Source organism: Oryctolagus cuniculus, chromosome 5 (genome assembly GCF_051225735.1).
Source record: "Oryctolagus cuniculus isolate XC-2025 breed Fujian yellow rabbit chromosome 5, ASM5122573v1, whole genome shotgun sequence".
Taxonomy (NCBI): Eukaryota; Metazoa; Chordata; class Mammalia; order Lagomorpha; family Leporidae; genus Oryctolagus; species Oryctolagus cuniculus.
The window spans coordinates 117,111,107-117,182,583 of record NC_142871.1 but is presented as its reverse complement, the minus strand read 5'-3'; the positions used below and the strand labels follow the sequence as shown (position 1 = coordinate 117,182,583).

Genomic DNA, 71,477 nt, shown 5'->3' with positions numbered 1-71,477 from the left:
AGTTTTAGACATGTGCTACACAACAGTGTAAATGTACTTATCATTACTGAATTATACACTTAAAATTGGTTAAATTGGTAAATGTTATATGTTTTTTACCACACAGACAAAACACAAAGAGCCTCACAACTTAGCTCCTCTTACTAATAAGTTTCTATAAGTTTTTAAGTTTGGACTGTACAGAAAGATTTGAGAAGGGTGATAGGCGGAGTAAAGTGCTTCGTGGTCCTATTCAATTAAGCTCCCTCTTCTTAATTTACAACTAAATCTTTCTTTGTTCTTTAATTTCATAAGGGTTATCATGAATGGAATTTTTATTAGAAAATGTGGCCATTTTTTTCCCTATCCCATAAGCTATGCTTTGACCTTAGTTTTTATGTAGATATCTGCTTACTTTAACAATTTTTTGGGGTTTTCTGATGATGATGATGAGAGATTTATGAAGGCTTATAAACTATAGAAAAGGTTCCCCAGTAGCATTCCAGTTTGGCATGCATTTTTTAGACACTAATAAATGTGACATTGTACCTAGGACTTCAAAACTTTGATTCACCTAAAAATGATTTTATAGATGTTACTGAAGAATGTAACAAACGCTTTAAAGAAAGCAATGAAAAACATGAAAAGAGGTGAATAACAACTTTCAAAAGTAACATCTACCAAAGAGATCTAATGTTGATGTACAGTACAATGCAAATAAGATTTTCACTCATTGACCAGAATGGAAAATTCTGATTGTTAAAAAAATTATTAATAGTCAAATAAAAAAGGTTGATGATCCTTTCCTTCAGCATAATGACCCACTGGTAAGACAAAAGAAAAAGAATACACACTGTACTCATTTATTAAACTGACAAATATAAAACAAATAACAATTTTAAATATTGAAAAATATATACACATAGTAAGGGAGAAAAATTTAAATGTAATATTCAATGCATTTTCAGATTATTTTAAAGCTAATATTTAGTATTTATGTTTATATTGTATGATATTCACTTTCCTACATCATTAATAGATGTGTAATTAGTAGAAGCTTTCAATATAGCAATTTTGTAATATTGTCAAGATTATTAATAATGCTTAAATTCTTTACTAAATATTGAGCTTCTTGGAATTTATCCTGAATAAATAATCTCAGGTATAATAAAACATATGCATATAAGGATGCTCATCACTGCAAAGATAGTAACAAAAATTTGAAAATAGCCTAAGTATTTATCACCAGAGAATGCTGAAATTATGTCTGAGGAAATAGTTCACAGTCATTAAAAATTAGCCTTCTGAAAAATTTATGACATGAAAAAATACTATGGTTAGGCATTAATAATTAATAAGAATGAAAAAATGGTAAATTCAATATGATCCTAATTTTGAAAAACATTATTTTTCATGGAAAAAAGTTATCTTGGTATTATCTCTAATTAATGGGATTATGGGTAATTTAAATTTTGTGGGTTTTTTTGTATTTTCAAAATTATTCATAATTTTTCACAGTCAGAAGAAAACACTATTTTTAAAAAGCAAGGACAGAAAGCAAATGCATTTTGTTGGTTTGATTCAACTCCTTTGAGAATGAAGCAAAAGCCTTTCCATGGTTGATTGCAGTTTCTATACAATGGAAACCTGGAGACTGAAAGAATGAAAACAACAAAGTACAGAACAGATCAAAGGTCCCCCTATGAAGAATCTCATGACACACCTTTCCTTAAAGGCCATTCATGAGGCTCATCATTGTTATGTTTTGTCAAAGGAAAAAAGACCAGGATAGCCACAAAGAAGTCTGCGCTGTTTCTTCAATGGAAGGAGAGAGGGAAGTAAAAGAAAAAGCCTGAGCCCCTGTAAAGACTCAGTTTTATCTTCTTCCCAGAGTTCACAGGAGAGGTCAAAAGCAGTCCAATCTGGAATCTTCTAGAGGAAAACCCCAATCCTTCTAACACCCACATAACATAGACTACATGCATAAGCAAATATCTGATCTTTTTAAAATATCTTTAAGATTCTTTATCAAAGAGCAGAGTTTGAAACAAGAAACTTCTTATTCCATAGTGGATCCTTTAATAACTCCTTGCTTTATTTCTGCTGGAAATTAGAGGGGAAAAAAATAAGCTTGCCGGTCTCTGTGCAACATGACCCACATGGACATAGCAAGAAGATATTAGAGTTTTAATTTACTCTTATTTTTATGTCAACCTTTAAACATTTATGCTCTCTCCATGTACAGAATATATTAGCATAGTAGTACATGTATAAATCTTAAACCTGCATGTATACTGGAGCGTGCATGCTCATATATACATATACTTTTAAAATAAGGATACATGCAAAAAATTGCAGAGCATATGGATCAGAATTAACCTTTAATGACAAAGCACGTTGCAATTCATATTTTACTGTGAAAAGTGAAGGACTGTATCATTTGGGATTATAAAACATCAGAACAGATCCAAGATTATCCCTTTAATAAAATTGCTTTCTCTTCTTACGTAGATGGTGTGTTTTTTTAGTGGAAAAGGCAACCATACACCTAATCCCATTTTCTCCAAAGCCCCAAGTTAACCCTCAGTATTAAGATGCCATTACTAATTAAGACAATGGAAAATCATGGTAATGCATTATAGTTTCTCATTTTGTTTTATGTGAGAAACGTGAATAAATGTAGGAGTCAAAGGATAGATAAAATATGCATAAGTAGTTTATAAACAAGAGTGGTCCTATGAATATTAGTGATTACATAATAAATATTATCAAACAAAAACAATGGCATAGAATTTGCAGTAATGCTACTTTAATTCAATAGATGGTACATTGACATAATTTTTTTAAGATTTATTTATTTAAAGGCAGAGTAACAGAGAGGCAGAGAGAGAGCAAGGTCTTCCATCCACTGGTATGTACCATATGTAAGATATGTGATACTATTTTCTTATTTTCTTCTGTAAAACCTGTCTATATTTTTTCAGTAAGTGGATAGATCATGAAAGAATGGCATGCTTGAAAATGTCATTCATCATTTGTTTTGTAGTAGGAAAAAGACAAAAAACTCAGGGTTATAGGACATCAGGACAGACTATGGCCACAGGTGGATTAGTATGTTAACTTTATTCCAAAGCTTCTTCAAACAGAAAGAAACCAGTCATTTGTCAGGATAATATCCTAAGATCTCCAACTGCTTACTTAGCTATTGAGGAGATCACAAAATATAGTATTAAACTGAGAGGCCTTATAAATCTTATAAATCTAAATTTCATTACCTGTAGGTCTTATAGGAGTTTTGTCAAGAGAGCAGTGTGTGCCAGGAAAACAAAATTCAAGAGCCAAAAGGAAAAAACAAACTAAACCAAACCAATCAAGCAAGCAAGCAAACAAGCAACCAACAAAAAAAGCAAACAAGAACTTCCTAGTCTTTGTACTAGAAATGGTGAGCAGATGATCCTCAGGTCCACTGAGAAATGACCTTAATTTGTAATAATCAGAATGTAAGCCGGCGCCGCTGCTCAATAGGCTAATCCTCCACCTAGTGGCTCTGGCACATGGGGTTCTAGTCCCGGTCGGGGCGCCGGATTCTGTCCCGGTTGCGCCTCTTCCAGGCCAGCTCTCTGTTGTGGCCTGGGAGTGCAGTGGAGGATGGGCCAAGTGCTTGGGCCCTGCACCCCATGGGAGGAGACCAGGAGAAGCACCTATCTGGCTCCTGGCTTCGGATCAGTGCGATGCGCTGGCCACAGCGCGCCGGCCGCCATTGGAGAGTGAACCAATGGCAAAAGGAAGACCTTTCTCTCTGTCTCTCTCTCTCACTGTCTCTCTGCCTGTAAAAAAAAAAAAAAAAAAAAAAAAAAAAAAAAAAAAAAAAAAAAAAAAAGAATGTAGACAGATCACAAATTTGGTATAGATGGGATAGAGAGCACAGAGGGTTAAAAATATAGTAATAAACAGGAAAACAGAGGTAGTGAATTGAGGAAGGTGGGTGAGGCTATTTTCAGAGGCAAGTTAGTTCCATGGGGATGAGTTATGCTGGAGGTTTTGAAGGAACATTTGCTCTCAGAAGACATGAAAATAAAGAAGAATCTCAAATCTCTGGTGTAGCATAATTCAATTTTCAAGCTTTTCAAGATTTTGCAGTTTTAGGATGTGCTGTGGAGAATATAACTGGATTTTAGTATCGAGTCTGTCCTGTGAAATGTCACGAAATGGACATCTCTCAGGAGCTGGTCATCCTGGTAAAGGGAAATCCCAGTTCCTGGCCCTAGCAGAGCCACTCATGGACAGATTGCCCATAAGTTGTGGTTTGGCAGACAACGAAGATGACTCCTTACCTTTAGGATACTAAGTGGTGTTCCTCAACACTGGCTGCACATTATGATCATCTGAAGAACTTTACAATAAGAATTGCTGCAAGGTATGCACTGACAACTATAATATAGCACTGAAGGGAGATCTAAGTAAATGGAAACATATCCTGTTCTTGGACTGGAAGGCTTAATGTGGTTAAAATGGCAGTGCTCCCCAAGTGGACATACAGATTCAACACAATTCCTGAAAAAAATCCGTGTATTATTTATTTATCTATTCATTAATTTTTGTAGAAATTGACAAGCTGATCTCAAAATTCGTATGGAAACACAGGAGACCTAGAATAGTTAAAGCAGTCTTAATAAAGAATAGCAAAATTGTAAGACTTATACTTCTCAATTTTAAATTTACTATAAAGCTACAGTATCAAGACTGTTTGGTACTAACATAAGGATAAATATATAGACCCATGGACTATAATTGACAGTATAGAAATAAACCCATGTGTTAATTGTCTACTGATTTTTGATGAGGTTTCCAAGAAAATTCAAAGGGAGAAAGAACAATATTTTTAAAAATTACGCTTGTGGCAAGAAGAAACTCACAGGCAAAAAGTTGTTAGACACCTAGTTCTTAATATGTACTCCAAAACACACAAAAGATATAAATATAAGAAGTAAAGCTATAAAACTATTAGAAGAAACATAATGGGGCAGATGCTTGCTGTAGTGATTGAGACGTTTCTTTAGATGTCTGCATCCTATGTTGGAGAACCTGGGTTTGAGTCCCAGCTTTGCTTCCAATTCTGGATTCCTTTTGGTACACACTGTGGGAGACAAAGTGCCTAGGTCCCATGTGAAAGCTTGGATTGAATTCCAGGTTCTTTGGTTTGGCCTGGTTTAGCCCTAGCAGTTGTGAGCCTTTGAGGAGGAAATCATTGGATGCAAGATTCCTGTCTTCTTCTCTGTCTCTCTCTCTACCTTATAGGTAAATAAAATACATTTCAGAAATTAAAAAAGAGGGGCTGGCGCTGTGGTGCAGCAGATTAAAGCCCCAGCCTGTAGCACCGGCATCCCATATGGGCGCCAGTTCTAGTCCTGTCTGCTCCACTTCTAATCCAGCTCTCTGCTATGGCCTGGGATGGCAGTGAAGGATGGCCCAGGTCCTTGGGCCCCTGCATCCACGTGGGAGACATGGAGGAGGCTCCTGGCTCTTGGCTTCGGATTGGCACAGCTGCTGCTATTGCGGCCATCTAGAAAGTGCACCAGCAGATGGAAGACCTCTCTCTCTGTCTCTAACTCTCTCTGTAACTCTGTCTTTCAAATAAAATAAAATAAATCTTTTAATAAAAGAAATTAAAAAAGAAAACACAATAGATTTCTACCAATTTTTAAAAATCCTATGAAAAAATATTGATGCATGGTTTCTATTCAGATCAATTACATCCAAATATCAAGGAATGAAATTTGGAATTTGGATTTTTAAGAGTATCCCAGTGATTTTGAAGTACTATGGGCTTGCAATCCACAGCATTAAATAAACCAGACCTTTTATGACTGAATTTTTTGACAGAGATTAATAAGATTTTTGACTCTCATGGTACCAATTAATTGTTTCATTACCTTGTAATGTGTTTTTTAAAAAAGTTTCCCCACTGCTAGCTATTCAGTTAACATGTTCTCCACATTGTATTATTACTTAAAATTTTTCTTAAAAGATGTGACATTATCCTTAATAACAGTGTCAATATAGTAATCTGTAATGCCCTCCTATTTTTTCATTTACTCCTACTTCAGATTTCACACTGGTATATTATGGTAATCCTAGGTCTGGGAATTTCTCTCTTTACATTCAAAGAATAGGGTGAAGTCTTGAGACCTTAGGTGGTCCAAAAGCTAGGATAAAGGATGCTTTAAGTGAGCAGAAGCCAAACTGTTTTACTTACCGAAAATGGGAGCAAGAACCCAAACTGCCCAGTGGTTTTAAATATTACTTTATCGTTTGTTTAATATTCCCACTTAATTTCCAAAGAGGAAGTTGAAGCAATCTATTTGATTGTTTGTCCAATTAAGTAGATTAAGGCCTACAGTAGGCCTGATAAGCAAAGTATTAGGATTAAGCCTGATTCCTTATGAGCAGAGACATGAGCCTAATACTCTCCCCACATAAGCTGGATATTATGTACCATTTTGTAAAATGACTGTTTTCTACATAGTGTAAACTCATGATGAGAAATAGCAGGGATAAAACCATGCAGAAGATATATACATAATCGCAAAGTTCTTGTACATTCTACTGAGAAACCCCTGCTGACATACCAGAATCATACACACATTTATTTTTGTTAGAAAATTTTGTATATTTAAACAATAACCTTTCTGAAACATTTAAGATTTGAAACAACGTTTCTGAAACATTAAAGACTCTCAAATTGTTATTCTGCTCTTAATAAGCATAATCAAGAAATGCAAAACCATGCCTGGAGCATATTTGAGTTATACAAAATAGCTGTAGCTATAATTTTACTACTTATTCTTGTATTCCATACAAGAAAGCATATGCCATAGCGGGCATTTGACTTAGAAGATAAGATATTGATAAGGCTGTCCATGTTGCTTATCAGAGTACCTGGATTCAAGTCCGACCTCTGTTCCTGATTCTAGCTTCCTGCTGATGAAGATCCTGGGAGGCAGTAGTGATGGCTCAAGTAATTGGGTCCCTGCCACCCATGGAGGAAACTTGGATTGAATCCCAGCCAAGCCTCGGTTATTGCAGGCATTTGGAGAGTGAACCAACAGATGGGAACTCTGTCTTTGACCACTGAAGTAAATAAGAGTAATATAAGAAACCTTTTATTAATGAACTAATTAATTAATTTTGAAAAGATTTATTTATTTATTTGAAAGTCAGAGTTACATAGAGAGAGAAGGAGAGACAGAGAGAGAGAAGTCTTTCATCCGCTGATTCACTCTCCAATTTGCCGAAATGGCTAGAGCTGTGCTGATCCGAAGCCAGGAACCAGGAACTTCTTTCTGGTCTCCCACATGGGTGAAGGGGCACAAGGACTTGGGTCATCTTCTACTGCTTTTCCAGGCCATAGTAGAGAGCTGGATGGGAAGTAGAGCAGCTGGGACTTGAACTGGTGCTCATATGGGATGCCAGCACTGCAGGCAGTGGCTTCATCCACTACGCCACAGCACCGGCCCCTGAAACCTTTTATTTAGTAAGTACAAATTTCATAATATAAAGAAATAATATTTCATTTAGGAATATAGTGATTCTTCCCACCACACCTGTCCTCCCACCCCCACTCCCACCCCACCTCCTTCTCCCTCTCCAATTCCCAGTCCCATTCTCCATTAAGAAAAAAAAAAAAAAACTGTTCCTCGACAGTCAAGACAAGGGCTGTTCAAGTCATTGCTTCTCTAAGTGTCAATTTCACTTCTACAGATTTCCTTTTAGGTGCTCTATTAGTTATCACAGATCAGGGAGAACATATGGAATTTGTCCCTTTGGGAATGGCTTATTTCACTAAGTATGATGTTTTGCAGATTAATCCATTTTGTTGCAAATGACCTCTCCCTACTCAATTCTTGCTTTTCTGTAACCGCATCAGCTATGCTTGCCCCCATCTTTAGGGCCAGCATGTTTCATATATTGCATCTCCTCAGTGATACTTTCACTGAGGAGTGAACTTTATTGATCTAGAATTTTCCTGCAATATGCAGCCCCTTAAAATAAACAGTTTTTTCCAATATCTCGCTATAAAAATGACAGGGAAGTGAGATGCTGGATATGCCAGCTTGATTTAATCACCTCACGTTGTATACATACATCAAAGCATCACATTGCATTTCATAAATGTACACAGATTTGATTTTATACTCTCTTCCTATAAATTTAAAATGTGTTTTATTTATTTATATAGTTTTTGAGAGAGCAAGAGAGAGAGAGATCTAGAGATCTTCCAACTGCTGGTTTACTCTCCACATTCCTGCAACAGCTAGGGCTGGGCCAGGCCGAAGTCGGGAGCCAGGAACTCAATTTGGATCGTCCATGTGGGTGATAGGAACTAATGTACTTGAACCATCACCTGCTGCATAGCAGCCTGTGCATTAACAGGAAGTTGGAATCAGAAGCAGAGCTGGAATTTGAACCCAGGAACTCCATCATGGGATGGATGCTGATATCCAAAGCAGCATCATAACTGCTATGCCAAATGACAGCCCCTACATTAATGATTTGTCAATCAAAAGCTATATTAATAAACTTTAAAGTAAAACAAATCAAGACATGAAAACAATTACAAGCTCTAAAATCCAGTGACTTCTTTTTTTATTTATTTTTTATTTTTTATCTTTGACAGGCAGAGTGGACAGTGAGAGAGAGAGAGACAGAGAGAAAGGTCTTCCTTTTGCTGTTGGTTCACCCTCCAATGGCCGCCACGGCTGGCGCATTGCGGCCGACGCGTTGCAGCCGGCGCATCGCACTGATCCAAAGGCAGGAGCCAGGTGCTTCTCCTGGTCTTCCATGCGGGTGCAGGGCCCAAGCATTTAGGCCATCCTCCACTGCACTCCCGGGCCACAGCAGAGAGCTGGCCTGGAAGAGGGGCATCCGGGACAGAATCCGGCACCCCGACCGGGACTAGAACCTGGTGTGCCGGTGCCGCTAGGCAGAGGATTAGCCTATTGAGCCACGGCGCTGGCCAAATCCAGTGACTTCTAAGGCAGGCATACAATGAAATTAAAGGTACAAGTAGTATCATAGAACATTTTCATTGCCCTCAAAAGTTTCAGGTTACCTCCATTTTCCACCATCAATCCCAAGCTCTTTTGTTACCGTATTTGTATTTTCACTGTAGTCTCTGTTCACATTTTTGTGTCTGGCTTCTTTCATTCAGCAGAGTGCATATTGTGCTTACCAGCACTTCATTCCTTTCTTATGCTGAGTAGTATTCCATAGACACCACATTTTATTTGTCCACTCATGAGATGAAAAAATTGGGGTTGTTTTCTGTTTAGGTTATTGGAATAAAGCTGCAATAAACATTCATCTTCAATAAAATGATGACATAGAAGATTTACTAACAAAAAAAGATGTTTGTGACCAATTGCTAAGTAAAGAAAGTTCCAGGGCTGGCACTGTGGTACAGCAGGTTGAGCCACTGCCTGCGACGCCAGACTCCTGTGAGAGCAGCGGTTCGAGTCCTCGCTGCTCCTCTTCCAAGCCAGCTCTCTGCTATGGCCTGGAAAAGCGCTGCAAGATGGCCCAGCATGCTTGGGCCCCTGCAGCCACATGGGAGACCCGAAAGAAATTCTGGCTTCTGCCTGGCCCGGCCTTGGTTGTTGCGGCCGTTTCGGAGATCTCTTTCTCTCTGTCTCTATTTGTCCCTTTTGCTGTTCACTCCGCCTTTCAAATAAATAAGTAAATCTCTTTTTAAAAAGTTTTTATAATATGAACCAATATTGTCAAAAATACATTTGTCTGAATAAGTAAATGCACAGAAAATAATCCAAAACATTGGTAAGGATCACCTCTGGTTCTTGAGATATCACGATTTTTCCTTTTTTATTTTTCAGTCTGTCACAAGAATTGAACAGCCAGTTCACAAAGGAAGAGATGTCAATAACTGCATGGAAAAAGTGTTCAATATCACTAGTCATTAAAGAAATGAAAACTGAAACCACGGTGAGACATTATTGATAGCACCAAATGTTGACAAGGACATGGAGCAAGAACTGTCACACATTACGGGAGAGGATATGAAATCATGCAGTCAGCTTGAAAATTGGCCTGGCAGGTTCTCATAAAGTTAAACATGTACCTACTTTATGACTTAGCAAATATGCTTCTAGGTATTTACCCAGGAGAAATGGGCACAGAAAATACTTGTATGTGAACATTCATAGCAGCTTCATTCTTAACACTTTATACTCCAGGAAGAAAATCAGATTTTGTCTCATTTATTCTAATTTTCTCTTTTCCCAGCCTTGACCTCAACAACTAGAATAGCAGCAAACTAAAAACAACCCAAGTGCCATCAGCAGAATGGGTAAACAAAATGGGTATGTCCACACAATGAAATACTACTCAACAATAACAAAAATACAACTCCTGATAAGCAAAATTCATAAATGGGCTTCTATATCATGATATTGTGTGAAAGTAGTTAAATAAAAAATAGTCCATGCTGTATGATTTCACTTACAGGAAGTTCTGAAATAAGCAAAAACCAAGCCATGGCTAGAGAAATCATGACAGTGGTTATCAGTAGCTTAGGAAGTGGGCAGGATATTTTCAGAATTAGGACAAATTCTTCCTCTTTTTTTTTTTTATTTTTTATTTGTCAGATAGAGTTAGACAGTGAGAGAGAGAGAGAGAGTCAGAGAGAAAGGTCTTCCTTCCGTTGGTTCACCCCCCAAATGGCCGCTAGGAGCCAGGTGCTTCTCCCGGTCTTCCATGCAGGTGCAGGGGCCCAACCACTTGGGCCATCCTTCACTGCCTTCCCAGGCCACAGCAGAGAGCTGGACTGGAAGAGGAGCAACCGGGACTAGAACCTGGTGACCATATGGGATGCTGGCGCCGCAGGCGGAGGACTAACCAAGTGAGCCACGGCGCCGACCCCAGGACAAATTCTGTATCTTAATGGGGTGTGGGTTGCACAGATGTATATGTGATTGTTAAAACTTATCTGTACTTATATTTTCTCATTTCATTTTATATGAATTATATTTCAATAAAAATGGGGAAAGAAAACAAAAGCCTTTTTATTATGTAAATTTTCAATCATCTAAAAAACTAGGAAGTATATGAAAATGAGCACTCCATCACATTTGAGTCATCATTTACTAATTTCAGTTAGTGGCAATACATTGCTTAAGACATGTGTTACAACTAGTCCCATGTTCATGAGTAGAGAGTGAATGCATTTTTATTTTTTTAAAGATTTATTTTTTATTTGTTTGAAAGGCAGAGTTACAGAGAGAGAGAGAGATCTTCCATTCTTCTGGTTCAGTTTCCAAATGGCTGCAATGGCAGTGGCTGGGTCAGGCTGAAGCTAGGAGCCTGCAACTTCTTCCCAGTCTCTCACATGGGTGCAGGTGTCCAAGCACTTGGGCCATCTTCTGCTGCTTTCCCAGGCTCTATTAGCAGGGAGCTGGATTGTAAGTGGAGCAGCTGGGTCTCAAAATGGCATCCACATGACTCCCTCTGCCCCTCGACAGATCTCATGGTTTGAGAAATGAAAGTATTCCCTTGTCTTCCCAGGGATTTCAATGGAGTGTCAGAATTTGACCCACCGAGACCTTTTGAAAAAACCTGGTCATTTTCAAATACCAGCCAGACTTAGGGGAATTGTCATCAGTCAACCTTACCTTTTAGGAGAAAACACCCAAGGTTGATTTATTTATTTTAAAATAAGCTCAATGTTTTTGCTTTTTTACCATGTGGAGAACTACAGTGATCATTTATGCCACACTTCTCTCCATTCATGTTTTGAAAAGTGAATTAATGGAAGAAATGAGGCACATTTGGGTTAGAATGCTGTTTCTACTAATTGAGAGTATTTGCTATGTGACAGTTACCACACCAATAGGCATAAGACTATCCATCACAAATGACCTTGACTTAAGCCCAGAGTTCAGTAAATATTGCTAACTTCCTTTAACCTTTCAATAGAGGACAATAATGAGGAACAATGCTCCCTCCATATTTCAGGGTAGCTACACCCTGCAAATTTGGATATTTTGGGGGGAAATTTATACAAGTCCAATTTGAACTCTTTTACAGGTGGGGTGCAGTTAGGTGGCTCAAGATGGAGGACCGAGAGATCCTCACCTTCCATCTCTCTAGAACATCATGAGTGTTTTATTACAACTGATGAGGAAAATATTGTTTGGACTCTCTTTTTTCTCTGTGCAATAGTATTTGGAAAGTCAGTTCTACTTGCTGCTATGTTGGTTTTTTTACTGCTCTCTGAGAAGCATTGATCTGGGCCTGACTGCCGTGTGGGAGGCCAGCTTCCCATTAGCTAGTAGTGGACTCATGTCAGCCCCAGCTGCAGCGATGACACTTACCCTCTGGGAACAGTGCCACCCAGTATGTGCACAGGAGGGCTGGCATGTGGAGGCCGTTCCTGGAGCCACAGCGGGCTCTCTGCCCTTTCTTCAGTTCTGCTCAAAGACCAGATCTGTTTTGCCTTTGTCACCACCTGCAGGACAACTAGATTTGGTTCACTGGGGATCCCAGTCAGATCCCTATAAAAAGTAACCTTGGAGGGAGAGGCAAAGAGGAGAGAGAAGAACAAAAGAAATGCGTCTTGAAATCTGAATTTCTTCCTGCAGTATTCAATATTACCTGTTCGAAGAGGCAAAGTTGCCAGAGATGTATGCTGGGAAATAGGCTAAAGTTTATAGAGAAAAGTAGGTTGGTTCATTTCAGTTGTCATTTACAAATTCTTCATATTAAGGGTGAAATGCTACCAAACTTTAAAAAATAAAAGCAGAGGTGGATGTTTACTGTAACAGTTAAGATGTGGGTTGAACCCCAGCTCCAAACCCAATTCCAGTTTCCAGTTGATGTGCACTCTGGGGAGGAAGCAGGTGATGGCTCAACTACTTGGGTCCCTGCCACCCATGTGGGAGACTTAAACAGAATTCCCAGTTCTTGACTTCAACCTACCCCAGCCTTGTTGCAAGCATTTAGGGAGTGAACCAGTGGATGGGAGATCTCGCTCTGCTTACCCTTGTCTGTGTCTCTCTGCTTTTCCAACAATAATAAAACAAAACAAAAACAAAAACACTGTGTTCCGGAGGTAGAGTAGAATACCGATTGCCAGGGCCAGAGGGAAGTGGATGATCTTGGACAAATGGTACAAGTTTTAATTACATAGGATGAAAAAGCTCTGGAGCGCTGTTGTAGAGCATGATGACTATAGCTAATAACTCAGTATTAGATTCAAGCTCTTGAAACTTGCTAAAAGAGTAGATTGTAAATGTTCTTCACCAAAGAAAATCATTAACTATGTGAGCTGATGGCCACGTAATTAGCTTGATTGTAGTAATCATCTCACAATGTGTATTTCAAAACACCTTTAATACTGTACACCTTAACTATCTATAATTTCATGTCAATTACACCTCAGTGAAAGTTGGAAAAATGTTTTCAACTCTATGAAATAGATTGAAAAATCACATGGCAACTTCATGCTATGCATTTCACAAAGCATTTACATATATTTATATCTGACTACCCACAAGAATACCTCTGTGCATCTGAAGTTACATTCTTCAATGGAGAGCAAACAAAACAATGTCTCCCAGGGAGCACAAAATTAGTTCGATTTTTTTTCAGTCCCATGTACTTTTGTTAGTAATGTTAGCCACTGAAATTATTTCCTTAGCTGAGAGTTTTTTAGTAAACTTTCCACACTTCCTGTTTCCCACTGCTGTTCCTCTTCTCAGGCTCCTCATTACAGGCAGCAGGAGAGCTGATAATCAGCGGAAAATTAACTTGGCAGAGTGTGTGTCTGGAGGCATCAGCTTCCAAAGGAAGGGAGTTTTTATTTTTCTTTGTTTTGTTTTACAAAGCATTGCTTCTCATTGTGGTATGTCTTTTGAAGTTAGGGATTAGGTTTTGAAGGTAGACACTTTTGGTTTAGTCCAGTTCTCAGTAGAGGTTGAGCATCCCTAGTCTGAAAATCTGAAATGTGAAATGTTCCAAAGTTCAAAATTTTTTGAGCTCTGACATAATGTTACAAGTGGAAAATTCTACCCCTGAACTCATATGAAGGTCACAATCATTGTACAGGTGCACCAAAATTATTGCATAAAATTGTCTTCAGGCTCCGTGTGTAGGTGTACATGAAACAAAAATGAATTTTGTGTTAAATTTGGGGTCCAAGATATCTCATTATGCATATGCAAATATTCCAAAACCCAAAATAGCCAAAATTCAAAACACTTCTGGTCTCAAGTATTTCAGATAGGGAATATTCCACCTGTAATGGGAAAATATTCAATACATATAGTCGAAGTGAATGTTTAACACATGCTTCTCTTTGATCAAATAATGAACATTTTATGGGCCTTTTTTCATTTTAGATGAGTTGGTAGAGCAGGTGATCTTTGGAAATGGGGGAATTAATTCTTTTTTTTAAAGATCTATTTATTTATTTGAAAGTCAGAGTTACACAGAGAGAGAAGGAGAGACAGAGAGAGAGAAAGAGGTCTTCCATCCGCTGGTTCACTCCCCAGATGGCTGCAACGGCTGGAGCTGTGCTGACCCGAATCCAGGAGCCAGGAGCTTCTTTGGGTCTCCTACGTAGGTGCAGGGTCCCAAGGACTTGGGCCATCTTCTACTGCTTTCCCAGGCCATAGCAGAGAGATGGGTTGGAAATAGAGCAGCCGGGACTTGAACCGGTGCCCATATGGGATGCCGACACTGCAGGCGGCAGCTTTACCCGCTATACCACAGCACCGGCCCCAGGGGAATTAATTCTTGATGACTGTGGTCCAGGTTTAAACTCTGGGTCCTTGAGCATACTTTTAAAACAATGGCTTCTGATCCTTGCTTGAGTAAAAAATAAGCACATAACTAATTTATTAAATATTTGTTTATTTATTTGAGCGGCAGAATTACAGAGGGAGATAGGGATATGTCTTCCATCATGCTGGTTCATCCCCCAAATGGCCGCAATGGCCAGACCTGGGCCCCTCCGAATCTAGGAGCCAGGAGCATCTTTTGGGTCTCCCATGCAGGTGCAGGGGCCCAAGGACTTGGGCCATCTTCTACTGCTTTCCCAGGCCATAGCAGAGAGCTGGATTGGAAGTGGAGCAGCCGGAACTCAAACCGGTGTCCCTATGGAATGCTGGCACTGCAGGCGAAGGCTTTACCTGCTATGGCACAGCGTCGGTTCCAAGTGTTAAAATTAAAAAGCATAAAAAAAGGCCCTGTGACTCCACACTTTTTTTTGCCATTTACAAAAGATATGCTAGTTATTGCAGAAACCAATATATAGACCTTTGAAAATGAAGGGGCATTTAAAACTAAGACTAAATCTATTGAAGATTAAAAATATAGGAGATGATATGTGAAATCGGTTTTAAAATCTATGTGAAAATCAAATCTATTGCGAAGTCTTTTGGATGCATCTCCTTCTACTGCCACATTCTGTATGGTCAAACCCAGAAATGTGTATGGCTTGGAAGCTGAGGTTAAGAAGGGCCTCATGTTGGTCTTCAACGAGTTGGGCACCAGAGATGTGGTTAGCTATGGAGAAGCAAGGACCTGGATGATGACCACAAGAAAGCAGGGGCTCAGTTGTCCACAGGGAGGGTCTCACAAAGGCGCACTGTGGCAAAGTCAGTTCACTCAATGGGCCTGTTGTGAGCTGGATGGTTGTAGCACTGAGATTGTGTATCTGTTCCAGAATCCAAACTGCTTAGAAATCCATGGAGCAGTTATTGGGTTTATGGAAAAAAAAAAAAAAAAAAAAAACTAAGAAAAACAAAACTTCAACCAGGCTCAACTATGCTTGTGATGGGGAAGCTCAGTGCCTGTTGACGATGGTTTGTGACTTTCATATGTTTGTGTATTGCACCCGTTTTGGCTTGAACACCCCTGTGGCCTGTCAGTGTCTCCTTTTCCTCTTCAAGTTCTCCTCCCTTTAGGGGTCACTCCTTCATCTTCATAAGCTGGTGGTCCAACTGCTGATAAACATATGGAAAAAGAATAACTTGAGAATGTTTTTAGAGCCTGGCCTGAAGCAGTGAGAATTGTTTATTTCAGAAAGAAAAAAAAGTAGACAAAGGCAGAAGGTGAAAGGGGGGGCAGACACAAAGAGTGACATTGGCAGCTCGAGAAAGTGCTCAGCAAGCACTTAGACAAAGAGCAAACAGCACGAAACAGAGAAAGGGAGAAACCCAGAAAGACAGAGCATGGAGAGAAACAGACAGAAATTCAGAGAGCTAGGCAGCCGTAGAGGGAGCCAGTCATGGAACGAGAGGCAAATGGAGAGAAGCAGCAGAGGAAGTCAGACAGGAGACAGAGTCCAAGTGAGAGGGAGACACACTGGGCACCAAGGACAGACAGGGGAACAGGGAGCTGAAGGGAACAGAGAGGTATTGCCAGGCAGCAGGTGGGAGGGTTGTGTGCATTTCTCACAGGGAAATGAACAACTGGACTGGATGGCTGGGATGGACAGCCTTTCGGATGAGGGCTACTGAAGGCTGGGCAGGCGGGCACCCTAAATGCAAGAGGATTCCTCCCTCCCTGTGGTTCCGCTCCCTCTGCAGGGCAGTCTGGGGAGTGCAGCTTTCTATGCCCTCACTCTGGACCCCAGGAGGACCTCACGGACCTGCCGCACATGGGAACTGAGATCCTCACCGTGGACTTGTGCGGTTTCCTGGCCAGCCCCTATCCGCTTATCCTGTTTCCAGTAACAGCCTCTGATGTTCTTGGGTAGCCACCCTTCCCCATTTCAGTCCTGCGGCTTTGTGGTGTTGACAGCACTTCCTCAGCACCCTCATTCCAGGGATAGCTTGTGACCCAGGCTTGGTGTACCATGATGAACACTGACTTTTCCTGCCATCAGCGACTGGTTCGGGGATGCGTACAAAGCTCAAGGGAGGCCAATAGAGCCAGTCAGTCTCACTTTGACAGACGTGTTGGGCCTCCGGGGTTTGTCCTTAAACCCACACTTTAGCCATTGAGATGTGTTGGTTGCAGCTGGGGGTGCCATCTTGATATGTTGCCTAGTCTGAAAATGAAATCACACATAAAGCAGTTGGGAGCAAAACAGATAACAACTGGGTTTTTGTGGCCTCTGTTGAACGCTGATCAAGTTGTTTCTGAAGTCAGAACTATCTCAAGAATTTTTATTTTCAAAAGCCAATAGATTACCTTTATTGCTTATCAGTTAAACTAGTTTGGGTTAGATTTTCTGTTACATGCAGCTAAATTCTAATTGACGAAAATCTTGGATACCAGGAACCATCAAATTCTATTGAAATTAAATTTTATTTTATTTTTATTTATTTATTTGAGAGGTAGAGTTACAGACAGTGAGAAGGAGAGACAGACAGGACTTCTGTCCATTGGTTCACTCCCCAATGGACTTAGGCCATCCTCTACTGTTTTCCCAGGCCATAGCAGAGAGCTGGATGGGAAGAGGAGCAGCTGGGACTAGAACTGGCCCCCATATGGGATGGCAGCACCACAGGCAGAGGACTAACCTACTACACCACAGCGCCGGCCCCTGGAAATTGAATTTTAGAAGCGTACTTAGGATGACAGCTAGTTAGTGGCAGTGTATGAAGTACAATTTCATCTGCTATGAACCCCTTTCTCCACTAAATCCACTCTTTCCTTCCATCCCCCTTATTTTATTTTTAATTTAAAATAGAGGCTCCCTCTCCAATATACATTTTTACTCTAGTGACTTTCTATGCTCTAGAAATACCAGCCCTTTGCAAAATTCTATCTCCCCATGACCGCACCCATCCCCTTTCTAGGTGTCTTCTTGGCCTTCCTAGGCCATGGTAGGCAGAATATGGCAGATGTCACTGATGCTTTTATTTGGCTTACCAAATAGAGCATTTGCCTTTTCAAAGAGGACAGCACAAAGATTGCAAAACAATACGTTTCTGAGGCATGAATCCCACACACTATAGCAGATGTTTAGAGGACATATCTTGAAACTGCCCGACCTTCTGAGACTTCTCTGGGTGTCAGCTGTGAGTGCTAGTTCCAATATTTATCTTCTAAGAGTTACACATGAAAACTTGCTGAAGAGTCCTGAAATACATCTCCTTTGTAACACAGAGTTTAGATCAGTGGATATCAGACTTCATTGTGCATCAGACTTACTGGAGAGCTTGCAAAACACAATTGCTGGGCCCTACACCAGAGACTCTGATTCAGCAGGGCTGGAGAATTTCTAACAAGTTCCCAAGTGATGTTGAGACTGGCGGTCTGGTCATCATGCTTTGAAGAGCATTGATTATATTTAAAAATAAAACTTTGAGAATCTGGATTGGTGACTTAAAACCTCGGGCTTTCTCTGACCCCAGTCTCGGAAATTAAGCCCCACCCAGCAGATACAAAAGCTAGCGCCTGGGCAATGGTGGGTGAGGGGTGTGGTCCTAGTGTCCCACAGGTGAGTCCACTGGTGAGTCAGATGCTGCCAGGAGCCAGGAACTCTAGCCAGGCCTCCAATGTGGGTGGCAGGAACCCAGCACCTGAACCATTACCTGCTGCCTCCCAGGGTGCACATGAACAGGAAGTCAGATCAGAATTGCAACAGCTGAGACTTAATTGCTGTACCACATGCCTGCCCCGAAATTCTTACTTACCTCCTCATTGAATCTGTGTCTTGTGAAGTCTGAAGTATGCTCCATGCAGTAGGCTTCAGGGGCTTGAAGCCTTGGCCTTCATGCAGTCCTTGCCTCCTGACGTCTCCCAGGAGGGGTTCTCTGCGACTTGCTTTCCTGTTCCCTGGTGCTACAGACCCTTTCCATTTGCTCTCCTCCCTCGGTTGTGTTCTGCTCTCTCCTTCCATACTTGGTAGGGACCAGGGTTTTGAGAGGGGGTAGTGAGTCTAGGAGGTGGCCTTTGGGCCCCAACCACTTGGTGGACAGCCACGTGGAGTTTCTTGCCTACTCTCAATTCAGGGACTATGTGTATACCAGCAGGAGATTTACAGTCCCTTTGTGTTGCTTGTATGCTGTGCATTGGCACTGTAGACTCATGGGAAAGGGAATCAACTCTCCAACCCTCAGTCCTAAATTTAAAAAAAGTAAATTATTTATTTGAAAGGCAGAAGGAGAGAGAGAGAGTACTTCCATCCACTATTTCAGTTCCCAAATGTCCACAGCAGCCAGGGCTGGGCTAGAGCTGCAGCTGAGATATAGGAACACAATCCAGGACTCCCATATGGCTGGCAGAAGCCCAATTCCTTAAGCCATCACTACTGACTCCTAGAGTCAGCATTGGCAGAAAGCTGGAGGCAGGAGCTGAAGCTGGGACTTGAACCTAGGCACTCTGATATGAGATGTAGGTGTCTTCACTGCTCAACACCGACTCCCCCATACCCTGAATTTTCAGTTTGCACCAGGCCCTGCACACAGGCATGAAACAGCTCCCCAGATCTCTACAGCCCAGAGTAGTAGAGATGTAATGAATGACATTGGTAGCTCCACTGAGGTTTTCACTCTTCCCTGCTTGGAATGGGAACAGAACACCAATTCTTTGCTCCTCAAAGAAATAAAAAAAAAATGACCCAAGAGAGAACTGGACCTGGGGGAAACTTGGGTCAGAGATGATTTAGCAGCAACTCAGGCAGTCCAAGGCTAAAGGCCAGACAGGAGCAGGGATGCCCACATGGATAGATAGTTAGGCGGTCTGCTAGGTGAACCTGAGTGAGCGCATAAATCTTGCATCAACGGCTCCATCTCCTGCCATCAGATAAAATGGATGTTTGAAGTGGAAAATAAATTGGGCTATAGAAAAATAAGGAAGATGAAATTTCTTGCTACACTTGCTCCATAAAATGGGAAGAGAAGTTTGTAGAGGTTAAGAACATGCAAACAAAAGACATTTCTTACAGGGGTGAGAGCTGGGAGAGACTGATCAGGTTATACAAGGAACCACTATTCGGGGGTCCAAGAAGAGGGCTCTGAAAGTCATCCACAAAAGGAAAATCACCTGAAGGGGTCATGAAATGTAAGGATGAATGCTGGTCAAAGGAAGTTCACTAAGCAAACAGCAAGGAAGTAAAGAGGCACAGCTTTTCCCACAAAGTTGTTTCAGTTGCGCTTTAACATATTTTTTCTATTGTGGATAGTGTTCCTTTTATGCCTTATTTGGGAGATAACTTTCCTTAGAGCAAGCTAGCTCAGAGCCTTTTGAAATAATGCTGGTGGCCCGCGCCCCAGCTCAATAGGCTAATCCTCCGCCTGTGGCGCCGGCACACCGGGTTCTAGTCCCGGTCGGGGTGATGGATTCTGTCCTGGTCGCTCCTCTTCCAGGCCAGCTCTCTGCTGTGGTCAGGGAGTGCAATGGAGGATGGCCCAAGTGCTTGGGCCCTGCACCCCATGGGAGACCAGGATAAGCACCTGGCTCCTGCCTTCGGATAGGCAATAGGCGTGGTGCGCTGGCCGCGGCGGCCATTGGAGGGTGAACCAACGGCAAGGGAAGACCTTTCTCTCTCTGTCTCTCTCTCTCACTGTCCACTCTGCCTGTCAAAAAAAAAAAAAAAAATACTGCTGGCAGCTAAGGACAGTGTCAAGATGTTGGGAAAGACACTTGAGGAGAGCCAGCAGGAACCCAGTCTTAGAAAGTCTGAAAAAAGGGAAGCCTGATTTTTATTGGGTAACATTTTTGGGGTTGTTTCCTTTTTCCTTTTGTCTATTTTTTTTTTAAGTTTTCTATAATGAACCTGCTTTACTTGCGCAATGTTTACAAGGCGGCGGCGGGGGGAGGAGGGAACCTCTTCAATGAAAGGGCGCGAACAATGCTTGGACAGTACAGCTGAGTTTATAATTCTGTTTGCCCTTTCTCTGCATTTGGCAGGAAATGAAAAATAAGGGGGGAAAATAAAGAACAAACCACAGCTAGTTTCATTCGTTTCCCCATTAGCTGAATCCATATATGAAAGAATAAGGATTCCCAGTGAGTAACCAGGAAGAAACAGAGGCAGGTAGGTCCCAGAGGGGAGCAGGTCATCAGAGGACCAAAGCCCACCCTTGGGAGCTCAACTGCAAGAAAAATAGCAGCTGACCCGCGGGATGAGCCCTGCAGGTCACGGTGATTTTAGGACCGTGCTGGTAGGGACAGGGTGTGGATTCTGTGATCAGACTAACCCCATGTCAACAAAAATTGTGCAATCAAATACATGGTGCATTCTAGATCGCAGTAAATGCTGCAAAGCTCAGATAAAATCAAAAGCGCTGCATCAAAAGTGCGTGAACACTTTCCAGGTGCTCCTGGCACTGGATTTGACATAGGGGAAGTTTTGACTTCTGTGTTTGATGCCTAGTGTGCCATCAGAGAGAAATCTTGATCTAAATGCAACTTATCTGTGATAAACCAAGACCGAATACGTTATTCAAAAAGCTGAATCCTCCAGGGTGAGAAAGTAGGGCGCAGAAACAGTCAAACTGGGCAGGAAAAAAAAAAAAAAACCAGACATTTGATGACTCAGAGCAGATAACCAATTTGTTCTTATAGAATTAGAGTGAACAAAAGGGGGTGAAATCCCTGAGACATTTAAAAGAGTGTGCCCCCTGCTTGGCTCGGTGCCCGTCTCTGTTGATGAGAACTAGACCCTGGTTCTCAGATGCTCATGTTTCTTTTCTGTCAGGGATCCTTTTGAGTTCATGATGGGAATTTTGTCCTCAGCAGCATCAGTTTTCAAAATTCCTCACACTAATACAAAATCAAAAGGGAAGAAGAGCCCCTTTGGGATGTTTTATCATGAATCATCAGTCCCTTCCTGACTCTCCCGGGACCCCAGTCCATACACAGAGGTCCCATTGACTCTTGTGGTCCCTGTCAAAGCCAAATTCAATGATGGAAAAGATGAGCTGGGGTCTGTTTCATGTTGGACTCACCAGCTAAGTTCTGTTGCAGTCCCAGGTCAGAGCAGCTTGGCATTGAAGAGGCAGAAATAAAAGAGCCTGCTGTTCAAATACTTGGGAGTTCCTAGCATTCTGATTGTAAATGGAGCCAATCATTTATATGCAGACCATTGAGAAGGAGATGAATGAACAAGGGAGCTCCCCAGTGTCCTTCTGAAACATGCAGCGCAGCCTGTTTCGCTGCTAACTATAAACATGTGCAACCAAAGCAAGTGCTGGTGTCAAAATGCTTTGTCAATTTTGCTTTATTTTACTTTAACCCTGGAGAAGCCAAGGGAGGGACAGAATTTAAGAAAGTTATTTAAATCTGTGCAATCCAAACATTTTCTGAACACACAGCAGCATTGGGGTTTTGACACACTTATCTGATTTTCAACAAGAAAAATTATGGGTTTTTAAAAGTTAACTTGTTAGAGCCTAAAATTTTACTATTCCTCACTCTCCAAAGAAGCAAAGGAAGGAAATCAGAGATTTGTTTGTTTGGAATTAAGAGTATCTTTGTGTTATCTGTAAATAAACCATAAGACTTTTTTTTACTCATTCACTACTCTATTCATTTTGTTCGCTCAATGAACATCTGTTAAGTCCTTCCCATGTTTCAGGCACTGTGGCAGGAACAGAATATATGAAATTAAATAAGTTCCAGTTCTGTGTTAAGACAGAGTAAAATAGAGTAAGTAACCTTGTCTCTCTCATTTAATGCAGCTATAAAACCTGGACAGGATATGTGGAGCAGGTGTTTAAACATCATGGAACGTAACTAGTGGCAAGTAAACTAGGAGAGTGACCAGAATCTGAACTACTACTAAACTGGAGGTGAACTTGTCACCTTTTCTACCTCTAGTATCACCTGGCCAATACTCAAGGTGGCCCCAGACTTACAAGTGGACATTGTTGAGAACAGAGAGAGCTCCAGATGTCCTTCTGTCTGATATGAGGAGTAGGAAAATGGTTTTCTAAATGTTTCATTTTTCTTTTTCCTTATTTTTCTTCTCTAAGGGATCACACAATCCAGCCTGTGATGGTCTATAGGCTCCTGAAACTCAGAAGTGGAGGAGCCACCTCTCTGTCTGGAAGACCTGTGGTTTCCAAAGGGTGACCCCAAGGCCTGGTATGATCTGTCTTGTTCTCTCTGCTCTTCTCTTCTCTGTGATTTCCAAAGGTGACATCAAGGCCTGGGCCCCTCCCCTCCCCTCCTTTCTCCTCCCCTCCCCTCCTCTCTCTTTCCCTCCCCTCCCCTCCCCTCTGCTCCCCTCCCTTTCCCATTCTAACTTTCAAGCCTCCCTATTCCCCCTACCCTTTTTAGACCCACATCTGGGCAAAAGGATGTGAAAGCTCAGATACTCCTTTGCCACCAGAGGGAAGTTCAAACCATTCAAGCTCCACTCATGTGGAGGAACTCTTGCCCCAGCCTCACTCTTAGCCATCTTAAAAACCAAGCCATGGAGCTGGTGCTGTGGTGCAAAGTGTTAGGCTGCAGTATGCAGTGCTGGCATCCCATATAGCTGTAGGTTCAAGACCTGGCTGTTCCACTTCCAATCCAGCTCTCTGCTAATGGCATGGGAATAGTAGTAGAAGATGGTCCAAGTGCTTGGGCCCCTGCATATGCATGGGAGACCCAGAAGAAGCTCCTGGCTTTGGACTGGCCCAGCCCCAGCCATTGTAGCCATTTGGGGGAATGAACCAGTGGATGGAAGATATATCTCTCTATATCTCACCCTCTCTCTCTGTAATCCTGATTTTTAAATAATCAAATAAATAAGTCTTTAAAAACAAAACAAAACAAAACAAAAAAAACAAGCTGGTTTTCTTTCTTGGCTCTCTCAAGCCATTTTCATATCAGCTTGGGAGTCCTCCCCCTCTCCCAGAATACATCACATGAATAATAAACCTTTCTGTACCCTCTTATTGAATTTATAACATCATCAATATCAATCTCCACAGAGCATTTGGAGTGAATGGTCCATCTTGTTTCTGCTGAGTGATCACAACAGCCCTAGACATGGTTCCAGTTATGGAAACTGCAGAACAGGTGAGAATCAAAAAGGAAAGCTTCAGGGAACCAGAAAATACAAGGGAGATCTCAGAGAGAAAGGAGCCAGGAATGATACCCCACCAAGTTGTTCAAAACCCTGGGGTTATTCCTAAACTGTGCAAGGATACAGCTGACCATAATGAGCCTATTTCAGATCTTATCTCTGGGAAACCACAGCCCACGTGCCAGACTGGCCACAAGGTGGCATATCCATCAGCTGGATCCGAATAGCACTGCAAAGACTTCGGAAATGCAACTGACATAGGAATGATAACACACAGAGGATTGTTCAAAACTGTATGGTTGAAAGCAGCTAGGTTGATTCTTTGCTAAAGCAAAATAGTCAGCATTCCACAGGATTGAAATAAGACCCAGAATCTCTTAAGATAATGTTCAAAATGTCTAGGATGTAATCCATAATTATTTAGCATACAAAGAACCAAGAAAATACCAACTCTAGTTAAGTATATACCTGTGTCAAAATTCACAAACTAGGGGCTGACGCTGTGGAATAGCAGGTTAAGCCATTACCTGCAGTGCCGGTATCCCAGATGGGCTTTGGTTCAAGTCCCGCTGATCCACTTCTGATCCAGCTCCCTGCTAATGTGCTTGGGAAAGCAGAAGATGACCCTTGGGCCCCTGTACCCATGTTGGAGACCCAGAAAAAGCTCCTGGATCCTGGTTTCGGATCAGCCCTGCTCCAGCCATTGCAGCCATTTGGGGAGTGAGCCAACGGATGGAAGCTCTGTGTGTCTGTCTGTCTGTTTCCCTCTCTCTCTCTCTCTGTAACTCTGCTTTTCAAATAAATTAATAAATAAGTAAAATTTAAACAAAAATTCACAAACTATACCAGTTTTACTGTATGCTAACTTAAAAAATAAAAATACTCCACAGATGATACCTTTTGCCTGTAAGTGTACAAACTAGTGCAGGAAATAGCATTATGAATGAATGGCGATATATCGCTTGGTGCCTATGATGATAGAGTTGTGGACAGGATCCTGCAGGAGCATAGAGGGGTCTGTCCAATCTGGGAAGTGGGGATACAGAAATTGGGATCAAGGCCGGCGCTGCAGCTCACTAGCCTAATCCTCCGCCTTGCAGCGCCAGCACACCAGGTTCTAGTCCCGGTCGGGGCGCCGGATTCTGTCCCGGTTGCCCCTCTTCCAGGCCAGCTCTCTGCTGTGGCCAGGGAGTGCAGTGGAGGATGGCCCAAGTGCTTGGGCCTGCACCCCATGGGAGACCAGGATAAGTACCTGGCTTCTGCCATCGGATCAGCGTGGTGCGCCGGCCGCAGTGCACCAGCCGTGGCGGCCATTGGAGGGTGAACCAACGGCAAAGGAAGACCTTTCTCTCTGTGTGTCTCTCTCTCTCACTGTCTACTCTGCCTGTCAAAAAAAAAAAAAAAAAAAAAAAAAAAAAAAAGAAATTGGGATCAAGTTTCAGGAAGAAAAGATACAAATAACCCTATTAAAAAATAGGCAAAAGACACAGAGACATTTCACTTAATGATGGCAATATGCCCGGGAAAAGATATTCAATGTCAGTAGTCATTAGGAAAATGCAAATTAAAACCACGATGTGATATCACTATGCAACTATCAGGGGGTTAAAATATAGAATGGTGACAACACCGAATGCTGATTAGGTAGAAACTGAATCACTCATACATTGTTGTTAAGAATGTAAAGTGGTATAGCCACTCTGGAAAGCAGTTGGGCAGTTTGTTGAGATATTAACCAAGCATTTATCCTACTGAAAGATTAAGTAGACAAAGAGAAGTCAGGTGAAAAAGTGGAAGAAGGTATTCACACATAAGTGAGGGGTACCCTGAGCCAGTACCCTGGGCAACTATCAACAGTGCTACTTTGGTGCATTATTAGCTACTAGGCATGCAGTGGTAGAAAAGGATGGTGGGAAAGGAAGTTTCCAGGACCAGCTCATGGAAGGTTTCAAATACCATCACATGCCACATTGAACCCTGTTGGTCATCCTATCAGGAATCTAATCTTAGTTCTCTCAACTTCAACACAATGGCCATAATGAAATAATGGTATGACCTCAGGCCTCAGTTTCCTGTAGCAGAAACGATTGGTATGCAGCAATATTTGTATGTTTTTTCCCATCTCCCTGTAACTAGGTTGATTCTGGGCTTCTTCCCTGAAGTCCCTTCCCCTTTCACAATGACTTAGAGACCACATGTTGAAAGGTCCTGAGACAAGATGGAGGGAACTAGATCACGGAGTCACCATTTGTAGGAGAGCTCCTCACCAGGGACATCCACAAAGGGGTTTTCTCATGTTGAAAATTAGGTTTTCTTGCGTTAAACCACTGTGATTTCATAGTTTATTAATGCATCATAATCCGGTCCATATGACTAGCACAGTTTTTCCATCTCTTTATCAAGAGTGTGCAGAGCAGGGTTGATGTTGTGGCTCAGTGTGTTAAACGCTGTCTGCCACGGCCACATCCCACGTAAGGGCTGGTTCTGCTCTTAGCCCTTAGCTGCGCTTCGATTCAGCTCCCCGCTGGTGCACCTGGGAGGGTGGTGGAGGATGCCCCACTGCTTGGGCCCCTACCACCCAAGTGGAAGACCAGGATGGAGTTCCTGGCTCGTGGCTTTGGCCTGGTCCAGCCTTGGCTATCGCGGCCATCTGGGTGGTGAACCAGCAATGGAAGATCTCTCTTTCCCTGTAACTGTGCTTTTCAAATGAATAAATAAATAATGTTTTTTCTTTAAAAAAGAGTATGGATATCCTTCACCCAAAGTCTTTTCCACTTCTGTAAACCTAACTTAATCTAAAGAAAATTTCCCCCAGTCATTTGGTTTCTTTCTGGTGTTTTGCTCACATTTTTGGGGGGATCAGTCTTGCCTATGTATTTCCTCTCCAGGATACTTCTGTATCTTACCTTGGAGGGGGTCATAATGCCTTAGACATTCAGGATTGGATAGGCTGTAATAGCTAGCCTAATCTATCTTACTTTCTAGTGCCCGTCTCACTTTTACAAGTCTTACTAAGTGGCAGTCCAGGGTCTGGTTGAAAACCTCTACTAACTGGAAACTCATTTATCTGACAATACAAAAGTTCTCCCTTCCCTATATTCTAAATAAAAGCACCACCCTGCCCACAATTCCTAATTCACAAGAACTGAGCCTAGTGTCTCTCTATTTTATTTTTCAAATGAATAAGTAACAATGCATTTTAAATGAATGAATAGTAAATCCATTTGGCACATCAGAGCCTTTTCCTGACCTGTTTCATCATGGCAAGAATTTTTTGTTTCTTTACACAGAGAATTGTTTGTTTAATAAGGTTGTATGGCTTGGGTGTGACAATCCAGAAATTACCCTTTTATCCATAAACTCCATGTGCCCATTGGTACAGCTCTCTTTCTTCGAAAGTGTTTTTTCTTTAATGTCAAGGTCAAGGTGTGATAATAAGCAATAGTAATTTCAAAGCTCAAATCTTTGGGGGCTTTGTCTATCTATATGCCTGTGAGGAATCTGTGAAAGCACAAACATCTTCAATATAAGCATGCACAGAAGAAAACAGAAGTGAACATCTTCATCTGGCTGGAGAGTTTTAACATGAGAACTTCTTGCATGAGGAACTCTGACTTAGAGACAATGTTGTTTAGTTTATCATGCTGGAATGGTTTAGCACAACCTATAAAAGGAAAAATGGATAAATTGGACTGCATCAAAATTAAAATTTTTTGCTCTGCAACAGACTCTGCTGAGAGCATGGAAAGACAAATTCCAGACCAGGGGAAAACATTGGCACACCACTTATGTACCAAAGAAGTAGTATCTAGAATGTATAAGAAACTCTCAAAATTCAGTGGTTAGAAGGCAAATAACCCAATTAAAAAACAGGCAAAAGACACAAAGAGACATTTCACTTAATGATGGCAATATGCCTGGGAAAAGATATTCAATATCAGAAGTCATTAGGAAAATGTCAATTAAAACCATGATGTGATATCACTACACAACTATCAGGGGGTTAAAATATAGAATGGCTACAACACCAAATGCTGACTAGGTAGAAACTGAATCACTCACACATTGTTGTTAAGAATGTAAAGTGGTATAGCCACTCTGGAAAGCAATTGGGCAGTTTGTTGGGATAGTAATCTGCATTTATCCTACTGCTCAACAAGTCTACTCCTGGGCAGTTATCACAAAGAGATAAAACCACATATTCACACAAAAAATCTATACATGAACATTTGTAGCAAGTATTTTCCTAATGATCAAAGCGTGGTTAAACAAATGGTGCTGTATTCACGCCACTGAGTATTATTCAGCAGCGCAAAGGAACTAACCACTAAGACGAGCAACAACCCGCATGAACCTCCAGAAGACTCTGCTGAGTAAAAAACAGCTAGTCCTCCAGCACCACATACTGCATGGGAACTCCTACATCGCATTCTTGAAATGACAAAATTATAGAAATGGAGACCAGATTAGTGGTTGCCAGAGCTTAAGAGGATGTTGGATTGGGTGGGGAAGTGGTTGTGGTTCTATGATCCCGACAGGATGGAGGGATTCTTGTGGTGATGGAAATATTTTGTATCTTGGCTGGATCAGCGTCAGTACCCTACATTGCAGTCCTATGGATTACAGTTTTTGAAGATGTTATCACTGGGAGAAACTGAATAAAGAATACAAGGACTCTCCCTGTATTGTTTCTTGCAACTAGATGCATATCTATAACTATCTCAATATAAAAAGATTAATTTAAAGAACACTTTTGCACAGCTGTTCAGTTCTGCAGGTAAGACACTGCTTTAGACACTAACATTCATCTCAGAATGTCTGGATTCAAGCCGTGGATCTGCTTCTGATTCCAGCTTCCTTCTACTGAGCACCCTAGGAAGCAGCAGGTGATGGCTCAAGCACAGGTCCCTGCCATCCACACAGGAGACCCGGATTTAGATTAGGGCTTCTGGTTTCATCCAGGCCCAGCCTCAATTGTAGCCACTTGTGGAATAAACCAGTAAATGAAAGATATCTCTGTCTCTCTCTTTCAAATAATATGCAAATTAATAATTCTTTTAAAAAACAGAAACAAAAAATATTCTTATGCCTGCATTGCAGCCCATACCTATTCAATTACAATGCCTATGAGTGAAGTCAGGCACTGGTATTTTTTTTTCTTTGACAGGCAGAGTTACACAATGAGGGAGAGAGACAGAGTGAAAGGTCTTCCTTCTGTTGGTTCACCCCCCAAATGGCTGCTACGGCTGGCGTGCTGCGCCAATCCGAAGCCAGGAGCCAGGTACTTCCTCCTGGTCTCCCACATGGGTGCAGGGCCCAAGCACTTGGGCTATCCTCCACTGCCTTCCTGGGCCACAGCAGAGAGCTGGACTGGAAGAGGAGCAACCAGGACAGAATCCGGCGCCCCAACCAGGACTAGAACCCAGGGTGCCGGCACTGCAGGCAGAGGATTAGCCTAGTGAGCTGCAGCGCCGGCCAGGCACTGGTATTTTTAAAAGATGCTGGGTGATACCAAATTTGAGAATCACTAAATTCAGAATCTCAGAAGGCTCTGAGGAGATCTGTAAGAAGAAGAAGGAGAAACAAGCTTTCCTAAAGTCCCCTCTATTAGAGACATCTTTGTCTCCGTAGGGAATGACATAGAAGCATCCTATTACATTTTGGCCGCAGACCCAGTCAAGGGAGGGAGAGGCCTTGGGTGCCTCTTATCCATCTGGCATGCTCCTAGCCTTAGAGTTTCACTGATTGGAAACTTAAGTCCCAAAGTCAACATTATAAACTGCTCCATTACTGGAATAACTTACCAAAAATATTTTAGAAATTACTCCATAAATAATGCAACTTCTTCCTCTCCATCTTCATTCTAATAACCTTTATTAAGCATAGCTTGAGAAGGTGGGTTATACAAAGGTTTCTAGATGATCTAGAGCCGGCCTGGATTATTACAGGTGTATTGTTCTATTTCAAAAGTAACACCCCCCCTACACCTAGCTGGCATTTCAATTTTTTTTATATTCACTCCCTGTTTTTCTGAGAAATCTCTTAGAGAAATTTTACTTAAACTTGGTATAATAAGCAGCTTCTTAGCCAAACAGTAAAATGAAAGGAAAGGAACTGCATCTTTCCTCTCATTAAACTTGAACCCAATTTGACCTTTACAATAAGCCTGGCTGCATTGTGAGAGGATTTTTAGAATGCCTCTCAACTGCAAGTTTTCGAGTGTTACCTTGTTCAATATTTTGACCTACGCTTTCTCTTGGGACATTTTCTTATAAATTAAAAACATTGTTTAAAATGCATTATCGGAGTAACATTAAGGTAATGAGAAGAGGCAGCCTATCAGACAAGATAATCTACTTCTTCTCAATGATGTCATTTTTATTACATTAAAGGTTGTTTGTTCAAAGAGACCTGAGGAAGACAAGGATTAACCCTGCACATCAACTCTTGTTTCTCATCAAGCCAATTTCCTATTTGGTTTTTATACTACAAGAATCAGATCCACAGTAGCAGTTCTGTTGGGGAATAACAATGGGGAAATTTGAGCTATCTTTGATATTTATCTTTGCTTTTTAATTTCAGAGGAATCTCTTTTGAGTAAGATGAATTTGTGCTATTTATGTATGTTACTGAATGTACAGAAATCCATGGAGAGGACCATAATTCTTTCACTATTAAGCAAAAATAGAAGAGGAAGAGTGAGGACTCATTACATTTGAGACACTGGGTATTCTGGACCTAAGTGTACACAGACACGTAGCATTAAATTCAGTTAAGAATAACCAATGAACAGCAAGCTACATGCAAAGATTACCTCTCACCCATGATGTAAAGTTTCCACTAGGCAACATCTGGAGACTGCATAATCCAGATGAGTGAAGCAGAAGAGCGGAGGCAGGAAACCGTACTCAGGCCTGGCTCTTTACAAACACAGCTTTTGCTGCATCAATTCACTCTGCTTCATAGTTTTCCAGCCCCAAGTAGGGTCACTGGGTTCTCGCAAGTCACAGAGTCCCTTCCCTATCTAGGGCCTTTGCTCAGACTCTTTCTGTTGCTGCAATGTGGTGCTTCTGGCTTCTCGCCTGCTGGCTCCCTCTCAGACTTCAGATTTTAATTAAAATAATGTCCCTTCCCATCCCCCTTATTCTAGAGTTAGTCTCCGACTTGGCATTCGATTTATTTCTGAGTCCTCTTCTGGGACTTGACATCTAATAAATAAATATTTGTGAAATTAATAAAGTGCTTCCTCCAAAAGTTAATAAATCAATAAATGCTTCTTTCAGCTAAAAAAGCAGATATCATATCAGTCCTCAACTTAATTTTAGTGACAAATATCAACTATAGTTTTGATCACACACATGCATTTGATAATGCATCAAAGAATCTAGTAATTAGTTCAAGTCATTCAGGATCAGGTGTTGCCTTCTAAGAGTGACATGGGATGACATACAGAATTTTAAGCAGGTGACATACTGAGCAACTTGTGAGTCAGACCTAAACATTCCATTTCACAAAAACGTTACCGTCTCCAAATGTCCCATTCATCTATTCAGTAGGCACCTCTCCTGCTTTATGAATCTTAACAATCTCTTCAATTAGATTTTAAGCTCTTAAAGAACAGGGGCCACTCTTTTATTAATAATAACAAACATTACTGAGTATTTACTATGTTGTGGTCATTGTGCTATGAGAGTGGGCATTTGCTCTAGTGGTTAAGATGCCCATGTCACATACTAGAGTACCTGCTCTGGCTCCTAATGGCAGCTCCATTCTAATGCAGACCCTGAGAGGCAACAGTGTGGCTCAAGTATTTGGGTTTCTCTCTCTCTCTCTCTCTCTCTCTCTCTCTCTCTCTCTCTCTCTCTCCCTGCCTCTCAAATAAATAAATAAGTAATTTAAAAAATATGCACTGGAACCATAGTTTGAACCCAGGCAGAATGACTAGACAGCCTGTATAAACTCTTTCCTGAAACCCGGGTCTGACACTTCACAAGGCCTTTGGCAAGTTGCCTCATTTTCTTCCTCTGAAGCATCGGGGAGGTAGCAGCATGTACACCTCCTTCCCCCCACCTCCCGTTGTAGTGAAGATGAACAGTCTTTGCCCGTAAATTGCCTAGCACAGCGCCTGAAACACGTAGATATCCTAAATGTCAGATGTTATTGTTGCTTATAGGAAAGTTCATTTTATCACGGAAAGTCCCCCGTCCTTGGCAAAAAGTTCAAAATGGGATCAAATGGCAGGCCTAGGACAAGGAGTCAGCCTGGTTCCTGGGTAGTCACTCTCTATTGCCCTGTGTCTCTTTCAGAGCCCACCTCAAAAATGTCCCCTTCTGTTTTGCAATTGCCTCCCCTACCCCACCCCCCACTACATTCCAGGAAATCATTCTCCTTAGTTATGAGATGTGGTGCAGAAACCACATATGTGTTTTTACTTGTTGCACATTCTTCTGCGTTGGCCAGTGCCCTGTGTTCCCTATTTGTTATGAAGTTTTATAACCATCTCTGTTTTTTTAGAGCTAATATTTGATGTTTGAAGATAACTTTGGCATGGCTAGAACGTCTTGCCTCGCTGAATGAAACTCTAACATTCAGCGCCCCCTGCTGTCTTTCACAGGAAAGCGCATCGACTGAGAAGGTTTGATTCGCTGATCTTGAATGTTGCTTATCGAGGTCTAAATAGAAATGGGTGTAAATGTCCTCAACTTGAAATTAGACTCACGTCTTAGCTGTCCTTGAACTCACCCTCTTGAATTTTAGTTTTTGCGCTGCCTTTGTAAATTCATTTTTGCTTAATTATAGTTTTCTCACATTTGCTTTCCTTACATTTGCTTTAGGGAGTCTTGTTTTTGGGGGTTTGAACTTGTTTTTGTTTTACTCTTGGCTCTGTATCACTTTGGCGAAGAACGGAGAGGAAGAGGGCAAGTGATCCTGGCGTTAGATTCGGGGACCCTCGGAGGAGGACAACCCCACCGGTGTGAGCCTCCAGCCCTTGCAGCCAATGGGATCTCGGTGCATGGGTGAGTGTCAGGCGGAACTAGCCAATGAACGTGCGCCTTCGGCAACGCAGGCCAGATTCTCCAACTGGGTCATATAAAGTGGCCCGAGGTGTCCCGGAACTGGACTGGCCCTGGCCGGGGTGATTGCGGCGGTTGCTGGGGTTCAGGGGAGCTTCGCTCCGGCCCCGCAGCCCAGGCAGCAGTGCGGCCAGCAGCCAGATGTGCACGGAGTCGCCGAAGCAGATGACAGCGAGCAGCCCGGAGACCACGGGCGCCTTCAGGAACTAACGTGACCTGCTCCTGAAAGCAGGTTGCCTGCGGAGCCCCGGACGCCCCCGACGGCGCTGACCGCCACCCGATGAACGGCGGTGGCAATGGCGGGGACGCGGGGTCGGTGCTGCGGAGTGGCGAGGGTTGGCTGCTTGGCTTTGTCGCCGTCCGGGAGCAGGAGTTGCGCTCAAAGTCCTAGCCCCTGTTTTCACTAATCTCTAATTGATAGTTAGCATTTCTTTCCGTTAGGCAAATAGGCAACAAAACAGCAGTATCGGTACCTGCATCTGTCATCTGTGGGAGTCACAGATACCTTAGAAACTGGTACACGGAACACTAATTTGAAATTATGGTAATAAATAGACCTGCCCATAGATCTGATAATCTTTAATATGTTAATAAAGAACATTTATTATATCTAGGTTTAAATGTTTAATAATCTGACAACTGTATTTCAAGAAAATTGGCATCCTGTGCAATCTTATTTTGTGCATTTTCCCAGAATGCCAAAGGAATCCATGTGACATTGGAAGAGTCCCTGCCTTGGATCATGAGTGGACAGTTCTACAAATAGGTGGAGTTGGGGCCCTGTGCTGTGACATAGTAGGCTAAGCTTCCGTCTGCCGTGCTGGCCTCCTATATGGGTGCAAGCCTCCTATAGGGATGCCAGTTGCTGTTCCGGCTGCTCCTCTGCCGATCCAGCTCTTTGCTATGGCCTGGAAAGCAGTAGAAGATGGCCCAAGTCCTTGGGTCCCTGCACCCACGTGGGAGACCCGGAGGAACCTCCTGGCTCTTGGCTTCTGATTGGCCATTGGCCATTTGGGGAGTGAACCAGCAGATGGAAGACCTTTCTCTCTGTCTCTCCTTATCTCTGTCTGTAACTTTACCTCTCAAAGAAATAAGTAAAATCTTAAAAAAAAAAAAAAAGAAAAAATAAGTAGAGGTGAACAGGCTTGGCTGCAAACTTACCTGGTGCTCCGGCCTTGTCATTGCTGGAGTAAGCAGCACCTGGTGGCCTTTGAGTTAAGAGGACTGTGGCCCCCTTTGCCCAAGAACAACCCGATTCCCACATGGACAAGAGTATATACAAGAGTATGGAATTCTCATAATATGCGAAGAGTTTTTCTTTTAGGTTTGGGTGAAATGTCTTCAGTAGTAGAGTAGTAGTATCCCAAAGCTTTTTCCAGCTTTTAACACTCCAGTGGCAGGATGAGCTATATCTTAAGTCCAGACACTGAGATCCAGGGGGAAATCATTTAATAGTTCACATCAGTTTAAGATAATGAGGTGCCCCATGGGGGTGTTAGTTTTGTTCTGAATAGGGAAATTTTGCTGGGATCTGCAGAGGAGGAGGCTGGAGCAGGGAAGAGCATAGAAGGGGTGGAAAGGACAGCAGGGAGAACTCTGAGCCAAACCCCCGGATGCTGCTTCCTCTCCCCCACATTACTGTCATGCCATCTACTCTCCCGTGAATCTTGTGGGACCTTATTAACTTCTTAGGATCAGTTTAGCCTTTTCATAAGAAACATACTTCCCTGAAACATTTGCATGTGCAAGGGATAGATTCGGCAAACAAATGTCATGAGACAATGAATGTTCTCAATTTTATTTTATTATGAGGAATTCTATAATTCCAGTCTCACAGAATCCCCAGAGCTAGACGACAGCTTTCTCGAAAGGGCTGTTGTGTAAGGTTGAGGGTGGGAGTTACTTGTAATTAGACAGGAAAGCAAACCTGGAGCGACATGAGAAATTACTTGGAGGCACAATTTCAACTGAACTTAAGGTTCATTGCCGAGAACTGATTATCTTGGACTAGATAAGACTTAAAGTGCTTTCCAACTCTGGGATTCTATACCATTCCCTAGCTAGACATTCTGCAACTGATCCTCCCCTGGGCATGGCTCTATTGCTAAGAAAAGGGCAGTCCCCTAATCTCTTCAGGGAACTGAGTGCTGTAAGGAGGTAAAATAAATCTTAGTTTTATTCTAACAAGGGAACACAAGCCAGCAAGTCCTGGACCTGACGCATAAAACCAGGATCCTGATCTGATCACATCTATGTAGCCCCCTCAATAGGGTAATGAAAGGTGCTTGCGGTTTGAAGTCAACAAACTCGGGTTTCGGGTGTTTTACTGGTCATGGAGGGGAGGGCGGTTGCCGAAGCGAGTCTTGTAGGTTCTTTCCCTCAGCTTAGTATAGAGATAAAAAGCTGGGAAACAATTTGCAAAGAGGCAGAAACTTTTATTCTATTGGCAATCGACAGAGAAAGCGTCTGGTCAGAGAGGAGACCAGGCAGAGTGTCCGAGGCGGACACTGGCTACAAGGAACTGTCCCGGGTATTTAAGGCATTACTATTTTTTTCACTGGGTCATTCTGTAGGGATACCCATTGGACAGGGGTTTCACATATGTATGTTGATTGGTTTGGGGCTCATGGTGATAGCTGGGGTCTCCTGGAGACTCTCTTTAGGGGTTCAACCCCCTCCTCTGCTAGCTCTGGGTGGAAGATTGCAACTAACTTGAAGGCCATGGTTTAAAACCACAAGGCCACACAAGATAGCCAGGGTCTCCTGGAGCCGGTGAACTCTCCCCAGATGCTCAGCCCCTTCCCTTGCCAGCTTTTAGTGAAAGCTTGCAGCCACCCTGAAGGTGTGAGTTAAAGCTACAAGGTCACATATGCAGCACAAGAAGCTATTAGTGGCGAGATGCCAGTTGGCCTGGAGACAGGCTTTCCAGCCACAGCTGACACCCTGCTTGTGAAGGACATTCTACCTATGTGAAGGGCCCACAGACTCCCAGCCCCATTGGCGGGCCTCAAATCTCCCTTCTTCAATCCACACCCTACTACTGTAGGGACTTGGGCATTGATGTGGCTCTGGCTGCTTCCTGCTGACAGGGGGTTGTCGTAAGCGCCCTTAGGGTGGGTGTGAAAAGTCTGGGGTGGTGGTGGCGGCCGTCCAGGTTGCTGTGGTAGAATGCAGTCTCCATGCAGGGTTCCGTCTGAAGGACCATTTGCATCTTGATGGATTCTAATCTTTGAGAGACAAATTTGACAGGCAGTTAGAGATACATGGGCCAAACATTAGAGAAAGAAATAGCAGTCAGAATGGGCCCAGCAGACAAAGTACCCATGCTGTCGACGGTAACCAGGATTTTAGTTGTTCCCAAACCTGACCTGTCAGGTGGATTTTAACTGACAGGCTTTTTAAGCACACTGCCTTTTGTAGGCTGTGAGCTGTGCATGTATCTACAGCTCCTGAGGTGTTGATCTAGAAGCAGCAAGAGACGTTTGCTATGGCACATACTCCTCCCTGTTGGGCCAGCATATAGCCCAGAGCAAGTCTGAGCATCCTCTAAGATAGAAGAACAGCTGGACATAAGGAATTTCTCCCCACTTGCCTTCGTGCCTACAGAGACGATCTAGTTGGAGTATGGTGTTATAATTGACACTTCCTGTGGAGGCCAGGTCTCCCCATCCCTAAGGGGTGTTTGGGCCAGGCCTTGGTGCAGATGAAAGTCAGGACCTTCTTCCTGAGGATCTGGGGGGTCAAAGTGACCCCAGCTCTTGAGGATGCATCTGAGAGGTGTCATAAAGGAGAGAGAATGGGTTGTCTAGAGAGGTTGCCTCCTCTCTCTGTACAGCCCTAACATGAGGACTGAGCCTGGCAGGCACTGGGAGGCAAACCCAGTCCGGCCCCTGGGGCACAGCCCTCCCTGAGTGGTCATTACAAGGGTGGCCTTGCTATCCACCAGGACAGGATTGCCACTCCTACCCTTGTCTCGGTTTATCCCGGCCCTGGTTTCCACTCCTTTGCCTCTTACGATGAGGGTCTTGATGAAACGGTCTATTCCCACCGTAATGTTGCTGCCTTCAACTCTCAAAGCAGCCTAACTCTCATACCAAACCATTAGAAGGTCGAGCCAGTCCTGACTGGTGGTATCTGGAAGACCTTCAGAATCCATGCCTGCTGGACCCTCTGTTCTGTCAGGACTTAGGCAAGCGAAAAAAAGTCACTATGTCCCAAGAACAGCCTCACGTTTTTCTTCCAGGCTGTTTACAAGAATCTGTCTCAGGACCCCTTGTGGGGACACAGGGCGCATGTACAGTGACCTGACAGAGAGGGATAAAAATCTTTTGGGACTTATCTGAGCATTTTACAGAGTCCTTTTACTGTTACAGAAACCCGGTGCGGGGGGGGGGGGGGACTCTCTTTGTTCAAACAGGCACCGGAAACAGTGGAGGATCGGGGCAGTTTATTAAACCCAGTGGGCTCAGGGGGAAATATTTTTTTGACAATTGAACCCTGAGGTTCATTAGCATCATACCTTAACCCTTACAGCACTGTGTCTAAATTGCAGCCTATGTGACTTACAACCACACTTCCAAAGATCAGTGGGTCTGGCATGTTTACAAAGGAGGTACCTGGGTCAGATTTATAGGACAGATTTATGACTGAAGAGCAGAGTTTAGGACATCTTTCCTCCCTAGACAAGATAACTGTGTACAACTGCTTTACCAGATAATTGGGAGCAGCCACTCTTTCAAAGTGTCAGGGGTTTGTTTTCTTTCCTTTAGCTCTGGTTGTAGTCTTATTATTGCAAAAACCTCATTACTTTAACAGAAGATCAAATTCTAATTCTATGTCAAAGAAAAACAGACTAATAGCTTTTATATCCAAAAATTTCTTTCTTTCATAACCTTCTGTGACTTCCTCACACCTTCTGTAACTTACTCAAACCTTTCTTTTCCATTCCAGTCTAAGCTAGTCATTAGGATAAAACAGTTCTTACAAACCATGTCCTTTTCCTATTTAAAAAATCTCTTTTCTTTTTTTTAACTTTCCTTACCAAGAACACACTTTTATGCTTGTGACCTTTTCCCATCTGATTGCCTTGATCTACATTTCAGCCTTAAACAGTTTTAAATTATTTTTCATAAGAAACCCCAACAGTCTCCTTGCAATGATGGATAAACTTCACCGCTAAAAATCCTTTTGCCAGCTGAGATACGGGGCAAACCCAAACACACTCCTTTGGAAGGCACACCAGTCCCGCAGAAGGCAGCTGATCTCACCCAACCCCGATTTACCGCACAAGCGGAAGTCAGTATAGACGGTCCAGCCGCCTTCTGGGATGGGACTCCTCCGGCGCTCCTGGGCGGGGCTGGGCCTGGGCGGGGCTGGGCCTGGGCGGGGCTGAGCCTGGGCGGGGCTGGGCCTGGGCGGGGCTGAGCCTCACCGGGGCATGCGCGCAGCGGGGGAGGCGTTGCCGGCAGGCAACGGCCGTAGCTCAAAGGCAGGCCGCTGAGGAGGACCGCCCTGGCTCAGAGACCGCTTCCGGGATCCAGGTAAGACGCTTGCCTCTTGCTGGTTCCCACTTTCTTTCTTCAGTTATGGGGAGGGCCCAGGGCCACAGGTGCGCTGTGCATCCTGCAGTCGCTACCTTCCTGCCTGGGATTTTCCTGCTGAGGCACAGAAGTAAAAGAGCCTTTACTTCACTAGGCTAATCCTCCGCCTTGCGGCGCCGGCACACTGGGTTCTAGTCCCGGTTGGGGCGCCGGATTCTGTCCCGGTTTCCCCTCTTCCAGGCCAGCTCTCTGCTGTGGCCAGGGAGTGCAGTGGAGGATGGCCCAAGTACTAGGGCCCTGCACCCCATGGGAGACCAGGAGAAGCCCCTGGCTCCTGCCATCGGATCGGCGCGGTGCGCTGGCCGCAGTATGCTGGCCACGGCGGCCATTGGAGGGTGAACCAAAGGCAAAGGAAGACCTTTCTCTCTGTCTCTCTCTCTCACTGTCCCCTCTGCCTGTTAAAAAAAAAAAAAGAGCCTTTAGTGAGAGCCCCTACTCCCGAAATCCCCACTTCACACAAAGGGGCAAGGGGGGCGGATTTTTGCGGGGGGCTAGGCACCGCTCCTCCTGGGAATTCCCAACTTTCTGCTTTCTCGTGGCCCTAAATCTCCCAGCCATCCTGTCTCCTACCTTCCCGGAGTGGTTGTGGTGGTGTGGGGTCGGGGAGTGAGCTCAGGCACCATTGCAAAAATGCCTGATGCTTTTGATGTCCAAAGCACCACGCAGACTTCACTGGAAAATATCTTTCATGGCCCAGGAGCTCAAGGGGTGGGAGGGAGGGAATTGTTAGACTCACCACGTGAACGTGCTTTTTTATATACTGTAATAGTTCAAAGCAAATATCTTAATGAGTTCTCCTCATTTTGGAGGACTTGTTTCTGGGATTTGTGTTTAGTGCAATCATTTTGCTGCATTGCACCCAAGATGCTTTGTGGTCTTGTACAAGTCTTTGAGCAGGGGTTGGCCTCCGGGCCTGTGATGGGCTGTCACCTCCCAACCCTATCCCTCTGGTGTTTACCCAGACTCTGGCTTTAATGTGTGCTTCCTTTTCCCTGCCATGTGCAGGTCAATGCGCGTGGTGCAGTGAGGAGGAGAAAGGTGAACTGAACCTGGGCTTGCCCCCAGGGAGCTTGAGTTGGCTGAGAGCAGAGCGAATCCCAACATAAGTGACTGTATAGCAGGAGGAAGGGGTGTGTTCCCCCAAGGGAGGATGGGGGAGGAATGGCGGAATCTGTCTTTGACACCAGCTGCTTGGCCTCAGGAGAAATCAGGTGCTTAAAGTACTTGATAATGACCTGTCTCTCATGAACTCCAGACCTGTACGTGGGAGTGTTTTCCTGTGTGTTAGGGGATCTCTGGCGGAGTATACTCCAGGTGGGGCCCATCATTCCTGACCACCTCTCTCTTCTCCCCCCTCCACACACCTTGCTGCTGCTCCAGTAGATAATCTGCCTACGTGGAGTAGCATCAAGGCTCTGTCACCCCAACCTCTTCTAATGGTTCAAGCCAGACACCTAGGGGTTACTCATATGTGACTCATCCGTCCTCCCTCTCCACACCAGGACTTTCTACTTTGTAAACCTCTTCCAAATCCCTGCATGTCCCTCCACCCTCATTGCCATTTCTTTAGGCCAGGCTACCAGCATCAGCTAAGCTTTTGCCTAGTTTACGGCAGCAGCCGCCCTATTTTTCTCCCTGCCTCACTGTAGTTCATCTTCTGCTACTGCAGTCAGGAAGCACTCGCCGAAATTCAGTTACGATTGTGGGGCTCCCTTCTTTGATCCCTCATTGCTTTTATGAGAGAAGCAGACTCTCTTTACGGGGCTTGCATGGGTGTTCAGGTCCTATCCTGCTCACCAGTCCCCCTTCTCTTTACAACCTCCTTGCACTTTGTATTTTGAGAGCGTGCCCATGCTTTCTCATGCTCTTAGGCCTTTGCAGGTGTTCTCTCTTTAGCCTGGATCTTCCTTCCTTGCCACTTGGCTTCCTCTGCGCTCCCCAAGATCCCAGCTGGATGGACTCTGCATCCTTCCTTAGGCTCCCAAGCTGCTGCTTCCCGTTTTTGTTTTTCTAAGTGTTTCTTTATTTGAAAGGCAGAGTTGAGTGAGCGAGCTAGCGAGAAAGAAATCTGTCTGCTGCTGGTTCACTCCCCAAATGGCTGTAAGAGCCAGGGCTGGGCCAGGCCAAAGCCAGGAACCAGGAACTCCATCTGGGTCTCTCACATGGGTGGCAGGGGCCCAATTATTTGGGCCATCATCCTCTGCCTTCCCAGGTGCATTAGCAGGGAGCTGGATTGGAAATGGGTCAGCCAGACTCAAACCAGTGCTCATATAGGCTGTCGACATTATAGGCTGCAGCTTAACCTGCAAGGTGCCCCTCTTCTTAGGGCTCTTTCACATATTTGTCTTCTCTTCCAGGCTGTACCATACAGTCCTGGAAGAACAAGGCCATGCTACTGCCTAGCACAAAAGCAGTGCTCAATAAAAGGTTGTTAAATGGAAATGACTATAAATTATAGGTTGTAATATTATGGTATGATTCATTGAATACCTGAATCATAAATTTACCCTACTATTTTCTCCATATTCTGAAAATACTAATGTCTTTACACCTGTCAAGCTTAAAAATAGGTTTAAGGGTGAAAGAGAAGACTGATCATTATTATTAAAGCAGCTAATATTTGTAGAGTGCTTCGTATGTGTCAGGGACGATTCTAAGTGCTTTGCAGTATTAACTCAATCACCTCTTCCAACCCTGTGAGTTGGGTATGTTTATTACGCCTCATTGAGAGGCAGAGAAACTGACAGGTTAAGGAATGCCCTAACTAGTAAGTAGTGGCATCAGGTTTGAAGCTGGACATACATTGTGGAGTACGATTAGCTCTTTGGGAAGGAGAGTAAGGAGGACTGAACACGAGAGGCATGTAGGGCTGATGAAGGTAAGTCAGCAGATACAAGGCCGTGAGCTCTGAAAACTGAAGAACGTGAGTTGCGTTTGCATCTTTACTTTTTTCATCAAGTTAACTCCAGTGTCAGAAGTGACAGTGTGCAGTGGTTAGAAGTGAGACTCCCCTGAGCCTGTGTCACCTGAGGCATTGCATGCCTTTGCCATGCCTCTGTTTGCTCAACTGGGAAGTAGAAGTAATGATAGTACTTCCCTGGTAGGGTTGTGGTCATGATTGAATGATATATGTGATGCCTTAGAAGGGTGTCCAGCACAACATTGTCATTCTCCTCATTATTGTTATTATTGATCTGTCATTCAGTCCACAAGTGGTTTTAAATGCAGGTCCTTCCTACATGTTGCATCCCCCAGTACTGTTCTCGGGCACAGGTGAGCTCTCCTGTTGTAATTCTTCCGATAGAAGTGAACGGTTTTTCAATGTTGCCTCCTTTTAGTGCCCCAGTTTCCCTCCCTCCAGACCCTTCCTCACAGTAGTTGTAGTTGATTCTTTGAGATAAGCTCCAAACTGTTTTTTCTGTCCTTCTGTGTCAATTTGTTACTATTTTACTACCGGGAAGTAGTTGATTCTTTGAGATTAGCTCCAAACTGTTTTTTCTGTCCTTCTGTGTCAATTTGTTACTATTTTACTACCGGGAATAAAAGACCTGTTAACATTAATGATGAGTAGTGAGAAGATTGTAAAACAATACAAGAACTCTAACATACTCTTCTTCATGTTTACAAAGATATTTCTCATAGAGGAAATGCAGATGCAAAAAATATGTAAAAGCACCACCAGGAGTCTTAGGACTTAAAAAGCTGCAAGGAACTTTAGAACTCATCTTGTCTATTGCTATTTCTTTTGGGAAGAGTGGACAGAGGGAGGGGTGTGGGCCCAGGACAAACAGCCTCTGCCACCACAGAGTAGCTAGCTGTCTCACCATGAAGCTAGTGACAAAACAAATGTTTACAAGCAGATATTTGGTTCAGTCACCAAATGTCTCTGTTACCTCTTTGCTGTTGTGCAGTGTGGAGAGGATGGGAGGAAACTCTGCACAAATGTAAAAGAATTAGAAGTTGGGAGCTGTGATAGGCAGGGAAATTAGCGGAGGAAGAAGCTATGTGCTCCAGATCGGTTGGTTGGTGCAGGCTCGGGATTAGGAGATTGGGAGGTAATGAATGGAGCAAAAGCCAGGGGATGAAGCTCCAAGGGAGGAGGGGAGGGTAGGGTGTTGTGGGTAGAGGAGAAGGAGGACATTCTAGGTGTGGAGGAGAGAAGTGAGGAGCAAAGTGTTGTGGTCCAGGGAGGAGACTCAGCTGAGCAGAACAAAGTGTTCATTTGGAAAACAGAAAGAATTAAACAGCTGGAGCTATGGCAGCCCACGCAGACAGGCAAAGGAGAATCATCCCGAGGTGTCCCTAATTGTTTCTGAGAGCGATGGAATTGGGGGCACTGTGGCTGAGTGTAGGGAGAGGTGAAGAGCAAGCCCTCTTTTCTTTAGTAGACTAGAGAAATTAATGCTTGTAATTTTTTTAAAGATTTATTTATTTATTTGAAAGTCAGAGTTACACAGAGAGGAGAGGCAGGGAGAGAGAGAGGTCTTCCATCTGATGGTTCACTCCCCAATTGGTCACAACAGCCAGAGCTGCACCAATCCGAAGCCAGGAGCCAGGAGCTTCTTTCAGGTCTCCCACATGGGTGCAGGGGCCCAAGAACTTGGGCCATCTTCTACTGCTTTCCCAGGCCATAGCAGAGAGCTGGATCGGAAGTGGAGCAGCCGGGACTCGAATTGGCACCCATATGGGATGCTGGCACTTCAGGCCAGGGCGTTAACCCACTGTGCCACAGTGCTGGCCCCAGTGTTTGTAATTTTGTGGGATATATTTCACTTTTACATGCAACAGTCTTTTGGTTTTTTAAAAAAATTTTATATATATATATATATTTATTTATTTGTCCCTTCCCCCTTACTTTAGAATTGCAGTCTCACCAATGGACCTGATTGGTTTTGGTTATGCAGCTCTTGTTATCTTTGGAAGCATTTTGGGATATAAACGGAGAGGTAAGCCTAAAGCAAATTTTTCTTCAGAGGGGTTTGGTGGGGAGTTGATGGTTGTGCTGGGATCATCCTGTGGTCTGTAAGACAAGAAGTTAAAGATGCCCTTGAGCACCAGTGTGTCATGGGAGCAATTCCTGGAGGGGAGGAGCTTATGTAGGGCCAGGCATGGCAGAGGCCTCTGGACCTCTCTCCATCACGGGACTCTATAATTTCATCTGTTGCTATCAATTGCATAATTAACAGATTTAATTTCACTTAAGGCCTCTCGCTTACTATTAAATAAGGATTCTTTTTGATTACCTCATCATATGAATGAAAAAACAGAATAATGTTAATATTGTGTGTTGCATAGGAAAAATTTGTTAAATACCTAAGATGGTACATCCCAAGTTGTCTCTTGATCACTGTTCAAAAAAGGGGGAAAACCCAGTTGGTCAATTAAAGAATTTTTACGGAGAAAAATGAAAGATCAAGGTTTATATTTTACTTTTTTTTTAAGGTGGAAGCATTTATGGTCATGGTGTCTCATGTTTCCATTCCATATATTTTAATGAAATTTATAAAAATACAGTTGTTTTGCAAAGTGTTTTTGGCATATCTGATGCACTTGAGTTGGCCTGAAAATGTCCGGTCTTCATTACTCCTAGTTAATTCCTTCCCTTGAGATGGCTAAGAAGTCAAAAGCATAGTTCTCTGGTGGCTGAGGGCTAAAATAGATGACTTCTAAGATTCGTCACAGCCTGTAATTCTCATTAGATATTTATTGTTCTATCTCAATGGGTATGTATAAGGGGTGTTCAAAAAGTTCATGGAAATGCACATTATGAAACAATTAAGCATGGATTTTAAATTTTTTGGCATCAAAAATAAACTTGTCTTTTAATTCTGTTTTCTATGAATTTTTTGAAGTAGTCTCGTATCTCAAGGAAAAAAAGCACCAAAGTAAGACTTGTAAGTAATCATTCAAAAGTTGAAGTTTCATTGCTACTTTGTTTATTTTTTAAAGGTTTCTTTATCTATTTGAAAGAGTAATATATAGAAAGAGGAGAGACAGAGGAAGAAAGGGAGAGAGAGAGAGGTATCTTCCATTCAGCGTGTCACTCCCCAAATGGCCACAGCCGCTGGGGCTGTGCCAAGCTGAAGCCGGGAACCTGGAACTCCATCTGGGTCTCCCATGTGGGTGTATGGACCCAAGCACTTGGGCCATCTTCTGCTGTTTTTCCAGGCACATTAGCAGCGAGCTAGGGCAGAAGTGGAGCAGCCGAGACTCAAACTGGTGCTCATTGGATCCCAGTGTCACAGGCAGGAGCTTAATCTGCTGGGCCTCAATGCTGCCCCCCACCCCCTACTTTATAAAGGACTTAGTTTAAATCCTGGTAGAATTGTTATTGAAAACACATTTTTTCATTGTTAAAGCTGTGTCAAAATAACTTTTGTTGCTGAACAGAAAAGAAAATCTGGACATTTTTGCCTGCTCTTTTGAGAGGTGGGAAGAAGGGATGGGGTGAGGGGAGTGTGTGAATGTGTGCATAAATGCATGAATGTGTGTGTGTTGGAATTGGGGTGGATGTTATGATTTTTTTAACCCAAATCTCTTCAGGTTTTACCAGCTGGTGGAAACAAATAAAATCACGTAAGCTGTAAGATCTCTGATTTCAGGGGCATCTTGTTCAGCTGCACAGTATGGCTCCCTATTGGCCTGCAAGAACCCTTGTTCAAGTGATTCTGGCAACCTTTGGGGTTAATATGTCTTCACCAGGTAGCCTACTCTGGTAGTGTAACGTGGGTGAAGAGCATCAGCCACAGAAGCAAGCATTCCTAAATTCTAATCTTGGTCCTGCTAAGTTTTAATTTATGGGCCTCAGTTCCTCAGCTGTTAGAGTTAAATAAGAAAATGCATGTAACACATCGCACATAGTGCTAGCCAGAGTCAAGCGGTTCCTCCCACTGCTGCCATGGCAGTGGGGAGGTCTGCGGGCCGGTGGAGCATTGTTCCCTTTGCTGGTTTTTTACTTTGTGTTATATATATATATATATATATATATATATATATTTTTTTTTTTTTTTTTTTTTTTTGACAGGCAGAGTGGACAGTGAGAGAGACAGAGAGAAAGGTCTTCCTTTGCCATTGGTTCATCCTCCAATGGCTGCCGCGGCCAGCGCACCGCGCTGATCCGATGGCAGGAGCCAGGTGCTTATCCTGGTCTCCCATGGGGTGCAGGGCCCAAGCACTTGGGCCATCCTTCACTGCACTCCCTGGCCACAGCAGAGAGCTGGCCTGGAAGAGGGGCAACCGGGACAGAATCCGGCGCCCCGACCGGGACTAGAACCCGGTGTGCTGGCACCGCAAGGTGGAGGATTAGCCTAGTGAGCCGTTGTGCCGGCCACTCTGTGTTATATTCTAATTGCCTACAATGGAGATGTCTTAAAACATTTGTGTAAAGTGAGTCAATACTCTCTGTTGTCACTCAGAGCTGCTGTAGGTGTGAGTCCCGTGCAGCTGGGGCAGGAGACCCTGCCAGGGGCCAGTTATGGAGAGTAGTGTTGGGTGGGGGAAAGCTGTGATGCCAACATGGTGTTTGGTGAGAGGACACAGATATTTCTGAATCCTCAAGATTTTTTAGTTAGGGGAATGGCTTTTCTAGTTGTATTTATTTTATTTGAAAGGCAGAGAGGGAGAAGGGAGGCGAAAGAGAGGGAGAGAGATCATTTGCTGGTTTACTCCTTAACAGCTGGGGGTATGCCAGGCTGAAGCCAGGAGCCAGGAACTCCATCTCAATCTTCCACCTGGGTGGCAGGAGCTCAAGTACTTGGATCATCATCTGCTGCTTCCTTGGCGTATTAGTAAGGGCCTTCATAGGAAACAGGGTAGCCAGAGTAGAACCAGTGCTGTGATACGGGGTGTGGGTGTCACAAGCAGTGGCTCAACCCACTGTACCGTAAGGCCTGCCTCTGGCTATACATGTATAAAACATCATCTTGTTGGATTTGAATAGATTTGGGAGGAAACAATGAAGAATTTAATATTATCTCCTCCTATAACGCTCTAAACCTTTTTATGTACTTTACATGGGTGATATTAACCCTATTTTGCAACTGAGAAAACTTAGAAAGGCTAAGTGATTTAGCCAAAGTCTTCAGCCAGTGAGTCAAAGAATTAGGACTAGAACTTAGTGTGTTCAACTTCTCTTTCGGGATGCTATTGCTGCTATGGTGTGTGTGTGTGTTTATGATTGCATGTGCCACAATGATTAACCCTGGCTGTGTGTCAGAATTTCCTATTGATATTTAAAAGTACGGGTACCTCGACCTTAACCCCCGGGATTCTAATGCAGTGTGTTCTAAGTAAGTCCCATGAAGTAAGGATTATGTTTGCCCCGCTCATGCTCTCACCAGCATATGGCCCACTGTCCAGTGCACAGGAAGTGCTTGGTGTTTGTCACAGTGCCCTGAGGCGGATGGATGGGTTGGGGGTTGGCTGGCTGGATCAGTGTCCTGGTTCTTGTCTCGATGCAGTGCTCATCAGCACTTGAGTCCTGAAGATTTGTTAATTATTCAGGACAGAACCATTGCTTGGTTTTCATAGTACTTCTCTGTTTACTTCTGTGAGTTACAATTACCTTTATATCTTATTTTCCATGATCACAACCTCACAGTAAAAAGATCAAGCCAAGGAGAATGAGAAAAACAACAGAAGCAGCAAAAAAAGGAAAATAAAAGAGGAGCATAGAAAAGCCAACTGATTGCCCAAGGTCATGCTATCTGTGTCAAATCCACCACCACAGGGGGTGTTCTTTGTCCCCCCAAGTGATGTCCTGAACTCCTCATTGCTGTGCATTCAGGGCTCCTGTGCGTGAACAGCCATGGACAGACAGTGTCCTTGACCAGGTCTGCTGCCTAATTTAGCTCTGACCAACTGGGAGTACATTTGACTATTATACTTTGTACTTGAAGCTTTGGAATAGGTTCCTTTCATTGAGGGTGTATCTTTGTGAGCCTGTATTTATATTTGTTCCACCCAGGTGGTGTTCTGTCTTTGATTGCTGGAATTTTCATTGGAGCTTTGGCTGGCTATGGCGCTTACCGTGTCTCCAATGACAAACGGGATATAAAACTGTCACTATGTAAGTAAGACATTTTTATCAGTTACACAGGATTGAATCCTGGGGGTGGCTTTTTTGAACACCCTATACTAGGTTTTCTAGGAAACATGCTGTCAATGACAAAGTGGCCTTGTGTGTGTGTTGAGATTGAACACAACTCTTGTACCTTTCTAGACAGACTTGATCAAAAATATTTGTACTGATGGCAGGTCTTCCAATTCTGTTAAACTTGTTGCTGGAAAATTTAAGTTACGCTGAATTGGAAAGAGCAAGGAGTTAGTTCCAGATTTTCAGCTAATTTTCTTGAATACCTATTTAGCAGTTTTTATGTTGCTGTAAAAATACCTAAGAAGAGATAGCCTTGTACTACTTTATTTAGTTCACAAATGGCTTAGGATTCTTTTCTGCCTTAAGATCTAATCTAGAAAAGCAAGGCTGATTTTTAATTTCTCCCTTTGTTGGCCTTAGTGGAATAGCCACAGAAAAAGTGGAAACTTATGTGATTAAAGCCTCTTGAACATTTGGCTGCTGTTATGTGACTTGAAAGAGAAATATATACCATTATATTCTTAAAACTGTGTGTATGAAATACATGAAATCTGTTCCCATTAGATAAATAAATAAGACAAAAAATGACCAACAATAAAAAGAAATCCAGTGGGGGTTTGGGAAAACACACCAAGAAAATTGTCATTATTTGATTTACTTATGATTTGAAGTTCCATGGTAGCATATGGAAGAAAATACAAAGACAAAATTATACCAGTTTTGCATTTAAGGGAGATAAAGAGATGTGGTATTTCTTTTTTTTTTCTTTCTTATTTTAAATAGGGGCTAAGGCTAATTTTTTTTTAATAATAATTGGATTATGTTAGAAGATGCAGCTATATCAGCAGATCGAAATTTTACTTCATATGCATTTAAGTAATCCACATATGTTTATTGCCAGCCATTTTATTTTTCCTATAAATAATTTTTCTTTAAAATCTGTTTTTAAGTTGTGACATCAGTGCTCTAATGTCTTACATAGAACCACCTCTGCCTTCCTACTGGGGCATCCTGTAAAATGCTGACATGATGCTCTGAATATAATATGATTGCTTAGGCAGTTATTTATCTTCCAGGCTTCACATTCCCCAGAAGGGAATGCTATAAAGAGAAAAACCAGCCTTCTTCCTGGTATTGACATATTAATTAGTTCTTACTTTTAAATACTGGTTATTTTCCTTACATTCAGTTAAAACTAAACATTTATTATCTCCCATGGGTCCAAGTAGATGCCCTAATGCTTCTTTTTTAAAATAATTTTTTTGTCATTTTAACTTTAGTTTTTAAAAGATTCAATGTGATTTACAGATACAGTTCTCTCTTTTTTTAAGATCTTATTTATTTGAAAGAGTTACAGAGAGACAGACAGATCTTCCATCTGCTGGTTCACTCCCCAGATGGCCATAATGGCCAGAGCTGGGCCAATCCAAAGTCAGGAGCCAGGGCTTCTTTCAGGTCTCCTAAGTGGGTCCAGGGGCCATCTTCCACTGCTTTCCCAGGCATATTAGCAGGGAGCTGGATCAGAAGTGGAGTGGCTGAGACTCAAACCAGTGCCCATTCGAGATGTTGCCACTGCAGTTGGTGGCTTTACCTGCTATACCACAGCGCTGGCCCCCACTAATATTTCTTGGGGAAGCTGAATAAGATGTAGTAATAACCTTCAGATAGTGTTCTATGAACAGAAATTTAGCTTAGCAAAGAATTTTCTCTTGAAAATATTTCAGGAATATATTTTAATATGTTTGTTTACTCAAACTTTCTGATAAGCTAGTTCATAAAGCATTTCAGAGAACATTCTGTTTTTTTTTTCTAGGAAAGAGCAACTCAATACATGGCCATAATATTATAATGTCATGTTAAACACTTTGTAATGATATTTGTATTTTCCACATGCAAGTGTTCGATAAGGTTTTTGAACTCTGTTCCATGGATTGGTTTGGTTTCCAGATACAGCTTTCTTCCTGGCCACCATGATGGGTGTGAGATTTAAGAGATCCAAGAAAATAATGCCTGCTGGGCTGATTGCATGTTTGAGGTAAGAAAAACTATTTTGATCTATATTTTCCTTTGCCATCATTTCAAAGTGATGAATTTTTGGCAGAAGTCAATTTTTATTTAAAAGTAAAATGCAACTTTCTTTTTTTTTTTTTTTAAGATTTATTTATTTATTTGAAAGGCAGAGTTACAGAGAGAGAGGTAGAGACAGAGAGACAGAGAGAGAGAGAGAGAGAGAGAGAGAGAGAGAGAGGTCTTCCATCCAATGGTTCATTCTCCAGCTGGCCGCAACAGCCGAAGCTGTGCTGATCCAGAGCCAGGAGCTTCCTCTGGGTCTTCGCATGTGGGTGCAGGGGCCCAAGGACTTGAGCCATCTTCCACTGCTTTCCCAGGCCATAGCAGAGAGCTGGATCAGAAGTGGGGCAGTCAGGACTCGAACCAGCGGCCATATGGGATGCCAGCACTGAAGGCAGCAGCTTTACCTGCTACGCCACAGCGCTGGCCCCGCAACTTTATTTCTAATGGAAAACATGAAAAGCTGAAAAGTTAGGAACAGCCTAAAAGTTTACCAGTAAGGAAATGTTTCCAATAAATGTGTTGTTCATTTTATGAGAACATTAGTTCATTCTTTCAAAAACTAGTTAGTGGCATTGGAAAATCTGACTGACATAGCAAGGTATAAAAACAGGATAAAATACAATCAAATATAATGTGATCCCAGTTTTTAAAAAAATATTTCTTTATAAAAATAGGAAGGGAATACCTTAAACTGTTAGCAGTGTTTCTCCATGGATGGTAGCATAATGAGTGATTGTTAATATTCTGTCTACTTTTCTGCAGAAGTTTCTCTGTGTTGCATTTCTGGGTGTGTGTGTGGGAGGGTGTGATCACCAAGGGTTGCTTCCCAGGTATAGCCCTGTGTCATACATGGTCCTTGGTGGTTGAGGGAGCCAGGATGAAGTTTACAGAGAAGTAGCTGAGAATGTCATAACTGTCCCCAAAAGTGCTCTGTGATTATTTTGTTTGCTTTGCTAGCTTTTGAAAGTTGGCATTTCTTTTCAAACCTTTTCCTCATAAAACCTCACTGCAGGCCGGCGCCACGGCTCACTAGGCTAATCCTCTGCCTTGCGGCACTGGCACACCGGGTTCTAGTCCCGGTCGGGGCGCCGGATTCTGTCCCGGTTGCCCCTCTTCCAGGCCAGCTCTCTGCTGTGGCCAGGGAGTGCAGTGGAGAATGGCCCAAGTGCTTGGGCCCTGCACCCCATGGGAGACCAGGATAAGTACCTGGCTCCTGCCATCGGATCAGCACGGTGTGCAGGCCACAGCGTGCCGGCTGCGGCTGCCATTGGAGGGTGAACCAACGGCAAAAGGAAGACCTGTCTCTCTGTCTCTCTCTCTCACTGTCCACTCTGCCTGTCAAAAAAAAAGAGCAAGTTCTGATTTTTCTTATTGATTCAGTGACATTTTAAAATGGCTAATTCAGCAGTGTTTGAGAAGTTAGAATACAAAGATGAGGAGTCTTCCGCCACCTGCCTTTTGAAGCAGAGCTAGGAGAGAGCCCAGGAATCCGGAGCTGGGAGCGCTCTAGGTGAGCTGGGCCTTTAACCCTTCTTGTCTTGGCCAGGTGAGAGTGACCCTCCCATTGTCTTTTTCTTTTGATCCAGCCTCATGATGATGCTGAGACTTGTCTTGTCCCTGCTCTAAGCATCCTGAGGAGCTGGAAACAAACTTCCTGCCATCCTATCGTAAGGACAGAGCACATTCTCTGTATTATGTGAATTTCACTGTGGAATGTGAAGTCTTATTTTATGCCAGTAACAGAAGTACTGCCATATAGACACTAGGTAGAGGCTTTTTTTTAAAGTAAATTGTTTTGTAATTGCCAAGCACTATTTTCATTAAAGGCATTTAATGCATTATTTCCTTTCCTGTGTCTATTTTATATAGGTGTTTTTTTTTTTTCTTGTACAATATCAAATACTCATGATTCAAGTAAATTTACATTAAACCATGACTTAGCAGATAAAGGAATTTTTTTTTCTTTTTTTTAACTTTTATTTAATGAATATAAATTTCCAAAGTACAGTTTATAGAGTACAATGGTTACCCCCTCATAACTTCCCTCCCACCGCAACCCTCCCCTTTCCCGCTCCCTCTCCCCTTCCATTCACATCAAGATTCATTTTCAATTCTCTTTATATACAGAAGATCAGTTTAGCAATATATTAAGTAAAGATTTCAACAGTTTGCACCCACATGATAAAGGAATTTCTTAAGAGTGTTTTACATAAAATAAATGCATCCAGCATTTGTCACGTTTTAGAAATTGTTAGAATTTATATTTTTCCATTTTAATTGTTTCCTTTAAGAAAATTCCATTCTTGGCACATTCTGTGTCCTCTGAGAACATATTCAGTATTCAAATAAAAGACATTTTTTAGTAAAACTTGTTACTTAAATTTTGGTGTCTTCTCTCTATGCTCACATCATCTTTGGCATTCAGATGTTCAGTTCCTGATAAAAGGGGTTGGGAAGGAGGGTTATTTTTTTTTAAAGATTTATTTTATCTATTTGAAAGACAGAGTTACAGAGAGAGGTAGAGACAGAGAGAGAGGTCTTCCATCCACTGGTTGACTCCCCAGATAGCCGCAAAGGCCAGAGCTACGCTGATCTAAAGCTAGGAGCCTCTTCCGCGTCTCCCATGCAGGTGCAGGGGCCCAAAGACTTGGGCCATCTTCTGCTGCTTTCCCAGTCCATAGCAAAGAGCTGGATTGGAAGAGGAGCATCCGGGACTCGCACCAGTGCCTGTATAGGATGCCGACGCCTCCGGCCAGGGCTTTAACCCTCTGTGCCATAGTGCTGGCCCCGAAGAAGGGTTATTTTAAGCCAACAGGAGCAGAGCTTTTCTTTCTCTGTGAAATGGTAAGAATTCTGAAACAAATTATTTTGCCTCAAATTACTTAATTTTTGGCCGTGATTGTAACTGAATGTCCGAGGCACTGTTCGGCTCATAGTGACTATCAGGGGACCTGATCCCTGCCCAGCCATGCATTGGTTGGTGTGACCTTTGGAAAGTCAGTTCCTTTCTGTGAGACTGAGTTTCTCATGATTAAGGAGGGGTTGAACTTAGAGCTGCAGTAACCTGCAGTTTGGATCCTTTTGGCTCTGTCTGCACAGTGGCATCCTATTTCCAAGCCTCCTTTGAAATGGTGTGTGGAGCCCTCAACTGGTAACAACTGGTAACAGCGGGCTGCAATGGTTGTGTTCTGTTGATGGTTTTCCCAACTGACCCTCAGAAGGTTAAACTTTGGTGAAAAGCAATTTGATTAATAGAGGGAAAACAAATCCCACTAGTGGAACCAAATGGTAAGCCAAGACAAAATTCTTAAATATTCTTAAAATAGCCTGTTTTTAAGAAAGAGAAAAACACTGATCCTAAGGTAGCAAGGAGGTTTTGTCGCCATAAGCAAGGCTGGAAATCTGTCCTCATGGGGTTGCCTGCTGTCTGAAATGACTGAGAACAGCCTTCAGGTTCAGATTGATAACAGTTTCTACTCAAACTGCTAAATGTGAAACTGAGAATAGAGAAATAGATTGTACCTGAAACTAGTTTGAAATTATTCAGTAGGGTTCTGGACTTTTCTCAAAAGGTGGTAGAAGTGGATGTTGGTGGTGTATATGATTTTTTTGGTTTTGTTTTTAGAAGAAATTCTTGCTATCTATTTGCTTACTATTATTTTTACTCTTTTATTTCTTTTTTTTTTTAACTTTTATTTAATGAATATAAATTTCCAAAGTACAGCTTATGGAGTACAATGGCTTCCCCCCCATAACGTCCCTCCCACCCGCAACCCTCCCCTTTCCCACTCCCTCTCCCCTTCCATTGACATCAAGATTCATTTTCAATTCTCTTTATATACATAAGATCAGTTTAGCATACATTAAGTAAAGATTTCAACAGTTTGCTCCCACACAGAAACACAAAGTGAAAAATACTGTTTGAGTACTAGTTATAGCATTAAATCTCAATGTACAGCACACTAAGGACAAAGATCCTACATGAGGAATAAGTGCACAGTGACTCCTGTTGTTGACTTAACAAATAGACATTCTTGTTTATGGCCTCAGTAATCACCCTAGGCTCTTGTCATGAGTTGCCAAGGCCATGGACGCCTTTTGAGTTCACCGACTCTGATCATATTTAGGCAAGGTCGTAGTCAGAATGGAAGTTCTCTCCTCCCTTCAGAGAAAGGTACCTCCTTCTTTGAAGACCTGTTCTTTCCACTGGGATCTCACTCACAGAGATCTTTCATTTAGGTCATTTTTTTTTTTCAGAGTGTCTTGGCTTTCCATGCCTGAAATACTCTCATGGGCTTTTCAGCCGGGTCCACATGCCTTAAGGGCTGATTCTGAGGCCAGAGTGCTGTTTAGGACATCTGCCATTCTATGGGTCTGCTGTGTATCTCACTTCCCATGTTGGATCGTTGTCTCCCTTTTTTATTCTATCAGTTAATATTTGCAGACACTAGTCTTGATTATGTGATCCCTTTCATTCTTAGTCCTATCATTATGATCAATTGTGAACAGAAATTGATCACTTGGACTACTGAGATGGCATTGGTACATGCCTCCTTGATGGGATTGAATTGGAATCCCCTGGTATGTTTCTAACTCTACCGTTTGGGGCAAGTCAGCTTGAGCATGTCCCAAATTGCACATCTCTCCCCTCTCTTATTCCCACTCTTATATTTAATAGGGATCACTTTTCAGTTAAGTTTCAACACTTAAGAATAACTGTGTATTGATTACGGTATTCAACCAAAGTATTAAGTAGAACAAACATAAAAAATACTAAGAGGGATAACGTATTAAGTTGTTCATCAACAGTCAGGGCAAGGGCTGATCAAGTCACCGTTTCTCATAATGTTCACTTTAACAGGTTTCCTTTTTGGTGCTTGGTTAGTTGTCATTGATCAGGGAGAACATATGATATTTGTCCCTTTGGGACTGGCTTATTTCATTCAGCATAGTGTTTTCCAAATTCCTAACAGGGATATCTTTTCAGTTAAATTTCAACACCTAGGAATAATTGTGTGTTAATTGCAGAGTTCAAACAATAGTACTAGAACAAAAAAAATACTAACATGGATAAAGTATTACATTGTACATCAACAGTCAGGACAAGAGCTGATCAAGTCACTGTTTCTCATAGTGTGCATTTCACTTCAACAGGTTTCCCCTTTGGTGCTCGGTTAGTTGTCATTGATCAGGGAGAACATATGATATTTGTCCCTTTGGGACTGGCTTAGTTCACTCAGCATGATGTTTTCCAGACTCCTCCATATTGTTGCAAATGACTGGGTTTCATTGTTTTTGACTGCTGTATAGTATTCCACAGAGTACATGTCCCATAATTTCTTTATCCAGTCTACTGTTGATGGGCATTTGGGTTGGTTCCAGGTCTTAGCTATTGTGAATTGAGCTGCAATAAACATTAATGTGCAGACAGCTTGTTTGTTTGCCAATTTCATTTCCTTTGGGTAAATTCCAAGGAGTAGGATGGCTGGATTGAATGGTAGGGTTATATTCAGGTTTCTGAGGAATCTCCAGACTGACTTCCATAGTGGCTTAACCAGTTTGCATTCCCACCAACAGTGGGTTAGTGTGCCTTTTTCCCCACATGCTCTCCAGCATCTGTTGTTGGTAGATTTCTGAATGTGAACCATTCTCACCGGGGTGAGGTGAAACCTCATTGTGGTTTTGATTTGCATTTCCTTGATTGCTAGTGATCTTGAACATTTTTTCATGTGTCTGTTGGCCATTTGGATTTCCTCTTTTGAAAAATGTCTATTGAGGTCCTTGGCCCATCTCTTAGGTGGGTTGTTTGTTTTGATGTTGTGGAGTTTCTTGATCTCTTTGTAGATTCTGGTTATCAACCCTTTATCTGTTGCATAGTTTGCAAATATTTTTTCCCATTCTGTCGGTTGTCCCTTCACTCACCTGACTGTTTCTTTTGCAGTACAGAAACTTCTCAATTTGAAGCAATCCCAAATGTTAATTTTGGCTTTGACTGCCTGTGCTTCTGGGGTATTTTCCAAGAAGTCTTTGCCAGTACCTATATCTTGCAGGGTTTCTCCAATGCTCTCTAATAATTTGATGGTGTCGGGTCGTAGATTTAAGTCTTTAATCCATGTTGAGTGAATTTTTGTGTAAGGTGAAAGGTAGGGGTCTTGCTTCATGATTCTGCACGTGGAAATCCAATTTTCCCAGCACCATTTATTGAATAGACTGTCCTTACTCAAGGGATTGGTTTTGGATCCTTGTTCAAATATAAGTTGGCTGTAGATGTTTGGGTTGATTTCTGGTGTTTCTATTCTGTTCCATTGGTCTATCCATCTGTTTCTGTACCAGTACCATGCTGTTTTGATAACAGCTGCCCTGTAGTATGCCCTGAAATCTGGTATGGTGATGTCTCCGGCTTTGTTTTTGTTGTACAAGATTGCTTTAGCTATTCGAGGTCTCCTGTGTCTCCATATGAATTTCAGCATCATTTTTTCCAGATCTGAGAAGAAGGTCTTCGGTATCTTGATTGGTATTCCATTGAATGTATAAATTGCTTTTGGGAGAATGGACATTTTGATGATATTGATTCTTCCAATCCATGAGCATGGAAGATTTTTCCATTTCTTGGTATCCTCTTCTATTTTTTTCTTTAAGGTTTTGTAATTTTCATTGTAGAGATCTTTAATGTCCTTGGTTAAGTTTATTCCAAGGTATTTGATTGTTTTTGTATCTATTGTGAATGGGATTGATCTTAGAAGTTCTTCCTCAGTCGTGGCATTGACTTTGTATACAAAGGCTGTTGATTTTTGTGCATTGATTTTATATCCTGCTACTTTGCCGAACTCTTCTATGAGTTCCAATAATCTCTTAGTAGAGTTCTTTGGATCCCCTAAGTAAAGAATCATATCATCTGCAAAGAGGGATAGTTTGAGTTCTTCCTTCCCAGTTTGTCTCCCTATTATTTTAATCTTTTGCACTGTGTTGAATGCAGAAGAATTCTTATTTGGGTGTTTCTGATTAATTGATGTTATATTGTCTTATGAAAAACAGCAAAAGTTCTCTGACTTGTAGACAGGTATGAGACAGTCATTTCCTCATCACTTTGTTTTCATAGCTTTATTAATGTGGCCAGAGGATAGCTGTCTGAGCCTTGTTACAAAAGTAGAGTTCCTTAGACCTCTTCATTTGTTAATATCAGCTACTATGGTGCTCATGTTTTTAAGAAACATGCCGTGTTCAGATTTGAATATGCTCTTCACAGTCTGAATGGATTCTTCATCCAGTGGGAGCTTCCTCTAGCTTCCAAGCTGGAGAAACTTTTTAACTGTGGGGATATGGCTGACTCTGACCTTGAATTCCTAAAATGCAAAAGTGCAGTATCTATAAGAGTAGAAAATTGCAAAATAAAGTAAGATTGAGATGAGGACTTGTCTTGCCTATGAGGAAAAATAATTTAAAATTACATTCCCCACTGCTGGTAGAGATGAGAGATAAGTGGGATTCATATGTTGTATGGCACATTGCAAAGTGATATTACAAGTTAACAATACTCAGCAATACAAGTTAGTAATCCACAAAAAGTTCATAGGCCATAGCCAAGTGATCCCATTTACAATACTACACAGGGCACTGTTTGAATCCCAGCTGTTCCTCTTCTCATCCAGCTCTCTGCATATGGCCTGGGAAAGCAGTGGAAGATGGCCTAAGTGCTTGGCCTCTCCACCCATGTGGGAGACCCAAAGAAGCTCCTGGCTCCTGGCTTCAGATAGGCTCAGCTCCAGCCATTGCTGCCATTTGGGTAGTGAAAGGAAGACCTTTCTCTGTGTTTCCCTATTTCTGTCTATAACTTTGCCTCTCAAATAAATAAATCTTCAGAAAAATACATAATAACAATGTAATATTAAATGTGGCACAAGTCATATCCATAAAGATTCTCTCACAACCTTACTTATGAAAACATTCCAGAGCATCTTGGTATACAATAATGATAAGCCTTCATTTTTTAAGCCATAATCACTTGCATATTGTTGTATAATCCTTAAATATAAATGGCTACATAAAACTGTGTCCAATGAATGCTCATTTATGTAGATATTTCTCAGTTTTTTATACATGTAGGACATGTATATTGTGATTTTTTTTAGTAAGATTATTTAGAGTGTAATAAATGGAATATTATATAGTTATGAAAAATTTTAAAATATGTATGTATTTTAGGGTCTGGAGCTGTGGTACAGTAGGTTAATCCTCTTCCTGCAGTGCCAGCATCCCATATGGGCACCGGTACTAGTCCCAGTTGCTCCACTTCCAATCCAGCTCTCTGCTATGGCCTGGGAAAGCAGTGGAAGATGACCCAAGTCCTTGGGCCCCTGTACCCGCATGGGAGACTAGGAAGAAGCTCCTGGCTCCTGGCTTTGGATCAGCGCAGTTCTGTGGCCATTTGGGGAGTGAACCAATGGAAGGAAGACCTTTCTCTCTGTCTCTCCCTCTCACTGTCTGTAACTCTACCTCTTAAATAAAATAAATAAAATCTTTTTTAAAAAAGTATGTATTTTAAATGTATACATATTTTTATTTATTTCTTTTTTATTTTTTTAACTTTTATTTAATAAATATAAATTTCCAAAGTACAGCTTTTGGATTACAGTGGCTCCCCCCCCCCATAACTTCCCTCCCATCCGCAACCCTCCCATCTCCCGCTCCCTCTCCCATCCCATTCACATCGATTCATTTTCAATTCTGTTTATATACAGAAGATCAATTTAGTATATATTAAGTAAAGATTTAAACAGTTTGCACCCACACAGAAACACAAAATGTAAAGTGCTGTTTGAGTACTAATTATAGCATTAATTCACATTGTACAACACATTAAGGACAGATCCCACAAGAGAAGTAAGTACACAGTGACTCCTGTTGTTCTAACAATTGACACTATTAAATGTCAACATATTTTAAATGTGTAAATTTTAAAAATATGTATATAGACTTTGTATAAAAATGAGGTAGACTGAGTAACAGTATGAAAACATGTTTGTAATATAATAGGAAATGCAAAACTGAAGCTGTGGCATTGTCATAACTCAGATTCCAAATGTTTTACGTGAGTATATTTTTACAAGATTGTAAAGGAATCTACCAACATAGCAAAGTATTTTAAGGCTATGGAATCAGACAGACTAAGGTTTGAGTCCTGTCACCTGTAAACAATGTGACTTGGTGAAAGTTATTTTACCTCTGAGTCTCATTTTCTATTTACTTTGAGGTTAGGATAAAATAAATGAGCATTTGCTGCTTAGTGTGATACATGACATGCAATAGCTTTCTCAGTGGTTACAAGTATCATTAAAATGATGTCTGTTAAAATGATATTATCTTATGTTTCTCCCCATTTAACTTAGAGGAAGGAAGCAACTTTTATTGAGGGTCTACTACATGCCTGTCAAAGCCTTTGAGAGTTGAGTTCTGCAGAGACCCTGCCTCAGATCCCTGTGTGGTCCAGGTGACTGTCCTGCTTTAGATGCTATTTTGTGTCTCCCACTATGTATATTTCTTAACATATTTCTAACTCACTTCTTGGCATAAAGAAGTCAGTAGGTTCTTAGCTGGTGGTGAATGATTTAATGAAAGAATACGTGAATGAAATCCATTTTCCTTACTGTCCTTGGGAACCATTTGGATGGTGTTACCTGTAGCAGAGGGAAGCCCGAGAGGATACTGGGTTTGCATTCTTCAGCCATTAAGATGACTTCAAGAAGCTGTACAGCAGCCCAGCTCAGCCTGTTGCCCACAAGAAAATCTTGCCCATGTTCTCTCAGTGCCTGCATAGTTGAGATGGAGAAGGTAGAAGAGTCAGGACATACCTAACATACAATTCAGTTAAGTTCATTGACTTTGCAGAAAGTTCTAGACGCTATAGTTATAGTTAGCACCATAACCTTGGCTGATCGCTCCTCCAGGTCTTGATGATGTTCCCTCCTTGTGCCATCTCATGGCAGATTCCTTAGGTATGTTGTTCTTTGGAAGGTACTTTGCAGGGAGAACATTGGTTGCACAGAGACCTACACCTCATTTTATAACCATGTTTTCTTCTCATAGGGCTGTCATTTACGGGTCACTTCAGGTCAAAATTGATTGAATACAAAATGAAAGATTAGGGTAGGTGGTTACTGGTGGACTCTGGTGACCCTAAAACTCTATAATGTTATGAAATGTAGGCATGGGCTCAGGAGTTAGATTTGGATGCAGGTGCCAGTGTTCTTGGTTGTGTGACACTGGTTAAGTTACTTTGCTTGTTTCATCTGTGATTGCCTCAATTGTAAATGGGGATAATACTGACATCTCTTCTGTGGAGTTATGAATGCAAAGTGGAGGTAATGGGTAAAGTGCACAGCAGAGTCCTTGGCACTCAGACGTGAACCATCATTACCATTAGTATAGTTGTTAGCTATGTTGTTATTGTTACTATTCTTAGCCATGAGGGAAGTCTCTATACTTCATAAACTTATACAACAAAAATATAGTCATTAGGAATAGTGGTGTTAGATATCTACTCATTGATAATATTTATAAAACTGTAGGATAAAAATCTCTTAAATTTTACTCTGATTATAATTGAATGTTATCTTTTTAATACTTCTGAGTAAAATGACATGAAGAAAGCCTTCAGTGTAGAATTTTCACAGTGTGATCTAGTTTGGATCAAGGGGACTGAAAACTCACTGCATGTCATTAGGGGAAGTTTAACCAAGGACAGAAAGTATCTGTAATTCATGCCAAATATATCAGTATCAATAAAATAATCTGCATCAAGTGATTAGGATCAAAGATTGTCGATCATGATAAATATAATTAAATATAAAAAGTAAGTCATTCATGGCCGGCGCCGCGGCTCACTAGGCTAATCCTCCGCCTAGCGGCGCCGGCACACCGGGTTCTAGTCCCGGTCGGGGCGCCGGATTCTGTCCCGGTTGCCCCTCTTCCAGGCCAGCCCTCTGCTGTGGCCAGGGAGTGCAGTGGAGGATGGCCCAGGTGCTTGGGCCCTGCACCCCATGGGAGACCAGGAAAAGCACCTGGCTCCTGGCTCCTGCCATCGGATCAGCGCGGTGCGCTGGCCGCAGCGCGCCGACCGCGGCGGCCATTGGAGGGTGAACCAACGGCAAAGGAAGACCTTTCTCTCTGTCTCTCTCTCTCACTGTCCACTCTGCCTGTCAAAAAATAAAAAAAAAAAAAAAGAAAAAAAAGAAAAAAAAAAAAAAGTAAGTCATTCAGTTACAACTGTTCTATTTAACCTAGAATGAATGGATTAAAGCAGCATAGGAAATGGGTTTGGAAAAGTCATCTGGCTCAATTTTTGTCAAATTCTAGCATTTCATTATTTCTTTCCTCTATCAATATTATAATGAGTATACTAATGAAGTACATTCAATGAAGTACATTCAATGAAGGCATCCAACTCTTGTGTTAGGGATGTCAGTTTAAATATTTGCTCAAAAACCCACTTCAGATATTCTTTTTCAAATAATAAAGACAGGAAAACTAAAGTGTTTTTTAAAATCAATTTCCTCAATTTTTGAAATATTAAGTAGAATTCTATAACCTTTTAACCTGTTTTGAGCCTTTACTATCCAATGTATTTTAGAAATAATATTAATTTTCCTTCCTACCCACTTCTCTAGTGAGTGTGGATTTCTTCCCTTCCCCCTGAATCTTGTCAGAAAGGCTCTGTTTTATTCCAAAATTAAATCAGCACCATAAGCACACACACACACACACACACAAATCCTGGGGCTGGTGTTGTGGCATAGCAGGTAAAGCCGCCACCTGTGACACTGATATCCCATATGGGTACTGGTTTGTGTCCTGGCGGCGCCATTTCTGATCCAGCTGTCTGCTAATGGCCTGGGAAAAACAACATAGGATGGCCCAAGTAGTTGGACCGCTGCACCCCCACGGGAGACCTGGATGAAACTCCTCACTCCTGGCTTCAGCCCTGAGTCTGAGTGGACCTTGGGCACATACTTGACATGGAATGTGGAAAGAAATGTTCTTGGAGTTCCTGACCCAGCCCTGACTTGTTGCAACCATCTGGGGAGTGAACCAGCGGATGGAAGCTCGCTTTCTGGCTGTCTGTCCCTCTCTCTCTGTCACTCTTTTCAAATAAATAAAATTTTTTAAAAAACAAAGCTTTTACAAAAAAATAATAATAAGATCCAGAAGACCCAAGAGGAAAGAGGGAGAGTGGGTTTGTTTTATAAATGTTAAGTGAGGGAAGAAGTGAGAGCTTTCGCAGAGGCTTTGGGGCATCTTTCACCCACCAGTAATATTCTTATCTACTTTTAGTTTAGTTTGTTTTTCTTCCCCATGACCCAAGACAGGAAGTGGGGCAGACGCCTGTTGCTTACCTTCTCTTAGACAGGGAGGAATCGTGTAGTGGCTCTTTGGAGGATGTGTTCAAGATCCCTCTCCTTCTCTTCAGGCAGAGAGAGTGGAAGGTACATAATCATGTCACTCAGGTCCTTCAAGCCTTCCACGTACATGTCAATCCTAGAGCAAAGGTGATAAGAGAGCTTCAGATAAAGGGAGTATCACCTTAGAGCCCAGAGAAATGTTTTAAGTGGTGTTTCAATTTTACCCGCCTGGTTATCAGGCCTCTCATTGAGGTTTTCCGGTGTTGTCATGGAACATGGCACATGACAACATGTGCTGAAGCCAAGCATTTCTGTCAGTCTCCTGTTACCTTTGGGTATTAATAAAACTCAACCTGGGAGGTAGGAAAATTCTCAAAGTATGTCAGCAGTTATCAATATGTATATATCAGTTATTTAATACTAATGCTAATAAAATAGTTGTACACAAAGTATTAAAATAGTTTCAAAGTAGTAAATTGGGCAGAGATCATACTGAAATGTGGAAATAACAGTGAGATCATCTATGCATGCTGATGCACGGAAGGAAAATGTACCAAGGACCCCTGGATGGCCTAAAATGTCTGCATCTGGATGGAAGGTTCTCGGACACAGTCAGGAGAGCAACTTAAAAAGGCACAAGACTCACTCTACAAGTTCCCTCTCTACTTGTGTGGAAAGGTGAGTCCTGTGTCTAACCATTTCATAGTGAAAAGACTGCTGGTGTGGGCACTGGAAACCTCTGTCCTGGTAAATGGTGAGTCTCTGAATTTTTTGAACCATAGTTCCTTTAGATTCGACCTTGGATAGCAATGTGTCTCAATTGTCTCAAATTCTTTGCTACTCCTTGCATAGGGAGTTGTTTTCATTCTGCCCTTGAGTCTGAGTGGGCCATGGGGACATCTTGACATAGAATGTGGAAAGAAAAGTTCTTGGAGTTCCACGGCTAGGTCACAAGAAGCCTTGCAGTTTCTGCCTGGTCTTGGAATTCTTGCTCTAAGGGCAGCCAGGCGCTATGTAGGAATCCACCCATACAGCAAAGCTCATGCTGTGTGGAAACCCAAGCTAGCCACATGCAAAGAGACAGAGGCCCAGCCAGACTCACAGGTTCCAGCCCTTCCAACCCAAGTGCCAGACAGACAAGCAAAGCACTGCCTGAGACACTCAGAGAGAACCCCTCCGCGGAGTCCTGTCAACTCACAGAACTGTGGGGGAGAATATTGAGTAGCAATAGATAACCAGAAGTGTGCCATTCTGAGCATTCTTATGGGATTATGAAGTCCAAAGAATTTTAAAATGCAAAGTGTCTAACACATACGAGGTTTTGTTGTAGCATACCAATGAAAGCACTATAAGTAAATTATTAATTCACTTTTAATGTATAAACATTAGTTCTGTGAAAGGTCTGCTTAAGAACCACTTGGCATTAACGCAGCTCTGAGGAACTCAGCTCATTAGAGACAGGGCTGAGTTCAGGGCTGGAGCAAGAGATGCAGAGGACTGATCTGGATCATCATGTTACTTTAGATGATCAGGAAGGGATGAGGCCAGTAGAATAATATAAAAAATTCCTGGGAGCCACTTGACTGCCACAGACCAAAGTAGGATAATTTTAGCACAAATAAGAATAACAATTAAATGAACAGAAACACACCAAAGATGTTTAAATTGTGACTTCATAGTAATATTAAATCAATAACAAGAACTAGTCAGTCACTGTTGAAGGATGCAAGTGAATCAGCTCATTACTTGGAAAACAAAGAAAACCAAACATCAATCCTACCTTTCTTATAGGAAATTGTAGTTTCAACTAAGCAGTGGTGGATGAAGTCTTATAGATACAGTATTTTTGATGATAAATGCTGAAGGAATGTTAGCACTGAACACCAAAGACCATCAATATCACAAAGCATAGACAGGCAGGCATTCTGTGCTTCCTGATAGAGGAATCCACCAACACTCATGAAGTGGTCTTGCAAAACCACCAGCACCTCTAACTCCAACTACAAATTTATAAAAATAGAAAGAAGAACACATTAAGCTATACTGCAGGGTTGCAATCAATAGGAAGTTGGCAGAAGCTACTAGAAAACATGAGAAAACTTACAGTTGAGACTTGAAAATATAAGATTAAAAATTTCTAACTGCATTAAATTTGTAAAAACAGTTTTTAAATATAAATGCATTTTGAATAAAACAATGCATAATCAATGACAATTTTACTTAAAACATTTAATAAAAATGAACTATTTGTTGTTTACCAACTCACAGTTTTCTACTTTTGTGCACTAATTTACAATTTACAGTTGCTGTTTTAAACTCTAGGTGACCTAAGACGATTTTGGCAGTTTGTAGACTGGTCTGCTTATTGCAGAAGCACTGGTGTGTGCATGTGAGAATCAGCTGATGTCTGAGAGGCTGGGAGTTACATCAGGTGTGACCAGAGACGAATGAGGTGGTTTCCAGTAGCCACTTCCAGAATCAGTTTCCCAGGGAGAGACTACCTTCCCACAAAACTTTGAGTCAGAGTTGTGATTTATTCCTGGGTGCTATGCTACTGCTTCCTAGTGGAGGCAAGCACAGGTTCATGAGAAAGTGGCTGGTTTTCTTTTAATGACAGCAAAATACAAAAAATTTACAGAAAATTAAGGAAACTGGTCACAAATTCATACTTATTGAAGGCAACCATGTACCTTGGGATTATTATATTGTTTCCTCCCTTTTGATATGTATTCATTATTTTAATAATAATAACTTAAATGAATTTTTGGTGACTCTATCAAGAACTCCACTGCATATGGCTGCTAATGAGCCTAAAAGTCTTAGTTCTCTTCTGCATAAGAAGCACTGTTTGGACCAGGCTTGCTCCTGCAGGATCCTGCCATACAAGTTGTGTTTTGCTGCTATGTATCTCAGGATAGCTCTGGTTTCCACCATATGCATTCCATCAATGTCAACCATGGGCACTTGCTCGTACATCAGATTTCCACCTTAAAATCACAAACAAAAGTTGGATTATTTGTTGTCTTTGATAGCAGTAACTAAGTTTTATTTAACTCTAAAGGTTCTACAAAATCGGGTTATGTAATAAAATAACATTTATCAAAATGCTTTTAGAGACTAAGAAAAATAAATTTTTGTGTATTCACTTGTATTAAAAAGGTGTGGTATGTAAGACACAATGTTAGTACTCTGGAAGATAAAAAAATACAGATACAGAAGCTTCTCTGGGACCGGCGTGGTGGTGCACTAGGTTACTCCTTGCCTGCAGCTCCTCTTTCAGTCCAGCTCTCTGCTGTGGCCCAGGAAGACAGTGGAGGATGGCCCAAGTCCTTGGGCCCCTGCACCCACGCGGAAGACCAGGAAGAAGCTCCTGGCTCCTGGCTCCTGGCTTCAGGTCGGCGTAGCTCCAGCCGTAGCGGCCATCTGGAGTTGAACCAACGGAAGGAAGACCTTTCTCTCTGTCTCTCTCATTGTTTGTAACTCTACCTGTCAAATAAATAAATAAAAATCTCAAAAAAAAAAAAAAAAAAGCTTCTCTTCTGCCCCTTTTCTTATTCCTTACTGTGATTTTCTACGGTCACCTGTTAGTTTAGACTCTTTTTACCGCTGAACTACCAAGTAAGATCCTAAGTGGTTAACTTGGCCTCCAGATGGGCCTTTCTTATCTATCCCACATGCTCAGCCTGTTTGTCTTCTTGAAGTCTTAAGTCTCAGTTTAAATCTTTTTCATTACTCCCTGTTGTATGTAAGAGAATAAGCATAAATATTTATCCCAGTCTGGAATTGAAAGCACTCCTTGAAATTTTCCTCTACATACTTTCTACACATTATTCCTCACCATTGTTGCACATGAACCTGCCATGCCCTTTCTCTTCTCTTGCTGAATCCCAGTGATCTCCTATCTCAGTGATAATTCCTTTCTTTAGGCTTACTTTTTCAGTCTTTTAAGGAATCCTTACATTCAAACCATTACTAACAATAGCAGTGGTTTAATTAAAAAGACTGGATGGGGCCGGCGCCGTGGCTCAATAGGCTAATCCTCTGCCTTGCGGCGCCGGCACACTGGGTTCTAGTCCTGGTCGGGGTGCCGGATTCTGTTCCGGTTGCCCCTCTTCCAGGCCAGCTCTCTGCTGTGGCCCGGGAGTGCAGTGGAGGATGGCCCAAGTGCTTGGGCCCTGCACCCCATGGGAGACCAGGAGAAGCACCTGGCTCCTGCCATCGGATCAGCGCGGTGCGCAGGCCACAGTGCGCTGGCCACGGCGGCCATTGGAGGGTGAACCAACGGCAAAAGGAAGACCTTTCTCTCTCTCTCTCTCTCTCTCACTGTCCACTCTGCCTGTCAAAAAATAAAAAAAAAAAAAAAAAAAAAAAAAAAAGGATGCTGGATGGTCTGTCTCCCTCTGTGTCAGTCTGTCTTTATCTGGGCCTCAGAAAGGTAACAGTAAGGCTGGCCTTGTCGTTAACACCTAAAGTTGAGCCAATTCTCTTCATTGTCTCAGGATCTAACTGGAAGACTGAACTACATCAGTTATCTTAGCATAGAAAATTGAATATGAAGAAGTTATCCGGGCCTGAAAGGCACTGTTCCTGAAAGGAACAGTGTGGTATCATGAAGGTAGCAACTGTAGGAAGTAGATATCATCCCTGGGGCTGGGGAAATTAAAGGAAGAGGCTGGAATCATTATACCCTAGAATCTTGGTGGTGGGGCTCTTGCTTGGGGGATTTAAGTGCTGCCTTCCTTACATGTTGTCTGTGTAATTTTCACTGCTTTTACTTAAAATATGCATGTGGGATGGGCATTTGATGTAGCAGATAACATGACAATTGGGACACCTGTATCCCATATTGGAGTTCCTGGGTTTGAGTCCTGGCTGTGTTTTCAACTTCAGCTTCCTTCTAATGTGCACCTTGAGAGGCAGCAGGTGATGGCTCAGGTAATTGTGTCCCTGTCACCCATCTGGGAGTTGTGGATTGAGTTTCTGCCCCAGCTTTGGCCTGTTTCATCCATTGGCTATTGCAGGCATTTAGGGATTGAACCAGCAGATGGGAGCTCCCTTTCTGTCTCTGCCTCTCTCTGCCTCTCAATACATCAAATGTGTATGTGTGTGTGTGTGTGTGTGTGTGTGTGTATGAGTATGCAGGAGAGAGAGAGAGTGTGAGAGAGCGAGAGAGCCATAATAATAGAGCGTTTCATTCTTTGGTCTAATGCAACATCATGAGTAACAAGGCTTGTATCTCACCTTGGACTAACTCCTCAAATTCTTCACGTGTTTCAAAAAGTTGTTCTTCAAACTAAAAAATGAAAGAAACACACACCTAACATTATTGTGTGTTGCTATTAACCTTTTTTTTAATAATTATTACTATTGATTTCATGGAAAAGAATTAAATAGAAGTAAAAGAACTAACCACCAATTAAACCACAGAGTCTTCCATCCTCTTACTCCCCAGATGGCCGCAATGGCTGAAACAGTGCTGATCTGAAGCCAGGAGCTGCTTCTGGGTCTCCCACAATGGATGCAGGGACCCAGGTACTTGGGCCATCTTCTGCTTTCCCAGGCCATAGCAGAGAGCTGGATTGGAAGTGCAACAACCAGGACTCGAACTGGTGCCCATATGGGATGCCGGCACTGCAGGCGGTGACTTTACCTGCTATACCACAGAGCCAGCCCCAACCAGTCAATTTTTTTTCACTATAACTAAATACCCAAATGAGTTACTTATGAAGGAAGGAGGTTCGTTTTGACTGTGATTTAGAGGCTCACAGTCCAGCAGGCCGTTGGTTAGGCCGTTGGTGAAGCTGGAAGATGACCATGACAGGACATCCAGGGAGGAAGGACCTCATGGTGGAAGAGGAAGCAGAGAGAGTGTAGTGGGCCTGACCCAGACTTTGATCACCAACCCTCTTGCAGAAACTACCCCTAAAGACCATAGGACCATCCATGAGGCCTCTTTCTAAACACCGCAGGTGGATTAAGTTTCCACCCACCCTGCTCCATACATGAGACTGTGATATTTATGCTTCTAACATCTGCCTAAGTTTGGGAGCCATATCCTATTCAAACCACAGCAAAGCCTACTTCAAAAAGTTTGTGGAAAATGTGCATGATGAAAAAAATGACATAAATTTCAAAAAAAATTTTACACCATATAAACATCTTTTAGTTCCTTTTTTCCCATTAACTTTTTAGAAATACCCTTGTATACCAGTACATGGTTCCTTGGTTGTCATTCCTGCATGCTTAAATAATGTTAAACCAGGATGTTAGATCATATTCCTGCACCCTGAAGGCTAGTATTAACTTCAATCCTTAAATGTCTCCAGGGAATTCTGCCAATTTTATTTTATTTTATTTTTAAACTAAGGATACGCACACACACACACACACACACATATATATATATATATATTTAAAAAGTATTTATTTGTAAGGCAGAGTTACAGAGAGTGGGAGGAGAGGGAGAGAAAGAAAGAACTTCGATTCACTGGTTCACTCCCCAAATGGCCACAACAACCAGGGCGGGGCCAGGCCAAAGCCAGGAGCCAGGAGCTTCATCTTCGTCTCCCACATGTGTTCAGTGTTTGGGCGATCCTCCACTGCTTTTCTAGGCACATTAGCAGGGAGCTGGATCAGAAGTGAAGCAACCAGGACTTGAACCAGTGCTCATATGGGATGCTGGTGCTGCAGATGGCAGCTCAACTCATGGCACCACAGTGCCAACCCCAGGATAAATTATTGACTCTTTCCCCTTTTAAAAAATATTTTTGATGAATTTATTTTATCCAAAAGGCAGAGGGAGATTTGTGGGTTTACTCATGAAATGGATCAGGGTGAATCCAAGAGCCAAGAACTCAATCCAGTGTTCCACATGGGTGGCAGGGATCCCACTACTTGAGTAATCACCTGCTACCTCACCGGGTGCACATTAGTGGTGAGCTGGAATCGTGAGTGGAGCCAGGACTTGAACTCAGGTCCTCTAACATGGGATGTGGGTATCTCAAGCAGCATCTTAACTGCCACTCCAAATGCCTGCCTGTAAACGCTGCCAATTTTATAAAGCAAAGAAGATAAGTAAAAAAAGTCTTTCTTTTATTCACTTAAAATATTTTCTTTTCTTTTTTCTTTCTTTCTTTTTTTTATTTGATAGATAAGAGACAGTGAGTGAGAGAGAGAGAAAGGCCTTCCTTCCGTTGGTTCACCCCCCAAATGGCCGCTGTGGCCGGCACGCTGCGCCAATCTGAAGCCAGGAGCCAGGTGCTTCCTCCTGGTCTCCTGTGCTGATGCAGGGCCCAAACACTTGGGCCATCCTCCACTGCCTTCCCGGGTCACAGAAGAGAGCTGGACTGGAAGAGGAGCAACCGGGACTAGAACCTAGCGCTCATATGGGATGCCGGTGCCACAGGCAGAGGATTATCCAAGTGAGCCATGGCGCCGGCCCCACTTAAAATATTTTCAATATTCTTGCAGAAGTTACAGAACTCATTGTAGAAAAAATAGAAAATATGAATACATTAAAAAAAATCTCACTCTTCAAGCCTTTTCGCTAAAAACAAGCAAGTGTTTAGCAGTCATGTTCTTTTTCTTATGGCTAGGTCTTAGTAGAAATGTGGCATTCAGAGGACAGGAATTGGACACTTACTATATTTAAAAATCTTTATGTTGGGGTAGACTGGGAGTGTGTATGTGTGTGTGGTGGGGAAGTTCTCTTGTTTCTTCCCCCTGCTCTTTGTTTTTGCAAGGTAAGTTCTCCCTGGGTCTGTTTAATTATCTGTAATATGAAGTGCTATCTCTCCATTACCTTCCATTCTTCATAAAATTTTCTTGGTTTAGGTAGAGTTGATAGAGGTGTCTCTCTGTCCCCCACCCCTTTCTCTCATTTTCATTAGAAAAAAAGAAAAGAAAGGCCAGCAAACTGACATAATATTGGAATTCTTTTTTTCCAAACTTTCAGCTGATGCTTAGGGAGCACAGTGAGGTTAAGTGACTTGCCTCAAGTCCCTCAGCTGGATGCTGGGAGCATCAGGGCTGGGTTCCCTCATCTCCCAGCCCACGACATTTCGGGTGTTATCACCTTGGCTCCTGTGTAAGTTTTATTTACATGACTATTACAGGAAGAAGCCTTATTCCAAAGTTGGAACCAAATATGAGAATATCGAGGAGGTTAAGCCAGGTATAACAAAGCTTTCAGAGAAGCACTCCCCCCACCCCCAAATTAAATGTTATTTCTGAGTTTTATGAGGTGTGATGAAGAGAGCGGTGTGTTAATGATTTCACTTTCTCACGTCAGGAACTCTAGAGTAACTTTTACTGTCTGATTTGGCCAGGCTCCAAAAGCCTCAAGCGTGAAGCCCAACTCCAAATTCCAAGTGGGGCATACGCAGGCTGAGACTTGAGGGGAGTGTGGGAAGGGAACGGGGAGGAATGGGGAGCCCCCAGGGCTGGGGAATGGGGAATGGGGTGTGGAGGGGGTGAGCCAGTTCAGTGGCCCAGTTCTGGGTGTGGATACCAGCATGCCATCTATCCAGACTCAGTACTACCTGAGGAATTTCCCCAAGTTTTAGATGGACTTTCACCACAGCACACAGAAAAGGTTTCCTATCTGAACTTTCAGAAAAGGAAAATGGTGTGCTTTCTTCAATTTTATCTTTTGCTTAAAGGCTCACCGTGTGAGTGGCTGTGGTAGAAGCTGCAGAGGCACCAGAGATAAGCAAAGCAAAACCACTGTGGCGAAGTTGCATTTTCCACACAGCAGGGCTGTTGAACTTGTGAAAATTCATGTTGCTCACATCTCAAGGGAAATGCGGGCACAGAAGGCAGGAACTGACGACAGAGTCTTCTCCTGACCCTGGCAGCTATGGCAGTACTGACTTACCTGAGTCTAAAAACTGAGCAATCAGGAGTTCTGAGAAGGGGCTTTGTGTGGCTCAGAGAAGAGAACTTGCCTTTCCTCATTTTGTAAAAATTAAGTCGTTGGCGGGAGAAGTCAGTTCAAGCTTTTTTTTTTTTTTAATTATACTAAAATATATGCAATGCCCCCCAAGAAATCTTTCCTTTCTCTCTCATTCTGTCATTCTTTCATCATTTATCCACTTGTCATCTATCCATCTTAACACGGATAGACCTCAGAAACACATTATTGAGTGCAAAGAGGAAACATGTAATGATACACAAAAGGAGACATTAATCTAAATTATTTCCAAAGGCACAGGAGTCCAAGATTGGTGAATACAGATGTGAATGCAAAATTACAGATGTTAGACTGACTAGTTACAG

At 42.4% G+C, this 71,477-nt stretch overlaps 1 protein-coding gene, 1 long non-coding RNA gene and 1 pseudogene across 8 annotated transcripts; 1 reads left to right on the top strand and 2 right to left on the bottom strand.

Moving 5' to 3' along the window:
• Positions 1-35,453: 35,453 nt before the first annotated feature.
• On the bottom strand, positions 35,454-38,401 carry LOC138849654 (uncharacterized). The gene is made up of 2 exons (XR_016233440.1): positions 38,322-38,401; positions 35,454-36,266 (listed from the first exon to the last, which is right to left on the bottom strand). It is a non-coding gene; the product is annotated as an uncharacterized LOC138849654 (long non-coding RNA).
• Positions 38,402-38,429: 28 nt separating this feature from the next.
• On the top strand, positions 38,430-65,731 carry TMEM14A (transmembrane protein 14A). Of its 6 annotated transcripts, none has more exons than XM_051855648.3 (6): positions 38,446-38,579; positions 43,500-43,585; positions 47,605-47,706; positions 49,681-49,768; positions 51,393-51,473; positions 58,051-58,335. In XM_051855648.3, the coding sequence occupies exons 2-5, from the start codon at positions 43,516-43,518 to the stop codon at positions 51,430-51,432; spliced, it is 300 nt and encodes a 99-aa protein (XP_051711608.2). In that variant the 5' UTR covers positions 38,446-38,579; positions 43,500-43,515; the 3' UTR covers positions 51,433-51,473; positions 58,051-58,335. The 6 variants fall into 6 exon arrangements, with proteins under 6 accessions (XP_089189293.1, XP_017200680.2, XP_051711608.2 ...); XM_051855647.3 differs by having other exon boundaries at positions 58,009-58,335; XM_070074001.2 differs by lacking the exons at positions 51,393-51,473; positions 58,051-58,335 and adding exons at positions 62,746-62,879; positions 65,470-65,731 and having other exon boundaries at positions 38,457-38,579.
• On the bottom strand, positions 56,973-62,739 carry LOC149126624 (glutathione S-transferase-like; annotated as a pseudogene). The gene is made up of 3 exons (XR_016233996.1): positions 62,196-62,739; positions 59,481-59,612; positions 56,973-57,149 (listed from the first exon to the last, which is right to left on the bottom strand). The product of XR_016233996.1 is annotated as a glutathione S-transferase-like (transcript).
• Positions 65,732-71,477: the final 5,746 nt, after the last annotated feature.

Bases quoted from the DNA above. Each gene is read 5' to 3' on its own strand.
- TMEM14A (XM_070074001.2), top strand. From the start codon at position 43,516: ATGGACCTGATTGGTTTTGGTTATGCAGCTCTTGTTATCTTTGGAAGC. The intron at 43,586-47,604 runs GTAAGCCTAAAG...TGTTCCACCCAG, and splicing joins TTTGGGATATAAACGGAGAG to GTGGTGTTCTGTCTTTGATT. The intron at 47,707-49,680 runs GTAAGTAAGACA...TTTGGTTTCCAG, and splicing joins GGATATAAAACTGTCACTAT to ATACAGCTTTCTTCCTGGCC.